This window comes from Strix uralensis, chromosome 11 (genome assembly GCF_047716275.1).
Source record: "Strix uralensis isolate ZFMK-TIS-50842 chromosome 11, bStrUra1, whole genome shotgun sequence".
Taxonomy (NCBI): domain Eukaryota; kingdom Metazoa; phylum Chordata; class Aves; order Strigiformes; family Strigidae; genus Strix; species Strix uralensis.
The window spans coordinates 5,831,134-5,892,081 of record NC_133982.1 but is presented as its reverse complement, the minus strand read 5'-3'; the positions used below and the strand labels follow the sequence as shown (position 1 = coordinate 5,892,081).

The 60,948-nt window shown below is 40.4% G+C and overlaps 5 protein-coding genes across 12 annotated transcripts in view; 3 read left to right on the top strand and 2 right to left on the bottom strand.

Annotated features, from left to right (window-relative positions):
* Positions 1-562: 562 nt before the first annotated feature.
* Positions 563-8,780, top strand: HYKK (hydroxylysine kinase). 6 transcript variants are annotated; one of them, XM_074881004.1, is made up of 7 exons: positions 563-597; positions 2,502-2,851; positions 3,588-3,730; positions 6,101-6,284; positions 6,968-7,447; positions 8,349-8,389; positions 8,736-8,780. In XM_074881004.1, the coding sequence occupies exons 2-5, from the start codon at positions 2,509-2,511 to the stop codon at positions 7,429-7,431; spliced, it is 1,134 nt and encodes a 377-aa protein (XP_074737105.1). In that variant the 5' UTR covers positions 563-597; positions 2,502-2,508; the 3' UTR covers positions 7,432-7,447; positions 8,349-8,389; positions 8,736-8,780. The 6 variants fall into 6 exon arrangements, with proteins under 6 accessions (XP_074737105.1, XP_074737102.1, XP_074737101.1 ...); XM_074881001.1 differs by lacking the exon at positions 563-597 and adding an exon at positions 1,733-1,878; XM_074881000.1 differs by lacking the exon at positions 563-597 and adding an exon at positions 1,892-2,058.
* On the top strand, positions 7,948-16,855 carry PSMA4 (proteasome 20S subunit alpha 4). 2 transcript variants are annotated; one of them, XM_074881005.1, is made up of 9 exons: positions 7,948-8,100; positions 8,349-8,389; positions 8,736-8,778; positions 9,575-9,737; positions 11,090-11,167; positions 11,396-11,484; positions 12,352-12,482; positions 12,695-12,818; positions 13,312-16,855. In XM_074881005.1, exons 2-9 carry the CDS (start codon positions 8,387-8,389, stop codon positions 13,464-13,466), a joined length of 786 nt encoding a protein of 261 aa, XP_074737106.1. In that variant the 5' UTR covers positions 7,948-8,100; positions 8,349-8,386; the 3' UTR covers positions 13,467-16,855. The 2 variants fall into 2 exon arrangements, with proteins under 2 accessions (XP_074737106.1, XP_074737107.1); XM_074881006.1 differs by having other exon boundaries at positions 7,999-8,191.
* A 3,120-nt stretch (positions 16,856-19,975) lies between these two features.
* Positions 19,976-38,675, top strand: CHRNA5 (cholinergic receptor nicotinic alpha 5 subunit). Of its 2 annotated transcripts, XM_074880113.1 has the most exons (6): positions 19,976-20,152; positions 29,877-30,028; positions 30,881-30,925; positions 32,335-32,444; positions 33,423-34,254; positions 36,280-38,675. In XM_074880113.1, exons 1-6 carry the CDS (start codon positions 20,035-20,037, stop codon positions 36,439-36,441), a joined length of 1,419 nt encoding a protein of 472 aa, XP_074736214.1. In that variant the 5' UTR covers positions 19,976-20,034; the 3' UTR covers positions 36,442-38,675. The 2 variants fall into 2 exon arrangements, with proteins under 2 accessions (XP_074736214.1, XP_074736215.1); XM_074880114.1 differs by lacking the exons at positions 19,976-20,152; positions 29,877-30,028 and adding an exon at positions 30,218-30,261.
* Positions 38,676-38,833: 158 nt separating this feature from the next.
* Positions 38,834-47,637, bottom strand: CHRNA3 (cholinergic receptor nicotinic alpha 3 subunit). Its single transcript, XM_074880514.1, has 6 exons — positions 47,526-47,637; positions 45,422-45,561; positions 45,300-45,344; positions 43,752-43,861; positions 41,511-42,522; positions 38,834-40,036 (listed from the first exon to the last, which is right to left on the bottom strand). The coding sequence occupies exons 1-6, from the start codon at positions 47,578-47,580 to the stop codon at positions 39,908-39,910; spliced, it is 1,491 nt and encodes a 496-aa protein (XP_074736615.1). The 5' UTR covers positions 47,581-47,637; the 3' UTR covers positions 38,834-39,907.
* A 4,904-nt stretch (positions 47,638-52,541) lies between these two features.
* Positions 52,542-60,948, bottom strand: part of CHRNB4 (cholinergic receptor nicotinic beta 4 subunit) — a 13,908-nt gene continuing 5,501 nt past the window's right edge. Inside the window, exons 3-6 of the mRNA XM_074880513.1 lie at positions 59,675-59,719; positions 59,439-59,548; positions 55,415-56,387; positions 52,542-53,345 (exon numbers count right to left, since the gene is read on the bottom strand). Of these exons, the coding sequence (XP_074736614.1) occupies positions 53,205-53,345; positions 55,415-56,387; positions 59,439-59,548; positions 59,675-59,719 (1,269 nt within the window). The 3' untranslated portion in view covers positions 52,542-53,204. The remainder of the gene's footprint in view (positions 53,346-55,414; positions 56,388-59,438; positions 59,549-59,674; positions 59,720-60,948) is intronic.

Below are 60,948 nucleotides of genomic sequence, written 5' to 3'. Positions count from 1 at the left end.
CACTTAAAATGGTACTGTAAGTACGTATGAAAGGGTGGGGTGAATAAGGAAAAGGGTCTCTAATTATGCATGTTTCATTTTCTCATTAGGAGTGTCTCATGCGGGCTTCCAAAGCATGTTTAGTTGGTGTAGAAAGAGGTTTTCTGTGTTAGCTGAGCTTCAGATACTAGTCTGGATATTATAACTATATCAAATGTGTTTTGAATAACATATTTTTTTTCTTCAGGAAAATACTTAACTTAGAATCTAGATCAAATCCTGTATTAAAGCAAGCACTTGACCAAAGTTATGGTTGTGGCACATAAAGCTTAAGCTCTGACAAGATCTCCAAAAGTGATTTGGGGGTTCTGACACTGACCCACCTCTGAAGACTCAGAAGAGGCGTTAGACTTGTATCCAACGCAGAGATGCTAAATTATTCAAGTCTTATCTTACAGATAAAGATAAGAGAGGCTGAAGTACAACCTTAGTCCTCTGCGTTGCCTCACAGCTGCGGTGTGCTTCCCACCAGAATACTGGGCAGGCAGGAGCAGCACGGACGTCTAGAGGTCTTAAGTCTCGGCACTACTGTCTGGAAACTAAGGCACGAGTATCGAGGTACACCTCTGCAAAAGGCATTGCAATTTTGTTTACAGAGGGAATGAGTATATTCCATTTTTTCTGTAACCTGCTATGTATCTTAGTCACAAACGTAGCAAGAATGCCATTCCAGCAAGCTAAACCTTCAGTCAGTCTCAGAAATTGGGAGAGGGAACCCCAAATATTTTCTTGAGCTCTCTTAAACTTGCTTCTGTGATTTCTGGGGGCCTGGGAGGGGAGAGAATGATGTTAGTGAAGATACTTATTAGTTGCTCAATCACTTTGTTTAGTAATATCTGTCTGAAATTGGGGCGAAAAAAATCCCAAGGAATTTGTATTTGTTTTTTGGGGAAATAGTTTCCTTTTTCTGAATTCCTTATTGCATTAATATTTTCAATTTAATGTCCTTAATATTACAAATAACACTGAAATATTGGGACAGAGGATTCCTAATACCTGATTTACTTAAACCCCAGATTTACTTTTTTTTTTAACTTTAGTCAGTCTTTCCTAAATATTTTCCTTGGATTCCTAATTCCATTTTAGTATGACCTCAAATATTGCACATTACTTTTAGTAAGGAATTCAGAAGAGATTTATATATTGATCTTGAAAGTTAGTACGTGTGGGGGACTGAGGTTTGTAATTATTTTAAGTCTAAAATTCTCCAAGACTGGACAAGTGTTCCCAGTCTGCACTCTGGTACTGTCTAAAGGATGTCCTGAGAAAGATGTCTCAGCTTTGTTATAGGTAAATGATCTTCGGTCAATAGAGTTGGTAAAGGTTTTGATCTTGTGTGCTGATAAAAGGATTTAAACGAAACAAATATAAACCTGTTTCTCCTGATAGCAGTGGGAGCACGTTAAAAACCACTGGTTTCCCTCTCTCGCAGGAAGTTGTACGTTTTACGTTTTCTTCTCTCTCACGCTGTTTGTAAACAACAGTAAAATGGTGCCTCGCTCAGTGCGGAGCCCAGCGGCCCGGGGCCCGCCGGCCCCTCCCGCTCCCCGCGCCGCCCGCGGGCCGACCCTTCCCCGCAGGGAGGGCCCGGCCCCGCTGCTCGCGGGAAGGCGGGGCCGGGGCCAGGCCCGGGAGCTGCTGGGCCGGCTCCCGCGCAGGCGGGTGCGGGCCGAAGGCGGGTCCCGGCAGGCGGGGCCGGGCCGGGCCGGGCCGGGCCGCTGCCCCGCGCTGCTGCTGCTGCCGCTGCCGGGGGGCGTCTCCCCCGAGGCGGGGGCCGGCGGGGCCCCCGGCAGGCGGGCGGGCTTCTGCGGCTCCCGGGAGGCCCCGCGCGGGACAAAGGTTGGCGGCGGCTCCCGCAGGGTCCAAGGGTTGCTCGCTGGGGCGGGGGGGCCGAGACTCGGCGCTCCCAGCAGCCGGGCAGGCGCCGAGAGCGGGAGCGGGCGAGAGACGAGCGAGGGTCTGTAGGTTTGTTCTGCATTTCCTAACGCAGGAATTCTGAGGCCGTGACCAGGCGGAAAGGTTATGTCTGCTTTAACATCAAGATCTGCTATTAAAATATGTCTTGTCTTTTGCAGATGTGAATTTAGAACTTTCTGGACAGGGATTCAGCAACTCTATTCCTCAGGAAATCATTCCTGGTTAGCAGCGTACTAGGTTAGGCTGCAACTGGTAATTAGCTAATAAGCTAATAAAACCACCCCTAGTTAATGAGCTTTTCATGTCTACTCGTTCTGAACAGATTGAGTGCCTCTCTCTAGAAGCCCGTCTTGTGGGGGGGGCTACAGACTAAGTAATTGATGAGAAACCATGATGTAAGAAACCCAGACTGGCTTAGTGCGTTTTCTTTGCTTGTTTAATAAACATAGGAAACTTCTCTCCAGTTTCTGAATGCATTTTGCAGTAATTACTGCTTCTGATGTCAGAATACTGATAAGATCATCCAGCTTCTCTTACTCTCCTAGAGGCACGATGTCTTCTGGAAATGACTGTCAACCCCAGACATTCACCAAACCAGCATTTGGTGAAAAAGAAGCGACTGAATTGGTTGACAGGGTGTTTGGATTAAAAGTGTCTTGGATCAGGCCGCTCCCCAGCTATGACGATCAGAATTTCCATGTGCGTGTCTCAAGAAACAAAGGTGTGGCTGAAGGTGCTGATGAGTACGTCCTCAAAATCACCAATTCGGAAGACAGCCAGAAGCCCGACCTCATTGAAGCACAGACCCAGGCCATGATGTTTCTCAGCGCTGAAGGCTTTCCTTCAGCTACTCCTTATCTTACAAAAGATGGGAACATCATGTCTCTGGAGCCAGGTGAGCACCTTCACTGCCCTACTGCACCCTTAGCTTGGCAGTAGCTTGCTGTAGGGCACTGCCATACATCTACTGAAGTAAAACTCTAGGCTTATTTTAAAATACTAGGATATATGTATCAGGTGACCTGGATGTCCAGCATAACAATCCAAAGCAAGTCAGAGAGTAATAATTAACTATGAAAACACTTAAGAAATTACTTCAGTATAATGAATTGGAGAAAACACTGATCTGACCTGTCCATGCACAAGAAAAGGAAAAAAAAGGCCCATGGACTAAATGACATTACAAATTATTTGCCTACAGAATGGTGTAAAATCCAGTTCTAGCCCATCTGTGACGCCAGAACAAATTGCTTTAACAGCGCTTGGAAGAAAAACTGTGTTGACACTTTGCTTTTATTTTCACTGTAACTTCCATACAAAAGCTGTGGTTCCTGAGACCTCCCGTTCTGCTGCAAAACTCGGTAAGTGGTTGTCTGCAGGCACTGGAGGAAACCTGCTGTATGCAGAGGCACAAGGACTAGAAGTCCAGCACAGATTGCAAGTGTGCTAAGGTTTGCACATCGTCATACAACATTCTGTAAATGTTGTAAATCAAATCTTTGAATGAAATCTGTTTTATCAGCTACATCTGATGACTTCTACACTGGGATAAGCCTTTTTTGCCTCTTGCATTAACTAACATTCCACAGCATATGTTGAAGCGACTGACTGCCTCTCTCTTTGCTTGTTAGATACTGGACCTGGGAACAAAAAGTACATGGTCAGACTGCTGACTTACCTGCCAGGTACGCCTGTAGCAAAAATTGCTACAAATACTCAGATTTTGTATGAGGTTGGTAAGCTAGCTGCCAGTTTGGATAAAGCTCTCTCAGAGGTGAGTTTTCGTTGCTCCGGCCTCACAAACTTCTTTCTCAATTAATTTCTGCTCTGTATTTTTTCTTGTGCTTGCTGTCTGCTTTCCCAATCTGCCAAATTCAAGTTGGTGAATGCAGATGTCAGTTTAAGCCATGTTTCAGATGCCAGCCTCCAAGCTGGCTCTTACTAAAGCACTTCCCCACATAACACGACTGGTTGGTGCTCGTGACGCGGTATTGGTCATCATTTTGCAGTGCATTTTGTACCATGAACGGGGAGATAAGAATTTCTTTTTACTTACGCAAACTCACCTGTTTGGTGTTTCAAACCTGGATAAGGAGAGTGAACCCTAGGGTGCTTGAATTAGAAGAATGTAAAGCTTGTTTGAAAGCATGTTTGTATAATGCACATCAGGCACAGCTGGCTGATCTTTTCAATTCATTTTGACTTGCTCTCTTTCTCCTGGTCATTAGAACTGTGACCATTTAACACTGGTAGCAGTTGGTTCCTTCTCTACAATGCCAGCTGTGACAATGAACAGAGATTTATGACACTTCTCTCATTTGCACCACTTCCAGCCAAATAATCTTAATGCAAACTAAGTTCTTTCTTTACTCTGTAATGATACAGGATAATAAAGCTGATAAATCAGCCAGTAATTAAGTTTGATACATAAAAGAACTCTTGCATTATTTATTGCCTTTCATTAACCTTTCCTTCTCATGTTCTGGCTACCGGCGTCAGACAATTATGAAATGTGAATTGCCAGCTTTACCAACCACATTCTTAAATTACAAGAGCATTTTTCAATTGAGAAAGATAAATTACTGTTGCCTTCTAACACTCTGGTCACGCTCTTATAATGCGATTAAAACAGTTTATATAGACTAGCTAGTCTGAAAATATGCCTGTGAATTGTCCTGCCAAGGAGGAAATAGTTGATGAGAAAGCAAATTTTGATGGAAAAGACTCTTTATGCCCTTAACATATGGATTATAATCTACCAAGGTTTGTCATTTAAAAGAAAGAAAATTACAGTCATTACTGTCAAAACTTCAAAATATCATTGACACAAAAAATAATACCTAAGGTATTAAGTTTTCTGATGACACATCAGAAAATACAGCCTGTCTTTTCTGCCCAGTTAATTTATTTGTCAGCTCGATAGCAATGTGCCATGCTTTGGTTTGTGCACAGTACAGTATTCTACCACTTCCTCTGCTGGTGTCTCCTTTTGCTTGGATGTGCCTCACATCCTCTAAATGGAAATAAGTTTATGGCTGTAAAAGTGACTGTCTGTGGCTTTACAATAACAAGGGCTCATGACTTTTTATTACCCTTTGCACACCCGGTAACCCATTTATAGCTTGCTGGAATATCTGATTTGTGCAGGGAAGACTGCAGTGCCTGCTTACCAGATGGCATTCTTCCTTCCAGTGTGGTGCTTTATACAGCATTAGGGATCCTGTATTGTGATTTTTGGTTCAGCCTTGATCTTGTTCCTTACTTTTTCATACACAGTTCCAGTTCTGGCTGTCATTTAGCTATCTTTAAGGGCCTTAATTATAAGCACAGGGGTTTTTTTAAGAGGAAGCCAGCTTCTCTCGTGGGAAGTTTTTTTTCTTTGCCCTGTGCACTGGTAGAATTGGCCCACAAGCTGCCTTAACAAGCATTAGAGGATTCAAGGGGAAGCGTGGTATGCAGCGGGAGAGATGCTTTTCCTCCCTGAATATCACTTCCAAACCGCCTTTTTCATTTGCTACCGAGAGAGAGGTTAAGGATCTTGTTTGTTTAAAATATTTAGGCTACCTGGAGGTACAAAGGCAAATTTTCCTAAGAATAAAGCTCTGTGCAGTATCTCCATAGAGTACTTCTGTCTTCAGGATTTTTCATGTACCAGCTGATCCTAAGGCTCGTCCCCAGCAGCTGCCACCTTTAAATGCACAGAGCGTACCTGTTCCCACAGGCTGGCAGGTTTTCTGTGTCTTCTGCTCGGACAGCTTTCTGTAGCACCAGCTGTGCAACCCAGGCTCTGCCAGTGTGGGACTCTGGCCTTGCCAGGCCCCAAAGTTGCTACATAATGTCACATTACAGAAAGTCAGTATCCCATTTTAAATAATTTAAGTGATGAATGACTTAGATAATCTTTGTACCTAAAAAATGGGGAAAAAACCATGTGGATTGTAGATGGATATTAAGATGCTTGCCTTAATCATTCTTCAGGTTATTATTTTAGTTGTTGATACAAAACAATAGTCAAAGTCATGGTGCTTTTCCATGAGTCTCATTAGGAACCCATTCAAGTTAATAGGGGCTTTGAATCAAGCCCTTTAATCATAAAAACAGGATTTGTATTTATGGCCTGTTTTATCTTGTGCTTTTTCCAAAGAAATTCCATCACCCATCAGTAAAAAGCCTGCATCGAGGTCAGTTCATTTGGAACCTGGCAAACGTTCCTCTTCTAGATCAATACATTTATGCCTTGGGCCAGAACAAATATCGTGAAGTGGTACAACGAGTTATTGAGCAGTTTAAAGGGGAAGTAATACCCAAGCTAAGAAGTTTTCGAGCATGTGAGTATTTTAGTCTCATTGTAATTATGTTGAACTGAGATACTGACATTTCTTACAGGAGTTTGGGTCTGTGGAGAAGGGGAAAAAAAAAAAAAAGGTCTCCTTTATCCCCAGCTAGACAGGTGCAAGTATTGTGCTGAATGAAGACAGCACAGAATAAGCCAGGAGGAATGTGCTCTCCGGAGCCAGGTTCAGTTCTTGATCTTTCTGATGAGTTTGCTTCCAGTTAAGGAGAAGATTTTCATGCTGTTATATCAGGTTAATAAGAATATATGGAATATATGACTTCCTTTCATAAAGGCCCAAATAACTATTTAGTAATATTTTTGGAATTCAACTCATATTGATGTTGATTTGACAGTTTGATAATTTGAAAACTGCTATTCTGTGCTTGGAAAACATGTAGCATATCCCAGGTAGTACCAGCCCAGAAAGGATCTCGTAAGACTCCCTTTATGAATTGCTATCTGGTCATCTGTTAGTGGCATGGAGGCTCCTCGGAAGCAGTAAGGCCGTGAAAGACAATGCTTGATGTTGAGGGACACCAGTATGGTTTTGTAGCTGAGCGTTAAGTTTGAGCCTCTATGCATCTTTTCAAAGCTGTTTCACTGAAAAATGGGAAAAAAAAGTAAGATTCTGCTGTTTAATAATTATTAAATATTTTCTATTTCTTCCATGTTTAGGTATCAATCATGGAGATCTTAACGACCACAACATTCTAGTAGACTCCAGTTCTGCTTCCCTGGAGAATCCTCAGTACAGAGTGTCCGGCATCCTGGATTTTAGTGACATGAGTTATGGGTATTATGTATTTGAAGTCGCAATAGCTATCATGTACATGATGATTGAGAGCCCAGATCCTCTGAGTGTTGGAGGGCATGTTCTGGCAGGGTTTGAAAGCATCCTGCCACTCACAGAGGAGGAGAGAGGAGCCCTCTTTCTCTTGGTGAGCGGGAGGTTTTCTCAGTCCCTTGTCATAGCAGCCCACACCGCTCTGCTGTACCCAGAGAATGAGGAGTACCTCATGATCACAGCCAAAACCGGATGGAAACACTTAATGAAAATGTTTGAGGTGGGCCAAGCAGCTGTAGAGAAGACATGGTTTGAGACTGCCGAAGCATATGCAGAACACGCACCTGCCAAGTAGCTCGATGGCTGCTGAGGTACCTGCGCGGTGACACCTGACTCTATTGCAATAAAGGTGGTGCCGCCTGTGCTGGAGCGCGTCCCCCGCGGTGTGTTCGCCGGGGGGGGGGGGGGGGGACGGGACGATCCGGGACGAGGGTCGGCCTCTGCTCCCAGAGGCGGTGGTCGCTGCCCTCGCGTCAGCGGGCCCGCCCCAGCCGCTGCGGCTTTCTGGGCCGCGCTGGCCTCGCTCCGGGCGGCGGGGCTGCCGGGATCGGGGCGGTACCGGCCGCCCCTCCTCACAGCGCCAAGGGGGTGGCGCGGCGGCGGCTCGGCCGGCCCCTGCGCCGCACGGGGGAGCCGTTTACGGCGGCGCGGCCGGGCCCGGGCCCGGCGCCGCGCGGGCGGCCGTGAGGGCGGCGCGGGCCGGCCGCAGGCGCGCGGGTAGCCGTTACGGGAGCGCGAGTGGGCGCGCGCGCTGACCCTCGGGGCGGGAGCGGCGGCCCCGCCCGGCGGCGGTAGGGGGAAGGGGCTGCGGGCTCCGCCCTAGTCCGGCACACGGCACCGCGCAGGCGCGGCGGCCATTTCCGACGCAGCGGTGAAGGTTTGGGCGCGGCCGTAGCGCCCGGTTCTTCCCCGCCGGACGGGAGTCGCTCGCCCTCCGCGGCCGATCGGCCCTCTCCGGCCTGTCGTGAGTGAGGGCGGGCGGGCGGCGGGCCGGGGGGAGCGGGCCGCGCCCCTGCGCGCCGCGGTAGGCGGCGAGGCCCTCGCCTTCCGCCGCGGTGAGGATGACTCTGCACTGCGGCCGCGGGGGGGGGATGGGCGCCGGGCCGAGCGCGGCTGCAGCGCCCTCTGGGCTCGGGCCGGGGCCGGGGTCGGTGTGCGCGGGGCGGGGCGCGGCGCTCGGTGCCGGTTAACGTGCGTTGTGGTGTCTTGCAGGCCCGCTTCCCTTCTGCCCGCAGCGCGTCCCCGGCACGATGGTGAGTGGCGGTTGCGGGCCGGGCCCGCCTTCCCCGGGGCTTTGCTGAGCTGCGGGTCGTGCCGAGTCACGGCCCGGTCCGCCAGTGGCGCGGGCGGCGCGGCTGCAGCGTGGGGCCAGGCGACGGGCGGTCGCGCTGCAGAGGGGCCGTGGGTGTGGGCACAGCGGTGGCCGTGGGCCAGGCCCGCGTCTGTAGTGGTAGCGGCGCTACTTTCTCACTGTGGGTGCGAAACTGAGGTCACTTAAGTGATTGGGGTCTTTATATGCGGCTCAGAGCATCGCTAATTTTAGAACGTTGCTTTCTGACAAGAGAACAATGATATTTAATGAGCTATTGCTTTTTACAGTCTCGAAGATATGACTCCAGAACTACCATATTTTCTCCAGAAGGTATTTTTTAACCCTGCACTTTCAAGTAAACTCTGGCTTCTATCCAGCATCTGAAAACCAAATAGCAAACTACTTGTACCAAGTTTGGTTGTTTATAGCATGTTTCCATCTATATACGACTTAACAGAAAACATTTATCCGCTAGAAGTAGCGCCCAATTCTGTAAGGACACCAAGGGTCCAAAGTGGAGACTTCCAAATTCATCCTAATTCAAGTAATAATGATACCATGTTCCATTAGTGAGTAATACCACCTGCCACTTTTTTGAAATAACTTGAGCAAATCTTCACCATTCATCTTTTGTTTGAGCATTGATGGATTTTTTTACTATTCCTCCCATCCCCCGAGAATGCATAATATCCTGCTGGTGCAATCACACCTCCCCTTGTTATTCTTACACATGCTGAAACAAGTGTGTACAAACCACGTTGTCGTATTTCTTAGATGGGATGGACTTGGAAAGTCTAGTATCAAATATTTGGATCATTGAAAATCTGTTTTGGCTCATTCTACTGCAGCAGAGTGTTACGTAGATTTTATTTTTTGTAAAAGAAAGGGTTTTTTTCCACATTGGCAATGCCCTGTATTACCTTACCAGCTATGTGGATTTTCTTTCTCTGACTCCCTCCTCTTTTTCAACCAATTAATTTACTATTAACTGGTAATAGACTTGAAGAAGTAAGACTAGGTCGTACAATGAGCATCTGTCAGATTCTTGCAAATTTATGTTACCTTGCATACTTGGTGTTGTTCAGTGTTACTTTTTTGGGTGTTACTAATTTAAATCCTTTCCTAGGTCGCTTGTACCAGGTTGAGTATGCAATGGAAGCAATTGGACATGCAGGTACTTGCTTGGGAATTCTAGCAAATGATGGTGTTTTGCTAGCAGCAGAGAGACGCAACATTCACAAGCTTCTTGATGAAGTGTTTTTCTCGGAGAAAATATACAAACTTAATGAGTAAGTTGAAATAATGGTCATATGCCCAATGACATTATCAGTAACAAAACACTGCTGTTACTCAGACATTTTGGCACTGGACCTAGTTTTATTTTATTGGAAGCGTTAGTATTTTTGTTCAGTGTTTTAGACAATTCTGACTATGTTGTCATTGTTTCAGTAGTTCTTCTAAAGTAGAAGCATCGCTTTTTTTTTTTTAATCTCTAGGAGAGTTTTCTAGGTGGAATAGCCTGTTTGTTGGTACTTCCCCATACAAAGTAATATTACTGCAGCAATTAAGAAAATGGGGAGTTCTCAGTTTTACAAAATACCGTTGGAGGGGGCAGAATAAAGAATGCACAGAAAAATCACCATGCTATTTCAGCTCACTGTACTTCTCTGAATCTTTTCTTTTTCTTTTGTCATTCAAAGAGAACAAGATAATTAGGTAAACATGCCTTAGGTTTCTTTGCCCCAATTGTAGTAGAGGTGATGTATGTCCCTATTATGACTTCTTTTTTAGCTCTCTGGAAGTTAAATTTGTGATACCAGAGCGAAGAGTGTTACGGATTATGCTCTCTTGCCTATAAGGGAGGTAGAGCTTCATCCTTGCCAGAAGGTGCTCATGAAACACAACTATCTTTTCACCCTGTCAGCCTCCCATTCTGGTTTGATCTTGAAAGCAGCTAGAACTGTAGGAAGTACTGGATTTTCAAGGAGGCAGTGTAACAGTGCACTGGAGTAGTTGCCTAGGCCAACCCTTGCATCTTCTGAAAAATTCAAGTTCACTTGAAAAAAATAACCTCGATTATTTTTCTTGAATACTTTCTGCGTAGTGAAAGCTCTGTAGCAATAGTGGATTGGGCAAAGGACATCTTAATTTAAGAGCTAACAAAATAGTCAAGGATGTGAAGTGTTTATTTTTCATACGATCAAATCAAGATCACTAAGTTTCAGTTACACAAACGCAGTGTGTCAGCCAGCAACTTCCAGTGAAGGCCTGTCCCATCTCTGTGGCTACTTCAGCATCCTGGTGTGCTGTCAGGTGGCCTCCAGGTAGGTGCCTGGAAGTAGCTAATGGCTCCTGTAAAGACACTCAGGGCTTAATCATCTTTGGCATGATCCTCTTCTCAGAACTATAACTAACGTACTGACCTGCTTACTTTTTGCTGTCCACCTCTGCTTTTACAAAATGGTTACATAATATTTTTGGTGTACCCTAAAGGCAGGAGCTGGTGAACTGGTTTTATATGGCAGCTACATAGCTTTGGTCAGAAAAGCCCAACAGTAGGTGTTCTGCTTGAGCCACTGTATGATGACGTGACTGTTGGGGATTGATAGGAATTCAGTTAACTTGTGTGCTTTTATTGCAGGGATATGGCTTGCAGTGTTGCAGGAATAACTTCAGATGCCAATGTTCTAACAAATGAACTGAGACTGATTGCTCAGAGGTAGGTCTGCTGATAGTTAACATGGTTTTACTTGCCTGTGCTGTCAGATTCAGTTCTGTTTATGTATTACATCAAAATGAACGTGTATTTAGTAGAGCGGAAGTAGATTGTTTGAAATAAAACAGCTAGATCAAAGAGGCTGTAACTTAGGAACTTGTTTCTTGTTAAATGTGGTACAGGATGCTGTCAGCAAAACAAGTTTTGAAAACTGCTTCTTTTTCATATTAGGTATTTGTTACAATATCAAGAGCCCATTCCTTGTGAACAACTGGTAACAGCACTATGTGACATCAAGCAGGCTTATACACAGTTTGGAGGTAATGGAGCGTGGTGAACCATTGTGCTTTTATATCTAAAGAATGATTCTGTTACATAATTGAAGCATTTGAGTCTCTGGACAGTTATACCAAACTCTTGTGTAACAAATTATACTGAGAAAAACAATAGCCAAATTTAAGAGGGGAACGAGTAGTCATGGTTACTGTTTTGCTACTGAAGGTGCTACATCTTAGTGATTGAGCAATTGATGGCTGAGATTCCAGCCCACTGCATAGAATGCTTTGGGTGCTCTTGGATTTAGTGAATGCCTTTAAAAGGCCATCAGAGAATTGTTTAGTATGGAACCTTTCAACATTTTGGGCCCATCCAGCATGATGGCACAATGAATCACAAATAAGACCATATGTAGGGGTATCGATATTGTAACACTTTAAAAAAATATTATTTCTGTGGATCAAGCAACATGTTAGAAAACTACATTTTTAGTAGTGTTCCTTGGTATGTGAACTGATGATTCTGGTATTTTACATATAAATAGTGTGAAAGAATGACCTTTCTATGTACCTGGCTTTTGAGACTGTGAAGTTACACGCTTTAACAGCTAAGCTACAAATGTTAAATACAAAGTTTTGATTTAAAGTCTTGAGATGAGAAATTACAATTTGTGGAGACAGAAATGGGCTGCTCTTAGGGTTAAATGAAATAAACCTCTGCTGCCCCACCCTCCCTCCATGACTTAGAAAGAAATGCCGGCATGCTTATCTCTAGCAACAGAAGTGCAGAACAGTCTGTTAAATCCTAGTTCACAGGAATAGATTTGAAAAAAGAAATCAAAGAAAGTAATTGTCACTCATGACCAATCTTGTTACTAAATTTAGATTGCTAATAGCTTTCTTTTTTGACAGGAAAACGTCCTTTTGGTGTTTCATTGCTGTATATTGGCTGGGATAAGCATTATGGATTTCAGCTGTATCAAAGTGATCCTAGTGGAAATTACGGCGGGTGGAAAGCTACATGCATCGGCAATAATAGTGCTGTAAGTTCTGGTTTTTTTCCTCTCAAAGTCAGGCAAAAAAAAAAAAGGGTAAATTGCGCTGTACTAATTAAACTGAGTTGTTGATTACTAGTGCAGAGCAGAAATAGATAACTGTAGAAACACTGCTGTTACTCATGTATTGATATCTGGCAAAAAGCAACTGTTTGGTTGATTGCACAAAAATACCATTTTAATTTCTGTGAAATTTATAGGCAGCTGTGTCAATGCTAAAGCAAGACTACAAAGAAGGAGAAATGACCTTAAAGACTGCACTTGCATTAGCCATAAAGGTTCTAAACAAAACCATGGATGTTAGCAAACTCTCTGCAGAGAAAGGTAAGCAGTTCGCTAATACGGGAGAACGCTGCTTAAAAAAAGACAATGTAGTGAATGTATATACACTAGACGGGGTTTATTGCATTTGTAGCTGTCATGTGAAAAATGTTTTTAGAAAATGCAGCAGCTCTCAACCTTAACCTTTCTGAGGGGGTTAGAAAGCTCAGATAGCTTAGTTGAGGGTGATCCACCTTGGTCAGCTCCGGGGGCTGGACCACAGTTGAGGGACCGTAGGCCACGTTGGTGCGGTGGCAGAAATGGCTGCGTGCCTGGTAGAAGAAGAATCACTGGAGAGTTTTTTTTTATTAACATGCTTGGGTACGATGCTGTGGAAGAGGACTGCTGCCTCTGGCTTGCCAATCCGGCTTCTTTGTAGAGGCAGGACAAGAGCCTTCTGCTTCGTTGTCAGTTGTAACTGCAAATCTTACCCTTCTGATAATTGCTCTGTCTGAAGGACAAAATGTAACACCGCTGTCTGTTCCATATGTTTCAGTTGAAATTGCAACACTGACAAGAGAGAACGGAAAGACAGTGATAAGGGTTCTGAAGCAAAAGGAGGTGGAACAGTTGATAAAACAACATGAGGAGGAGGAAGCAAAAGCTGAACGTGAAAAGAAGGAAAAAGAACAAAAAGAGAAGGATAAATAGAATATGAAATCAAGTGTTCTGTAGATAATATAGGACCTGCTTCAGTAAAAGATAATCTGGATTTCTGTTATGTGGACGCCTACAAATATGCCATGGAGGACCCAGAATTACTTTTGATGAACCAGGTCCTTAATCATCATTCAGCTAATTAGTTTACTGCTCCTTACATTGACCAATAATTGCTTTAATTCTTGAACACTCTATTTCTTTCATCTTCTATTTTTTATTATGGAATAAAATTTAAGAAGAATAGTGATGGGTGTCTTTTATTTCCTCAGTAATGCCTGGGTATGCACAATCTTGAGGGATTTAATCGCTTTAAACCATTAAAACAAGGTATATGCTAGTTGGTAAAGAACAAATATGGTGTTAGAATTGTTAGAATTTTGTGTGTATGTGTGGGTTTTCCTTTTAAAGTAGTGAAAAGGGCTCCTAAGTTTGAAAAATCATTTCACAAATACAGAATTAAAGTGTGCTGGCATGCCAAGTTTTAATTTTGGCCTATTTTGTTCTATAACAGGCTATGTCAAACTGATGGTCTTGCAAGCAGTAGTGTTTTAAACATGGCCAGTAGCACATGTGTTCACTTTATCATAGCCTTTCATGAGTGCATGTTTTCTAAGAAATTAATCATATAACACTAGCTATATTCACACAAACTAGAAAGACATTTTACAAAGGCCACGTGAAAATGTTAAGCTGTCTTGTCAGAATGCAAATAGGTAAATAAAATAAGTGCATGATTTTAGGCCATGTTGACTATTTTACATTTTATCCTGAAAGGAAGTGGAGATGTTTTATATTTAAGTTTAGTGTTGCTGATACTTCCCCAGAGAATTTGCTTCCCTTCTTGGACAGACAGCAGTCTAGAAAACTAATCAGTTAACCACTTGAGAAGTCATAGTATTTGTGCATGAATTACAATAATTTTTGTTCAGATTGTCCCTAGACTGAATGCAAAATAATACGATTTTCAGATTAACAAAAATCTCTCCTAGTTCTGAAAAAAAACCCCAACAAACCGATCTGGAATTAATAGAGAAGATGAGAGCAAGTTACTGAAGATTATTTTGCACCCTTTCAGTCATCAAAAGCAAATTGAAAAGCTCACTCGAGTGACATGCTTAAATGAGAGGCCTTACCTGCCTGGGACACTGGCCGGCCCCTTTGTGCTGACCCTGGATTGTCTGTCTTGTAGTGTTTTGGGGTGGTTTTTTTGTTTTTACCCCAAAGGATATCGTGTTTACAGGATTTAATATGGCCATTTAAAGAAATTGAATCTATAACAGTGTTTCATTATTTTTAATCTATCCCAGACATTTTTGACTGATAAAATGTGCTTTGTCAACATGGCCAGAAATTACCCTTAGTCTCAACAAAACCCATTTTTGTGCTCATTGCTGTAAGATTCACCGTTGAGAACAGAGGGAAGGAATCTGACTTGAGGTGTCTGTGCTGCGGCTTGCGCAGATGTACTGCACTCACTTGGCAGCCTCTGCACGGAGAGCGGTGTGGGGTGGCGTGGGTTCTGTGCAGGCTGCAGGACCTGCTTGTTCATTTTCTAAGTCTCAGTGCGGGCCAATTGCTTTAGTCTTTTGTACTGAACTTAGACAGCACTTTGTTAGTATTCAGATTTTATAGCTAATACAAGTTAGACTTGAGTTTTATTTGCACCTTGTGCGACAGTAGATCTTCCAGATAATAACATAGGAATGATATTTCATGCAACAAGTCCTGAATAGTTGCAGACAACATGCAACGGGTAAGATTTAATCTCCATTATAAAGGGTTGTATAAATACCTCAAGCTCCATTTTTATGTAGGAAACGCAGTGCTCAATCTTCCTATTTTTTGATACCATGAATGCAATATATCAGCATCTTTTGCAGATTTCTAGATCACTGATGATGGTTATACAAGTGCTTGGAATATGCCCTAAAAGCAGCAATGCCAAAATGGAGTTTTTTCTAACTTCTCAAAGATCACTTGAAACAAAATGTGATAGACTCCAGCAGTGCTTTCTGTCTTCTAGGAAAACATTAGAGCATCTGAGTCTGTGCTCATCAATGTATATAAATCACACAAGGCAATTCGTGTAGTATACTAGTAGAAGTATTATTAGATAGCTTAGGATATAGATTTATTAAAATATTTTTTCTTAAATGCTTCCGTTTCTAACAAAGAGGGGATAACAAATACCTTTAGACCTTTGTTTAAAGAATTACCAATAGCATTTCTCTGCCAAACACTGCATCTTTTGCTGGTAAAGGAGGACTTTTTAGATACTGCAATAATCAAAAGTCAGAATATGATTTAAATAATTTTCTGATCTGTACTCCATTATGTATTGAAGCATTGTGATAAGTTGTGTAGTTATGCTACATTTTAAAAGATCTATTTATTTAAAGGTTTTGTTTACACAAGGTAGAAGTATTGTCAAATAATTTATGAGTATAATCTGAACAATAATTACCAATTTACACCATCTCTACTGAGTGCCATTAATAGCCGATTGTGGGATGAACCTCAGTATTGCCTTGGAATAGGCAAGTAACTCTAGCTGGCACTCATATCCAAGATGTACAGTAAAGTTCTGCTAAACTAAATTAATTTCTGATTCTTTTCTGCCTTTGAACCTAGGACAGTAGGCAGATGCTGGAGATCTCTTATTGACTAGAATCTTCCTGGGACATCCTTACACTTAATGCAAGTTCCTTACCTGTTTTTCCTAGAAATAGAGCAGCATTTGACTGCATAGGCCTATTGTGTTGATTCTGGCTTTGTGTGTTACAGAAAAAAAAAAAAAAAAAAAAAAAATCACCACTATCTGTGCCTTTTCTGGGAGTGGTTTGGGGATAAGTCGTAAGAACAGAAAAATGATTTTGGCGATACATTTCAGTTGTCTTTGCTAATCAAAATGATCTTCCTGTTCTTTGTATGTTTTTTTTTTTTTGGTGTACGTAGTGTTTACGTAGAGTTTACAGTGTATTACATAAGTATTTAAAATATTTAGCTATTGCTGTGGATTGAATGTTATTTTAACACCAGAACTTAATGTGGTGCTGTGGAAGGTGACAGATTTTTCAAATTAGGTAAAAGTATTTACTTGAAACTGTTTGCATAATATGATGTTAGTAAACTTAAAGACTGGATAGTTTATATCTCACTTGAGTGCATGATAGAACTTGTTAGGGCAAATATTCACAAATAGATTGTCCTAATAAATTGTAATGTGTTTTGTTATTCTAAGTAGTTTAAGAGATAATGAAACTACTGCTTCTCCAGTAATAACCTGTGCTGTCTCTTGCATCTGTCAGTGTTTAAAAAAAGAGTTAGCTTGTTTTCTAGATGACTGTATTCTGTTCAAATAAAATCAATTTAACTTCTAAGATTGCTTCTTACGTGACTTACTGTATTGTGCACTGCAAGACAGAAGATTCCTTTAGGTATGCTTCCCTATTCATCCAAATATTTTTACTTGTCAGTTATAAAAGCACCCCAATTAAGATGATAAACAAAAGACTTCTTATGTTAAATGTGACTGCTGCTTCTGTTTTATTATGGATTCCCAAGGTAATTATTCTTTCTGTTCATAATCTTAAAATTAGAGAATACTTCTCCACTGTGTTGTGAGAGCAAATATATTAACGATTACAAGGCATTCAAATGAATGGTTTTAGAGGCCGCAGCACTGTGCGTGATACATAGATATCATAGCTAAGTGTATACAAGACATCTAACTCCAAGAAGTTAATGCACTCAGGTACTTCACACACGAGAGAAATGATGTTGCCTCAGACGAGATGAGATTCTAGGACTTACTTTCATTTTCTTTAAAGAATATTTTCCATTACAGGTTTTCTGTAGTAAAAAGTCGTCCTCCTTTTCAAGTTTTAATTGCAGTTATTTCTATTACAATATGAAGAAATGCTAAAATAACTTGACCTGAGAGTACCCTTCTCTGGTTATGTAGCTCTTGGCTTTAATCTGGAGAAAATTCAGCTTCACAAAAAAATCTTTAGAGTATTCTGATTTTAGGAAGAGAACCGAGCAGCTTGCTATTTTTATCTGTGATTAATTTGGCATTTGGCTTTCCAGTTAAAGTACTCTTCGGTGCACAGTAAAAGCTGCCATCAGCCAATTTACTGGAGATTCTCTGAACATACTTTAGTGGGGACCTTCAGATGTCAACTCCTGCTGAGAAGGAGCCTTTGAAAGATAGCAGACATTACTCATGGAATTGTTTAGGCTTTCACTTAAATATTAAACTTAACATGCTGCTGTTAGTATTAACATTTTGCTCCAAGTTCAAAGCAGCAGGAACAAAATGGCTCATTTATAACTACTATTTTCTAAACCAGTAATAATACAACATAATTAATGTGTGCCAAATGATGCTACATAAAATGTTTAGCTAAACAGTGGGCATGTAAGCTAGACTGTTTAATCCTTTTACATTTTACAGCATCTGTTTTGCCTAGTTAGGACCCAGCTGCAAACAAATGCATTGGTTATGTAATAAAACCAGTTTGCTATGTCCTGCACATTTGAGCGACAACTATGTTTAACACTTAACTAGACATTATGGCTCTAAAGTGCATTTACTGCAATGCACACATGCTGCTAACAGAAAGACAGATTTTTACACGATAACCTTACGTTAAGAACACCAGGTGCAGTGCAGTGGTGGACCAGTTGTCATCAAAACTACAGATCTGCAATTTCAGTAGAAACACTGACCACTAATTTTTTGAGCACTTGGAAAAACATCAGCACTCCAGCGTATCACAAAAGAATAAAATAGGTTCTTTTGTGCCATGCTTTGGGATAAAATACATTTTTATTTACTCTAAAATCTTGGATGGAGCACTGCATACACACTGAGCATTTCAAAATAAGAGTCACAGGCTGCATCCTTTAACACATATGTATTTCGATGGTGGTGGATATGCAGTAGACAAATGGATACGTAAAAGGACCGTATTTACTGCAGAGCATTCAAATCAATACAACGTGTCACTAGAAGTGTGCTGGAAGAAGCTACTGTGTAAGCAGCCTTGTTTTCGGATGGCTTGTACGGACTGCATTATGTCTTGCACAGACATGCACAACCTAAATATGGCTGCAGGGTAAGATAATACTGAAAAACACGAGTTTAAAAATTAAGAAAGGGATTGAAATGCTTAGTGTACTCTGGTTGTCAAAAAGATTCATGATTTACACAATGAGATGCACTATCTTTCTGTAAAATGAAGACAATATAAAAGAATTTTGAGAATTGACAACATGCTTAATGAAATTTTAACTTTGGGTAATGCTCGTTTTAGGAAGCTACAAAGTTGCTAAAATTATTTGAGTTGAATAAGGTCCATTTTTCTGAGGAATCTGGTATCTAGCACTTTTCATGTAGTGGCTGATTAACACTGTGTAAAGCCATTTAGTCCAGCTTTCCAAATCTTTTCTCCCTGTAAAAAATCTTAATAGTGCCTTAAATGTAAAAAAAATGCATTAATGCCAGCTGCTTCTATTTTCTGTGGCCATGTGTATGTACACTGTATGTTTCCATCAGGATGATTTAGGAAAAATCACATTGTATTTCACAGTTGGTGCATTTAAAGTTGCCTTTTGGTAACAGCTATTTATCTGATACAGAAAAAGAAGTGTTTCGGGGTTTTTTTTGTACAGAGTATTCACGACATATGTTAGATATCTATCATAAAGATGGAAATATCCGAGTCTTTTTAGCTTGCATCAGCTTCTCTATTTTTGATTAAAAGTTCCAAAACGTTCTGATTTAGAAACTTAAAAAAGCACCTTACTGAGTGTTTCATAGGGAATGGAAGTTAAAAATTAGTTCGTTTAGTATTTTCCTTTTCGCTGAAAATCACTTAAACTTACACCCTCCCAGAAACGTGGTTTAAAAGTACCAGCGCTGACCCAGGTGGATTTCCCATCGCTGTTTAACGTTTACACTGCGGCCGCTGCCGGTTTCAGCGGGGCACGGCAGGTCGCTCGAGGGGCAGCAGCGGCGCCACCGCCGACCTACCGGGCACCTGCGCCTCGGGAGGAGCCTTGGCGGTAACTGGGGCGGGGCACGAAGGTGCGACCACTCCAGCCCTCCCTCCCCGGTGCCCGCTCGTCGGCGCCCGCCCGCAGCACCTGCCCCCCTCCCGGGAACTTCTGGCAGCCCGAGGGGGCGGCGATGGCCGTCCCCCGCCCGCCGGTGAGCGGCAGGATCGGCCGGCCGGCCCCCCGCGTCTCCCACACGGCGCGGGGCCACTAGCCGGTACCTCCGGGCCGCCTCCGGGACCGGCCGCCGAGAAAGAACGACCCGGGCCGCCGCCTTCGCCGAGGCCGCTGCTGAGGCTCGCGCCGCCGCCGCCCGCCCCCCCCCCCCCCCCGCACCGCGCCAACAGCTCTAACGGTTCCCGCCGCGCGCGCCCTCCCCGCGCGCCCCCTCATGGCTGCCCGGCGGGGCGTGGCCAGCGCCGCCCGCTAGGAGCGGGACCCGCCGCTGCCCCCCGTCCTCGCCGCGGGGCTCGGAGGCAGCGGGGGCCCTGCCCCAGCCATGGCCGAGCTCGGAGCCTGGCCGCGCGGCGGCCGCCCCCTACTCTTCCTCACCTGCCTCTTCGCGCCCTTTCTCGGTCAGCCCGGAGCCGGCCCCGCCGCCCGCGCCTCTTTCGCGGGTAAGGCGCCTCGGGGCGGCCCCGTGTGGGTGAGGGCCAGCGGGGCGCAGGCAGGCGCTTGAGCGAGAAGCTGGGAGGGTGCCGGCGGGGAGGGCACGGCCAGCTGGGAGTTAGGAGCCCTCTCGAACCCCGGCTGCCGTGTAAACCCGCCGGTGTGCGGGGCTAGCTCGCTGCCGGGGGTGAGCGGAGGTTGTGCGGGAGCGCAGGGGTCTGCCGGGCCGCCGCTGCCCGCCCGGGCTGTTCCGGCCCTCCGTCTGCATCCCGGCTCCGGCGGGCAGCGGCGGGGGCGCGGGCAGCAGGAGAGCGCGTTTCGTGTGGAAACATGAGGCGGGTTTTTGCGTATGTGGGGAAACGCTGCCGGGGTTGGGGCGGCCGCGCGTCACGCTTCGTTTTCCACGCCGTCAACTTTTGCTGAAACGAGGCTAAAATAAGGCTGATCACAAGGTGAAGCGGCGTTCTGGCTGTCGCTGAGGAGTGCTGAGGTAGGGATTGCCGCATTTTGCTAACTTTTTTTTTTTAAATGAACGGGACGTACAGAGGCCGTGGTCAAAGGGGCTCACCAGAGCTGCCCCTTTCACGGAAAAGGGGAAAAATGCCTTTGGCAGTCTACGGCTTTACAGGGGCATATCAGTCTTGCCTACCACACGTTGCATCACACAGTTGTTACGCTTTTTCAGTGACTATATAACGCTTTGAAGGCTTAAAGTGTCATAACTTTCAGTTTTTGCTCAGCTCACTCAGACGAGGTACAATCGTAGATTTGTGGTGCAGGCTCTTCGCGTTTGCAGCTGGTATGGAGGTGGATTTACAGAATATATTTTAATAATTGCAATATCACGTAGGGATCTTGCTGCACATAAAAGTGTCCCTCTTAAGAATTTATAACAACATTCTTTTTACTTTGGTCATGCGTTATTTCTTTGACTTCGAAAAAGTCAGTCTCGGTTCAATTAAGATGTAACTTTCAGAGTTGAAGGATGTAAAATAGCACGTGAAGCTAAAGTGTTTATAAAGTTACACAAAGATTAAAGGAGCAAAATCAATGCTTTTTCAAAGAATTATTTAGAAATAGTTATTTCAAAATACTGCTTTTATATAATTTATGGGTACATTGCTAAGAGTTTCGCAAAACGTCTCAAAGTCATAACTGCAGTATTTACAAGCAGAAAGGAAATCAATGAAAAATAAATTTGACCTTTTTTAATATTAGCTCCAAACTGAAAAAATGGTTGTAAGCACGGTTTAAAGAAAGTAAATTGTATTGATGTCTTGCTTTTAATTCAACATAAAAGCCTCAGTCTGTTATTGCTAAATGTGATTTAAAAGATTATTCTTGGTCTCAGTATTTGGAAAAGTAGTGGTTTTGATCATGACAGAAGATATTACTGTGTGAAATTATTATGTTACATTATACGGTATATATGACTCTATGAAATTACTTGCAGTCAGGTTAAGCCAAATTTTGCCTTTTGGCACAAGCCAACAGTTTTGACTTCACTGACAACCAATCGTATTGCTTTTTGCAATTTGTTTGCTCTAAAATAAAATGAAACTTGCTCTTAAGAAGATGAAAAACATTATAGCTCCCTATTACTAAAATACAGGGTAAACGGAAGTAGTAACTTAAATCAGAGTATCATGTACATACAGTTAAAATTAGTTTAAAGGGGTTGCTTTGCATGTGGTACAGTAATCATTTTAATGAGTAGAAGTGATTTATGGATGTGACTTTGCTCTTATGATACTTTAAGAGTGCTTGCAAATGAATTTGGTGTTTCCTTTAGTTAGTAGTCTGGAGGTGAACTAACCCTTTATCTGGGATAACTCCAATTTGACAAGACAAAATACGTGCTGATTTAAAATACAATCAAGTTAGAATTTTTGTTCCTTGCTCTGAATCTTAAACTAACAGGTGAGACTTAAATGCAGAAATTGAACTGAGCTTAACAACCACCATGCTGCAGACCTGTGATAGTGTTTCCTTGGGAGTTCATACACCCAAACATTTTCCACTCAGTTTAACAGGTTGGATCCTTCTCCCTGCCCAACAGGAAGCTGCAAACCTTCCTGCTTGTGTAAGTTTCTTGTGGTTTTTCTTTTAAAATATTTTGTGCTTTCTTTAGAGATTCTTAGGAAGAATAACGTGAACGCTGATTTGTGGAGAAATGTCTGTGTTGACTAGAAGGAACTGCAGAAGGAAGTACTTGCATAGTTTCCCACTTTTCAGAATGGTAAAACCTGGGTTTGTATGATAGTGCATGTTCTGAAATCTCCTCCTCTGCATCTGCTTTTGAGTAGAGTTTCTGATTTCTAAGCAGAGTATCTGATTTCTGTGAGCCATAGGATTGTGTCTTCCAGTGTATCCAAGACTGGAATCGAGCTGCCTGAGTGGCTGAAGGTAACGCCAGTGTGTAACTTCTGCAGCACCCAGGGCTGCGGTGGCAACTTGTGAGGAGCCCAAGGCCTGTGTCTTACTTGCATAAAGATCTTAATCACAGAAATTGGGGATTTGTGTTTACTTCCAGGATGCATACCCTCTAAATCTATATGAATAAATGGTTCTACTTTTAAGATTCTACATACTTGTTCTTCCTTTTACTCCTTGCAGTTGTAATACACACTTTTTGCTGCTTGCATCCAGCATTCCTCAGTGCTGTCTTCACAGTCCATCTTCAGTCCTTACTGACAGGTCAACAGTCATTGAAAATGATGCAGTGGTTAAAAGTGGTATAAAGACAGATGACAAAATCCTGGATCTGTTACAGAAAAAGTCCCCCTGGCTTCACAGTGACCAGAATTTTTGCCCTGAGGCAGCCTGACATGAGACAGCCTTTTCATGTGCCCTAGCTGTTGCGCAGTGAGAAGGATCGCAGTCCATCTGTTTGCTGAAAGCTGAATGGGGAATATTGGCGTCAATGAGCTCACGAGGAAGTGCTGTGCCATGCCACAGGCCTGTAACATTAGCGCTGTAGGTGGCTGTTAATCAGGAGACTGCTGCTGGCAATAGCTTCACTATAGAGTTCAGGAAGCTGTTTGGCATTTTGTGTGGTATTTACAATAGAATCCATAGCACAGGTATTCAGAAAGGAATGGTTTGTGCTCCAATTAGCTCCTAATCTAAAGACAAACTGTCAGCCTGTGGTTGATTTTATCTATTTCTTGATTAATTACGAACTACATGGCAGTATATTGTGCTGTTACTGATCAAACTTGTAAATGCGTGTTGTCTGTAATTATCCCTTGTTGCTAAGCTATTAGGGGATAGTTTAATTCTTCTTTCCAATTATCAAGCCGGAAACTTTAATCTTTTAAATTTGAGTTGAATGTAAGAAACATCTTCCCTGCTTTCTATGTGCAGCTCTTGTACCTCTGTTCATATTGGAAAGTGCTTAGCAATATTGCAGTTCAAAATCCTTGATAGTTTCGTGCACACAGTATGTCATTTTATTTTGCTACTGGTTAGCAGGAGATTGATGTGCTAGGTAAGAGAGAAGGCAGAAATCCTCCCAATGTCTTGAAGTCCTGGAGTAAATGAAAAATCATAAAAGTTTCTGCAGCAGCTAGCAGCTGCCAGGCATGTATTGATACACAGTGATAGAAATACGAGACTGTCATTTTTGTACTCTCAACCTTTGAAATCGCAAGGCAACTTCTGAACAAAAGAAAGCAAAACAAATTTGCAAAAAAAGAAAAACAAAACACCAACAAGAAATTGTCAAGAACAGCCACCTTTTCCCTGCTTGTAGGTGTAGTGATGAGCTTTGGCTTTATTTTTTAACCAGGGGAGAAAAAGATACATCTGGGAAGTAAAGAATATAATAGCTGTCTTTTTCTGACTTTTGTTCAGTAAGTTGAAAAGAGTTAGTAATCCTGCTTTGATTTACAGATGTTCTAGTAAAGATGATTTTGAACTTTCTAAATGCTTCCTGTTAAGTAAATGTTTGACTGTTAGTGATTGAATTCTTGGCAACTGCTAAAGCATAGGAAGAAAAGTAGGCAAAAAAATTGAAGACGATACAGAAAGTATGACTCACAACCCTTTTAAAGGGAGGGAGAAATCAGTACAGAAATAAAGCTTCCATTTTCTAATTAATCTAATATATTACATATCTTTTCTGCTTAATGAAGTAGTGGTGGGAGATTCTTTAAAATGTGAAGGGAGGCTCAGCCAGAGAGAGATCTGTGTAGTTAATACTGAACATGATCTTGTTCTACTTTTTCCTGTCTGCTGCAATATAAGTATGACTTGCAGTTAGAATCATCACCAGCTACCAAAATATTATGATGTCACTAGATTTGTTTGGGGAAAAATTGTAAACTTAAAGGAGAAAAAGCACTGATGCTCACTGTAGAATAAGTTAGTTTCTGGGAAAGATAGAAAACTTTTTCCTCTCAGAATGACCACTGAACAATTTTTTAGAGTAAGATTTAAGCAGTTACCATTGTGCTTCGAGACTTAAAAGTGCTTCCTTTGTTATAAATTACGTAAAATGTATTACCTAAAAAAAAAAAATCACAGTATCTTCTCAATAAATACACTAGCGTACTGAAGGCAGGTGTACTGTATATATATTAATTCACCTTCCTAGTTTATAGGCAAACTATTAGTTATATTGTAGTTCGTAGTAGTTAGACTTGTGGATAACAGTTTATATGTTATGATGGCACACTGTTACAGAATCTAATGTTAACTACAAAGTATGGATATTTTGCCATGTTTATTGTCCTTAGTGTTCTTTTTCATTATAGTGGTATAAGATTATAAATCTGTATTAGTAATATATATTACTTCTGAATCTACATCTTAACATTAGGCTTCTAAAAAGTGACCCTTCGCTGTCTCCCATCAACCTCTTTGAAAACACACCAAGCAGCAATCCAAAGAAAACCTGAATTCATTAACACTCAGTTATATCTCTTAAAAAATGCTTTGTACATTGTTTAAAGTATAAGGAACAGTGTTACACCTGGAATCCCAATGTGGTTCTTAAATAATTTATCTAAGGAAGTGCAGAGGAATATAGAGGTGAAAGAAAGTTTATTCTGTGAAGAAATATGGACTGTGATGTTCGCTTGTTTGAAAACAAACAGAAATTTAGAAAAGATATGAGGTATAACTGTAACACCAAATATTTCACTGGTAATTCTTATAAAAATAATACTGCTGCTAAATCATATTAAGATGCTAAGAAATTTCATCCCATAATGGTACAGTAAGAAACAATGTAAAAAGACAGATTTTACAAAAGAATAACACTTTTGTATTTTATCTGAAGCATTTAAAAGGTCTCCCATTAGCAGCACTAGTGAAATTTTCACTTGAGAATGTTAACAAAATAAGTAGATGTGTAGATGTTTTGTCATGCTATTCATGCATCTGAGACCCATGTAATGCTTCCTCTTCTTTTCTAAATAGCTCTTCCAAAGTACTTTAATAGAAGCAGCTTGTTAAATGTTTAGGGAGGAAATGGTAGAGCTGAATTTTTAAATACAATTGTGTCCAAGGTCAGGTGTTTAATTAGAATTTCTACTTACTGTTTTGTCAAAGGTGTGCTCCAACTACTTCAAAGTTTAAAAAAAGTGAATCATTAGTCTGCTTTGTGCATAAGTGTTTGCCTCCTCTTTGCAGAATTCAAGTTTTCGTCATCCAGCTTTTTCTCATGTGATTTAGACTTTTTTTGTTGAACATGGAATCACACTGAGAGAGAGTGAGAAGAGTTTCAGGTGTAAATTATAAAGTAAACATTGTCATTGGGATTCATCACTGAACAGTATAGCACTACCTTTGATTTAGACTGCAGAAATTACTTGACCTCAAAAATAAAGCCACAGAAATACAGGCATGCTTAGAATTGTACTTCAAAGGCTACAAATCTAAGTGGTGTGTTGTTTTGTTTTTTTTGGTACAGTGAGCTAGTCACAGGGGTGAGTGCTTCCATATTCTCTTACCATCTGATTTAGTCTGAGATTTGTATTCCGGGTTGTTTGTTTGCTAATCTTGCTAGTCATAGTTTTTAACATCTTTCTGCTTTTCTCCAGCCAGCATAGCCAGTCTGCTGCCTTAAGCCACTAACTGTATTTTACCTCTTTTCCTCTCTTCTGTATCTTTTTTCTGCTTGCTATCAGTTCTTCATGTTTTTTAAATTGGTGCTAATACCCAATAAGTAACTAAGAATTACACCCTTTATTATAATCTTAAAAGCATACAGATACATGGGAAAGAGAAATTAAACACATGCAGTCTGTGTAACAAGTGAGCTGAGCAGTTCTATTAAATTTTATTTTTGCCGACAATGTATTTTTACCATCTCCAGCTTCCTCATGAAGCTCTCCTTTGTATAAGCTGCCTTTTATAGACCAGTATGCCCCAGCTTATTAATAAACAGAATAAATGAGAAATATGAACAAGTGTAGATATTCCTGTGATAGAAAAAAAGGGGAAAAAAATAGTTCAACTATATTGTTAGTAAATATGGTCATCTTAATAAATTAGTGAGTACACTGAGTGTAAAATGTTTGGGAAAAATTTTGTAAGTATATAAAAGTGGTAAAGGAACGTATCGCATTCAGCATAGCAGAGAAGATGTGTTTTAAGAGAAGCTTAATCTGCAAACAACATGTACCCTGAAGATGCTGTATTGCTGTACAGGAGGTCATCTTACAGGAACACAGAAATGGTGAAAGTGCAACTTTGCCTCTGCATTGCTTCAAGGTCAATTAATGGAGAGAGAATACCCAGCTGCATAGTCATTCTCAAATTGTACAAAAAATTCAGTTGAGAGTTGTAACTGTAAAAGGGAAATGTAATTAATGCTAATACAAAAATCAAGTATTTATGAAACATTAGGCTGAAATATACACAAACCCATTCATAATTCAGGAAATAGGGATATAGAAATACAGAAATTAAGTTGTGTCTTCAGGAAGCATTCTTTTGGATGTCTGTAAAAAGCAGGACTTGGCAAATCTATGTATAGTTACAAATAAGAAAAATTCCTTGGCTAATACACTGAACCTAAGGTATCAGTAAAAATAAATGTATTTCAACCAAGTAGCTGTGAAGGTAACATGTGTGTGTAACATTCTGTTGCTGCATCCTTTTTGGCAGCAGTTCTTACGTCCTGTGCATTTTCATGTGTCCGCCTGAGGTATGCTCTGTGCTACCGTGCAAGTTGCCCATCAGTTCTTTGCTATTACACAACCCACATGTCAACACTCTTGAAATGAAAAGCTGTTGAATTGTAGAGCATGTACAAATAATACATCTTGAAGAACAGTAGGTTTGCAAATGAATGAAATACACTGTAAACAGATAGATTTGTATTTTGAAACATAAGGGTGAACTGTCTTAAAACCCTGATGCTGATTTGGCCTGCCACAGGAACCATTCAGCAGCATGTGAGTGTGTGGTAAAATTTGGAGGGAAAAGGAGTCCTGCTGCTCCACTTTGCTGATACTATTCCTTAAGCTGCATTCTGCTTTTGCTCCTACTATAAAATTTCAGACACAATTCGATTAGTATTCATAATAATAGTTCTACTGGACTGCAGTGCAGAAGGCAGGGAATTCTCTTGTGGTTGGGCTCTGCAGTTCTTCGAGTGTTTTGTCCAAAGGATCTGTAGATGCAGCCTTTTCCAGCACAGCAGGAAGCTACTGCTGTCACAAGAGAACTTTGATGAATGGGAGGGAGCTGAAAAAACTTACTTCACCTGTCTTAGTGGTCTAGGCTGCAGTGGTTGCAGTCACATAGAACTAGCTTCGGTCCATCTAAATTAATGGCTTAAATGGCGTTAGCCAAGTCTGCAAGGAATGCAAGCTACCAAAGGATCAAATTCTGAGGTAGGTTTTGCAAGTTGTGTTGAAATGAGAACTGATGCCCTATGCAAGTATAATGCTACCTAACTGACAATTTAGTCATCCCAGGCAATTCTAAAATTGTAGTTCTCTTCAATGTCTAATACTCTCTGATTTAGCGAATGTTGGTGGTAATGAACTTCAAATAAAAATTGTTTATACTGTGTTTAACTGATGCTTGTTTTCTTTACCTTGTTTTAGGAGAAAGGTTAAATACCATCAGTGTTTTTTCTGCATGTGTTGTGCAGTACTTTATGTACTTCTGTTATGTTCACTAAATTCACCTCCTCTCCAAACTAAATGTTAATCTTTTAAATCTTTCTTTGTATGGATGACTGTTTCTGGTTTTAATCTGTTTATGACATTCTGTAGTGCTTTTCTGTATCTGATATATCTTTTTTTAGATGGATGCTGTTAGTGAGCACATAATTTCTAGAGAGGTCATGCCATACGTTTATGTAATGGTATAATATTTTAAATCTGCATTAAAAAGAGATGGTTGTGAACATCTTTCTTTGGTTTACTCTGTCCCTTAAACTGACTGTAATAACTGTTAGGTGGTTTTTTGGCAGTAGTCTCAGTCAGTTTAAATCTCATTGGTGAGTAGTAAAAATCTTTGCCTAGAGCATATGTTCATGTCTTCTGGTGTTTGCTCTGACTTCTGTCTGGGAATTGGAGACCCTTTTGGAGCTATTCTCTTCAAGGTGATGTGTGTAGCTTGTGCTGCTTCGTGAAGCAGTGGCATTCTTACTCGAGTTACTTAGCTAGACACTGATCTTGCCTTTTTTCCTCTCCCCTCTCCGTATCTTCCCCAAGTTTTTCCGACTCTTATTATTTAGGCGTTAAAATTTTTTCGTGGGTTCTCATAACGGAGAAACCTTAAACTTTGCCTTTTTTGGGTAACAGGGTTTCTATTGATACACTGCAGTGAGACCACATTGGTAAAAAACTCATTTTTTTGTGGATTCCCAAAGATACAGGACAGCAGTTGCTTGATGAGGTGCTTTAGGACAACTTATATATCTCTTAAAGTCAGGGCTGCTCTCTGCCTGCATTTTCTGCATTTATGGTACTTTTTTTTTTTCCCAAAGCTCTGCCATGTGTTCTGTTCTTTTAGGAGACAAAAGAAGACGTTTAGTTTCCACTTCTTTGTAAGCTGTGCAAAGATTTTTGGCTGTTCCACGTCATCAGTCAGTCTCCAGACATTGAAATGACTCCTTGTGAACTATGGAAAAATAGTAACTGAATGTATGCTATTACTTAACTAGAGAGGTGCCTTCCAGTCAATATAATAGTAGAATAAGTAGAGGATAAACTAGTAAATAGGTTGGCACATGTGTTTAAGATACAAAACAGTGTGGGGAAAAAGTGCTCTACAAGTACTGCAAAGTAGATGCGACCAAACGTTAGAAGAAATAACGTATAAAACATGAAGAGACTCGTGTTTCAAACTGGAATGCAAGTTACGCACTGTACTAGAGACCTGAATAGTGTGGATGTAGGTTTTTAAAAAGTACCACCTTGTTCTAGAGTGATGGAACTTCAGTCCCTCACAGATAACCTTTCAGTTTTAGCAGAGTTCCATAATTGCATGGCACCAGGCAAATGATACAAGTGCATTTTGTGTTTATAATTACTAAAATTATCTTAATGTTCTTGAGCCATAGATTTTAAAAGTGCGATAATGGTATGAAGATGCTAATAAAACCAAGTAATTCTTTTTTCCAAGACCTTGGCCATACTTCCATAGAAAAGGGGATAAGATGAGAAATTGAACTCTGCATAAACATAGCTGTAGGTCTTTGGACACAGGAATGCAGATGTACACTGTCATTTAAATCAATGGTAATAAATGACTTTTTTTATATAGGTACATCTGAACCTTCTTTTATTGCTAAAAGTGAAGATCGCTTGTTTAAACATTTATTTGAAGACTATCAAAAATGGGTTCGTCCAGTGGAACGCTTGAATGACACAATAAAAATAAAGTTTGGCCTTGCAATCTCTCAGCTAGTAGATGTGGTATGTATAGTAAATAAGTTTGTTTATTTTTTTTTTCCCTCATCCTTAAAATTCTGGAACATAATGTCATGTGAAATAATTGTGGATATTTTAGCTTAAACACAATAGATTAAATCTCTGAAATTATCATCAGCATAATAAAAATTGCATTGTAGATGGGCACATGAAGAAGTGATTGCAAAGAGGTTGAGAAGACAAGTGGCTCTTACGATTAGTGGCATTTTCAGAAAAAAGTGAGTGAAATTCTTAAGCTTAGGGAATTGTGTTTTATTTATTCAATGGGAAAACCACCTATTTTTAAACTTTATCACTCTAATTTATGTAAAATTCAAGAACATTTGCAAATACTGCTTTCTTTTCCCTCTTAAGCAGCAAAAAACCCCTCTAAGCCTTCAAATATGTCACTTCTATAGTAATGAAGATTATCTTTTGGCATTACCTGTGATGTAAAAGAGATCAACCAGATTGTTTTTCACCCTGATACTTCAGAATATTCTTTTCAAATTGAATTGACTGTTTATAGCTATAAGAGGAGTTTTTCTTCCACGTGTTGGCTGTTCCTTTATGTTTCCATAGAAAAAGAGTAAGACTGCATAAACTGCAATTAAATTAAAAAATGGAAGGGAGGAAAGAGACACAGAAGGGGAAAAATATCATTTTTAACGGTTAAATAATCAAAGGTTATAACTGTATGTTTAAAAAGTTCTCATATAAACATACTTATCAGTGACTGAAATGCTTTTATAAGTGTAGTTTGTATTTCAAATTACAGACCTCTGTGAACTAAAGCAGCTAGTTACTATGAATGTACTGTGCAGATTTGTTTTCATAAAATATGCTTTATTTTTGTAGGATGAGAAAAATCAATTGATGACAACAAATGTCTGGTTGAAACAGGTATGTGTAAAATATAAAAAAATTCTGAAGCTTCACGACTGCAAGTTACAAGTTGGAAGAAATGTTTCTAATTAATTGTATATTCAGAAAAACTTAGCTGTTGCTTGAGTTTTTATTTTACATAGTATTTTTAAAAATTGTCCCCGGAAATGCTTTAAAGGGTTAATTGTTATAAAACTCTTAAAAACCAAAACCAACCAACCAAAAAAGGTAAATTTAAAAAATTGACCTAATTAAAAGAAATCTGATATGGCATTGCATGGCCGTTTAATATACCAAGGTGCATGTATCCAGTCATAAAAATTATTGTTTCAGTACATAAGTTTTCTTTCAAAAACTCTATTAAGAAAAGTATGGTTTTGTGTAGTGTTTTGTGTAATAGTTTTAAGATCTTTCTCTTGTGGGATATTTGAGATTTATTGGATAAACATCACTGAAGAATTTCAAAGTTGTATATGCTTGCTATAAAGAGCTACTTTTTCCTCTTAAGAATATGTGTATATGGGCGGGAAAAAGCCTCAGGCTTTATAATAATCAGACTCTAGTGCTAAACTTAATGGCCACTATTAACTTGGGAAACGCTGCTCATAAATCATTCTTGATTTAACTTAGAAGAATGTTTGCAGACCCTGATTATACTTACTAGCTTACTAAATTATTTTTGTTTGGACTACTTCCATCATTTGTTTTCCTTTTGCTTCCCATTCCCTTCTTTTCCAGTAACTATAATTTCAGCAAAGTTCTTCTTTTCAAGAAGACTTTGACACTACTCCACAAGTATGAGATGGCAATATGTCGATGATAACACTTTGAGTCCTCTTTGTTTCTGCAGAACTTGTTGCAGTTGAACCAGTTCAAATAAAATAAGAACTGACTTGAATATACATTTAAAATTCTATGTGATGGTGAATTCTTAGAAACTTGAATTTTTCCTCTCGAGCTTTTAATTCAAGTATAAAATCACCAAAGAACTATTATGCTTTTAATGGTGCTATTTGTAGTGCTGCTAGTAGAAAAAAGAATGACTATCTTGTGAGAGTGGCAGCATGATTTTTTTTTTTGTGATAAAAATGTTTAAATTGCTTCTGATCAGCTTCCAAAGTCACTGATAATCATTCAGAACAAGCATTTTTCAAATTTAATTGTCTATATGTTATAGTAGCTCTTACTTACGTATACATGTTCTGAAAAAGGATTTTAATATCTTAAGTTCTACTGTCAAGTGGCTCTTAGAAAACAAATATTGGATGAGGTAAATAGATGTCTCCAGCAAATTTACCATTGTAAGTTTTAGAAGACAGTTTGATTTTAATTTTTTTAAATTGTCTTTTTATCTGTTTTCATCCAGTCTTGCCCTGCTTAAAGCAACTTCACAATAATAATGATTTTTACATCTCACATATCCACAGGAATGGATAGATGTAAAATTAAGGTGGAATCCTGAAGACTATGCTGGAATAACATCTATTCGTGTCCCATCAGATTCTATTTGGATTCCAGATATTGTGTTGTATGACAAGTAAGATTTTAATCTTTTCATATAAAATACCTTTACTTTCTAACTTTACCATCCAAGCTGCTTCTGGGAGGCCCATCGGATAGGTAAGCGTGTACATTTAGTAGAGTTAAGAATGTGTGGAAGAACTTGCCACTGAACACAGATAAATTTTGTTGCCATGTTAAATGCTTAAATGTTTTGCTTTGCTTCTGTATGGAATTTCTAGTCTCTTTGAACCACTTCTTCGTGTTAACTCTTTTTTTTTTTAATTAGAAAACAGTGTTTTGCACAGTGCTGGGTACAAACTAATAGTGTAGAGTGATGGGACGAAAGCAACTAATTCATGCTGTTGTAAGTCATATTCAACATGCATTTAACATTAAGTATGCTCAGCTGTAAGGTGCTTTTTTGTTGGTTTTTGGAGGTTGGGTGGGTTTTTTTAGAATTAACAGATCTCAGAAGCAATGACTTCTGAATTCACCTTTCTGCTCAACTTGGGTGCATATACAGTGCTTTTACATTTCCTGACTTCTGAGTCAGGAAAAAAGGCTGTTGCAGTGATTGTAAATTCAAGTTTGGAGGTGTCACACAAGTATTATTTTACCTGTTTTATGACATTTTTTTTTCCTTCAATAATTATGATTTGGCCATAGTTTATATTTATGCTGTATTACCAATAGAAACACCAGAGTTTGTCCATGCTGTTAAAGGTCAGCATTTTTACAGTCCTTTCATAAGTCATTGGGACCACAGAAAGTTGCACAGATCTTTTAATGACTTGGAAATATTCTTCACTTTTCCAAAGCTGTTTACTTGTGTGAGATTCAGATATTTTTTTTAGGTTAACTATGAAGACAATACGAAATTTTGGCTATGAGGGGTGAGAAAGGATAAACAGCTGAAATGACAGTAACCCAACGTGTTTTCTTATTTAAAAACACATGCCCACACCCCACATATAGCCATTGTTATTACATGCACGTATCTCTCTTCTTTCAGTGCAGATGGACGTTTTGAGGGAACATCTACAAAAACCGTGGTAAAATATGATGGCACCATTTCTTGGACTCCACCAGCAAACTACAAAAGTTCTTGCACTATTGATGTAACCTTCTTCCCCTTTGACCTCCAAAATTGCTCTATGAAATTTGGTTCCTGGACTTATGATGGCTCACAGGTTGATATAATTCTTGAAGATTATGATGTTGACAAAAGAGACTTTTTTGATAATGGAGAATGGGAAATAGTAACTGCAACAGGGAGCAAAGGAAATAGGACTGATGGATGCTGCTGGTATCCTTTTGTTACATATTCATTTATAATTAGACGTTTGCCACTTTTTTACACGTTGTTTCTCATTATTCCTTGTATTGGGCTTTCATTTCTAACTGTTCTTGTCTTCTATCTTCCTTCAAATGAAGGTGAAAAAATTTCACTTTGCACTTCAGTATTGGTATCTTTGACTGTTTTTCTTCTTGTTATTGAAGAGATTATTCCATCATCTTCTAAAGTTATCCCACTTATAGGAGAGTACTTGGTGTTTACTATGATATTTGTGACATTGTCCATTGTGATAACTGTCTTTGCTATCAATATTCATCATCGCTCTTCGTCTACACACAGTGCTATGGCACCCTGGGTTCGCAAGATATTTCTTCACAAACTTCCCAAGCTGCTTTGCATGAGAAGTCATGTAGATAGGTACTTTGCTCAGAAGGAGGAAACAAGAAATATGAACGGATCGGAATCATCTAGGAACACCTTGGAAGCAGCTCTAGATTCTATCCGATATATTACAAGACATGTTATGAAGGAGAATGAAGTTCGTGAGGTTGGTGTGTTAGTCACATTACACTGATTTTTGTAAAAATGGAAATTGGAAAACTAAGTAATGGTATACTATGCAGTTGCATATTAAATATGTGCTGTGGGATTTCCAGTTTTTGTACTTCACTGGAATCTGTGTAATTATTTCTACCGGAAAGAAGTACGAGTATGGTACAGTACTGAGAATTCTTAGAGGTATTGGGCTGATAAAATACAGTCCTTGGGTTCTTTAAAGTCTTTTGCTTTCTTCTACAAGTAAGTTCATGTTGTTAACTACACATTTTCAGAGATGCTTGTCTGTTACAAGAGCATGTCCCATAACTACAGTGCTGATGGATGTTATTTTCATGATGAGAGAAGTAGGTATTTTTCATTTTAATTTTGTACCTGAAGGTTATCTGAAAAATACATTTGCCTTACGATTTTTTCAGAAAAAATACTGCTAAACCTTATTTTTCAGCTTTCAATTCCAAATAAAGACAATTTTTAATGCCCTAACTTAAATTAGTTTAATTACAAACTATAGCCATATGTTGGTCATTTTGTGCTGAGATCAAACATGAACTGAGATGACTTCTTGAGTGTTCTTTTCTAGCCTTATTATTTGTCTCTAAGTCATATCAAAAGATGTCAAAGGCTTTCTTCAGTCTGTACATTTGTGCTCTGAACTATCCTTAATGGATGTTTACACCATTTGGGTAAGACCATTATGAATCTGTTTTCTTTCTGTGTTTTTTTTAAACTAGCACCATTGGTACATCAGAGACTTGGATGCTATTTTCAGGCTAGTGTGGAAATATGGAAGTTTGTTGTGTGGTCTCGTTATACTGCTAACTGTTTCTGATGGGAAGGCCTGAGATTCTTTCAATTTATACAGAAATGACTGCCTGCCTTCAAAAGTTGCTGGTTGCTGAGAGCATGTTCTCAGATGCTAGCCTAAGAGTAAGCTAACTCCTCTAACGTACCTTCTCAGGACTCAATTCTGACATTGTCACAAGGGATCCAGCCTAGATTTTGAATAAATGTATCTACTGTACTGTTCAAACAGCATCTAATATTCCTGTGTTGTATAAACAACACAAATAGAATAGTTTGCTATTAAATACATAATTTCCTGTAAATTAAGAGTTGGTTTTCTTGTACTGAACTTACTCTATTTGATTGTGAGTGACAAGAGAGCTGGTAAGTATTTTGTTTTTCAGGTGTAATGTTGTTGTGACTCAACCTCAGAAATTAATATGTAGCTGACTGGAGATTCCCTTGTATTTTATTATTTGGACTCCAGAGAGTGCAAGCTTTAATTGAAAAAGTTGTTAACAAAAACTACACAGCTAGTGCTGTTGTAGCCTTACCTTTTAGGAAGCAGTAGGCTTGGGAAATGTGGATAGGTCTAGTTCAAATCACAGACAATTATTTGGCAGGGTTTTAATTTGCTTGCACAATTATATCTGCTATACTTACAAAACTGTGTATAGATATGAATAATCCTATCAAAAAGGACAAGAGTCTTGAAAGTACTGTGAGTATTCTCCCTAGTGTATAATTCTGTGCCATAGTAACTTCGCATCTTTCAGATCTTGTATGTAACACAACAACCGCTGTCTACTGTTATTTTTTTTTTCTTATATTTTGGTTTGTTGGGTTTTTTAAAAAAAAAAATTTGCTTCCAGCTCCTGTCTGGGAATTCCACTTTATGATGAGGCTGTGGTGTGAATCCTAAATCCTACAGTATGTTAGGAAATTGCAATACCAATTTCATCTCTCTAGTTGAGGATGTTCAGTGCTTGTCAGCGTCAGTTTCTGCATTAAAATTTAGTATTGGTATATATAGCTTACCAATCTGCATAGAGGGAAGTTTGTTCCTGTTCTAGCTCACAGTGTAATTATAAAAAGTTATTAAAGGGGGTTACTAAGCAGACCTCATTGGAAAAAAGTGTACTGTAAAGTGATTAAGAATTGCAGGGTTTGGTACTATATTTTTACGTGTTCTCACACATACTGACCAACTCTTATGCTCTTTGGTTTTTAGGTTGTTGAAGACTGGAAATTTATTGCTCAGGTGCTCGATCGAATGTTCTTATGGACTTTTCTTCTGGTTTCAATAATTGGATCACTTGTGTTATTTATTCCTGTTATTCATAAATGGGCAAGTATAATAGTACCTACACATATAGGCAGTACAAATGCATAAAATATTTATGGATCTGTCTCCTGCTAATATGGCTCTCAAGAGTTTTGCAGTAGCTCTATTTCCATGCATGTTTTCTGTAGGCATGTTTCTGATAGAGTAAAAAAAAAAAATCCAAACCCAGAAAATTACGTTTATATTAAAGCATGGCATCCCTAGGACACATAGAAGTCAATTTGCTTATTGCAAGTCTACTAAGTTCTAAATTAGGTCAGAATTCAGAGGACTTTCTCAAGCACTTGCATGTATGCTATATCAAAAAACTGATACCTACTGCAAAATAGAAGCATTTAAAATTTTTTAATGGTGATCACTATAGTCCAGTTATAACAATTTATATAGTAATTTAATATTGAGTATTAAATATTTGCAGATATTTACACAGCAGAGTTGCCTATTTCCATTTACTATAGTATGCAAGGAAGAACTTTTATCAGCTCTCTTGAATGTGTTGTAAAAGTATAAAATTTCTATGGAGTAAATTTAATAATAAAAATACTGGTTAAACTTCCTGTATATTCAACATAGAAGTAAAAATAGCAATTTGGCTATATTTTGCCTTTATAAATTTTCAGTGGAATTTGCTGCTTAGTTTAAAACCTCATTAATTCTGTCATACTAACATGAACATTTAATACAGTAAGCCTTAAAATGCCTACAGGATATATGTATATCAGTATGTCTGTATCAGCTATGGAAAGAAAGGCAAAGACAATTAAATGAGTTCCCAAATTGCATAAGTATTCTAATGGACCAGAACATTCAGATTTCTTTATTCTTGTTGAAGCATTTGATACTGTATGTTATTTGCAAACGTGTTAATAATTTCCTGCCTTTGTGTGTTTCTCAGAATTAAGTGTTTAAGCACAAGTAGAAGGAATTTGGGGAATGCCTTTCTCAAGGTAATGGGTTGAAAATTATTATGCTGTGTAACCAAATACAGATGATTAAGTCTTCACACATTTGTTAAACCAAACTTAGAAAGCTACTTTTAATAGGTTCACTCACTCATAGAACCATATGTAATTCTAAGCAGCGAGGATTTAAAGCTTTCCATACTTTCTGTTTTTCTGCGAGTGTTAAAAACTAACTTGCAACTTTTGAATTATTCCATTAAAATATATTCTTTAAATACTGATTCTAAATTCTTTACATTCATTCTAATGCCACCTTTCTTAAAAGCTTTATTTCTGGAAGAGACTCAAAAATAGATGGGGAGTTTTCCTATACCAAAGTTTTGTCAGTGTACTTCAACTATAGTTGCATCCTGCAGGGCTAATACGGTAATGCCAAGCTAGAGCAAGTCTTGGGAAGTTTTTATTTGCTTAAACTACTACATTAATAGTAAGATGTTTAGGTGAGAAGCGTAATGGAAATCGTGGTATCTTTGATAATGTAAGCTTTTATAGTGGTTACGAATTTGGAAAACTGATATGCATTCCACTCCTCCCCCCCCCCCAGTATCTCCTTCAGGCTAGCACTGTTTGGCTGTTTGGCACTGTACTGATTATAATACTGATTGCTTATGTCATAACTATATATAATGGAATATTTATTTCAAATTGTTTTCACCTGTAGGACATTCTTGGGTTTGTGTAGTTTTTTAAGGCTCACAGGCAGGGAAATGATGCCAGGCAAGCCTGCCTTTTTTTTTTTTTTTTTCTTTTAATACCAGTTCTGATTGTAAAGGGAGTCACTCTTCCTCTTCAGTTCTACAATTACATCTGTCATTGGATATCCGTATTTCCTCTGTTGCCATCATAATTAAAGGTGAATTTGCAAAGATTATGTGATGTAATCCATTAATATAATCATTTTACCTTTCTCAGTGTTACTAAGATTAAACAATGCATCAGTGACTTTCTCTGTGTGGAAGTTGCAGAAATGATTTAGATATCTTATTTTCCTCTTCAAATGCAAAATTTCTTTCTATAGTCCTCCTTGGGTTTGAATTACTGAAGTTTACTCTTAGCTGAACAGAAAGCCAAGTAAGTAGAACTATAGGTTATCTATATATATATATTTTTTTTAATTCCCCACCTCATCTCTTTCCCCTTGTTAGATGATGTCTGTAGACTGCCCAATTATATCATAAGGTGATTGGCAGCATATTGGCCAATGGAGTCCCAGTCTTTATACCAGTAACTCACAATTTTTGCAAATGCATGAATTTTAGTCACTTCTACAATCTGATCATGGTAAATACAGATCAGATAGCTGATGCTAGAATCCTTGGGGTCTTCAACTTACCAGGTGTGTCTGAAACAAAATCATGTTAATGGACTCAGAAGGATAGACTTTTACTTCTGTAACTTGTTTCTGAATGTGTTGAACTGTAGCTAATGCTACTTATCTAGGCTTTTGTCACTAGGTCAAAATAAATGGAAAAAAGACACAGTTTTCAACAGCTTCTCTTTATTTTCACAAATGTTACATCACTTGATACACTGTATTTCCAAAAGTTTCGTACAGAGAGAACAGTTCATATTTTTACAAAATATTTTCTCATTACAGTATTTTGTTGCTGTTTATTCATGCTTTTAAATTATCTGCAGTCACTGATTTTTTAAAAAACAAGTACACCTAAGAAGCTATTTTAGCATACTTTACAGGACTATTTTGTATCCACTTGCCTTCTCTTGTCATAAAACACTTCATTCTAACAGGATGCTTCTGTATCCAAACTACCCTATAAAAGTATTTTGATCCTTTGCATAACGTGCAGAGTGCATCTTAGTGGGTGTTTTACTTGTACACAGTTTTAAACATTATTAGGTTTGAATAGCTTGTTTTGACTGGCAGTCTTCTCATACATTGAAATATGGGGATGCACAGAGTTCACATTATGGCTGCTTTATTACCATCATCTATTATTTACCTGTTTGTTTTCCTTTTGTTATAAACCTGCCCGTGGTCCTTTCTTCCCACTGCTGGAGTCAGTTTATACACCAGGTGGCAATGTCTGCATTTAGCAATTTGCCATGTATGCTTCCTAACCTGTTTTGTCCTCATGAGGGCATTCATTGAACTCAGTATGAACTTATTCCCAGAAGATCCTGTCATGGTCTGAAGAGACTTGGCACTAGACTCATGGAAACAAGTCTAGTAGCCCAAAGTATTAAACCTGTCTTGACTTTCCGCATATTCACGTAACTTTTCAGTCTCTTTATCAACCCCTTCTTAAACCGTTCCTATAAAATTTAAGGTACTACCTACATCGTTTCCAGTAATTGCAAAAAATAGCTGTCAAATGTAGCTCATATTACTTTATTACTTTAAGATTAGCTGTCATAAAGGTTTTTTTCTACATTTTTCACATTTTTAACAAAGCTTTCTTGGTCAAGCAAAGTTGAGGCTGAGAGAGATCCTTATTCTACTACATATAGAAGAGACATCAGGTCTTTTGGGGTGGGGGAGCAGAGTTGGTTGGCAAAAGTTTTATTTGATTTTACAACATACTATTTAATCTTTATGTTTCATCTCCAGCCATCAAAGGTTGTAAAAACAACCCTGCTGTTCCTAGAATACATACCAGGATGAAAACCCACAGAAAAATACGATCGATTACCATGGCAACATATTTCCAGTCATCCTGAATCTGAAAAAAAAAAAAAAAATTTGAATAGCAAGTAAGCATGTTTATTAGATGAATAACTTGCATTAGCAATTAGTACCATTTTATATAGGAAGCACAGATTTTTTCCATATGTAGATGTCTTTCATATATGCAGAACTTGTGTATCTCTGTTTTCATTGACGAATGAATTCGTCTTGAAGAAGCTTCATTTGAATATGCTATTTGTGGCAAAGCCAAAGCTGCTACTTCAAATACAAAAAGTTGTTCACCAAGACAGTGGACTTCATGAGAGATAACTTCTCTTCTGTATGCCAAAAATGAAAGTGAAAACTTTACATTCTTAGGTAAGGTTTGTCCAGAAAACTTCACTGAAACAGGCTGCTTCTACTGGTCTTTAGGCAACATGTAAGAAGACAAAGGGTAATTGGTATATAATTATTTGGTGCGTTTCTTACGTAGTACTGAAATTTGATTTTCTCATGCATGATGTGAAATTAATCTCCTTACCTTCCATATAGAGAGGGAACCAAGTTTCCAAAAAACAGATTTTTCTGATTTTTTTTCACAGTGGGCATTATAACAAGAATGACACTGAAGTATTACTTATGATATATATTAACAGTAACTACATTAGGTGATCATTTTGGTTACTCCTGAGATCATAAATTTTTTCTTCATTTTTCTTCAGGAAGGCCAATAAATTAGGAATACATCTGGTTTTGAAATTTTGTGCTTTTCAGCTTAGAACTTGTTTGTTAAGTCAGACAAAAAATCCCCAACAAACCAGCCCCACCTTTTCTATACCAAGTAATTCTAAATAAAGTTCTGGTTTCAGCGTGAACAAAATAACTTCACTCGAACTTTAAGTGCCATACAGCAGAGGATTTAAATTCATTGATGATTGTGGTGATGTGGCTACTGCTCTTAGTATGTTTGAGGAACTTGATAAAAAGGAAACTTTAAATCTTTTTTTATTGCCTCAAGATGCAGTTTTATGAAAGATGATGGTCCCCATCTTGCAGCAGTTGTCTCATTTAGCTACAGCACTTTTCAGCAGCAGAATAAGCTACATCATCACTGTGAAGGACACTCATTCTTACATTGTTATTGACGGTAAGCTGTGGGAGGGAGAATATAACTTTCTAAAGGCCATAGAGTCAACAAATTCCACTATTAAGATTATAACTTGGAAAATCCTCACTCCAAATCTTGCAGGATGGATACTCAAGTATGTTTCCCTAGCAGTGGTTACCTTAACATGCTTCACTCAGTATACGTGTTGTCAATAAAGAGAATGTTGTACAACAGAACTGCTCCCCAAAATTACCTACATGCAAAATTGCACATGTTTGTAATAGAGCTGGGGTAATTTATTTGTATAAAATAATGGTCAGTGTTGTCCTTTTGGGGTTTTTTTTGAGATCTCTTTTTCTTACAAAACACACTAATGGCAAATGGTGTCTGCTGTTTGAGTAATAGTAAAATATATTCTTACCTCTTTTGCTTCATTCTGCATTTTCATATTTTCTGCAATGTATTTAACATTTTCAATAGCATCTCTCATCTCTGGTGACAGAACTGAAAATGAAAACAGAGGATCTACAGACTCGGAGCTTGAACTTCTTGTGAGATTGCCACTGAAATCCGAGAGCTTCATTCGTTGATACTGACAGCAGCTGCATGCCATATCTTGACATACAAAGCCCTCTTTGCAGCATTTGGTTTCAGAACTGTTGAAGCAATTTAAGTTTGAGAACTCAGAAGTGACAAATGGTTTTGGCTTCTGATTATTCTCTTCATCATTGGCAGGCCTTGTCATAAACATGATCCTGGGAAGTAAGTTCAAGAAAATGGTTCTCACCCACACAGGCATTGTGTGTGTCTTGGGTGTTCTGTAGTGCACGTTAAGTACAAATACTGTAATGACAATAGATAGAGTTACAAATATCATGGTGAAAAGGAGGTATTCCCCAATAAGTGGAATTACCAGAGAAGTAGAAGGTATGGTTTCTGTGATAACAAGAAGGAACACTGTTAAAGATAGAAGGACTGATATGCAGAGTGTCACCTTCTCACCACAGTCTGAAGGCAAATAGAAAACCAACACTGTCAGAAAAGAAATCAGCAGACATGGAATAATCATATTGATAGTGTAAAATAAAGGTAAACGCCTAATGTAAAGAGAATAGGTGATGTCTGGATATATCTCTTCACAGCAGTTGTATTTGATGTCATGTTTATACCCAGGAGCTTTAATAATAGCCCATTCTCCGCTCTCCCAGTAATCTTTCAGGTTCATTGTAGAGCCAATTAAAACTAAGTCAATTTTGGCTTTATCATAAGACCAGGAACCAAACTTCATGGTGCAGTTCTGATAGTCAAATGGGAAGTAGGTTACATCTATTTTACATGAGCTTTTAAATATAGCCGGAGGTATCCAGGTCACATCACCCGTGTATTTTAATAGGGCCTTTGTCTTGTCATCAACCTGGAAATCCCCAACTGCACTGTAAGGCAAATAAAAATAACAAAAATTAGAATGCAACTACTCCAGGTAGTTTCATACATTCAGATCATATACATTAACTCTTTAATCTGTTTTGGAAAAGTCAGCAATTACCTGTTGACAGGGAGCTGACTTGCATGTGCAGGACTAAGTCAGTGGCCATCATAAATTTGCGTAGTTAAACTAAAATAAACAGCTGTACGAATTTACCATGGAGGGTTTGAAAGGAAATATTCTCCCTTATAATAACATGGCTCAGGACAATCAATATTCAAAACAGCAAATAGGAGATTGCAAATGGCAGTCCGACTAGATGATCATCTTAGGTCCCTTCCAACTGAACTATTTTATTCTATTCTGTTCCAGATCAAGCACATCAGAACCCAAGGGCTGATAAGACGATACCTGTAGTACTGCTATTTCCACCTCTTCTGCAGCCAGCGCAGGCAGTAACTATGGAAAGAGGGATTGGGGTTGGGGAGCATCTTTGCATAAGGAGTGTATTTGGTGCGGATTTTTTTAAGTCCCACATTGCTATACTGATCACATGGATCTTATATGATCCATGCGACAATTTCAGTTGTTGATATGAAAAAGTAAAACTAAAAAGATAATTTAAAGGCCACAGTTAGAAAAGGAGCATCATCACTGTTGTTCCATGGACCTGTTTTGGATCTGTGTAGCTAAGTCCAGTTCTCTGAGAACTGCTTCCCGACATAGCAGAGGGATCCATTTAGTTATGGTTTGGCTCCTCACAGTCTCAGAAACTGATAACGCAAAGTAAACTTTACCTGTGGCTTTTATATGTCAACACTGTTATTGTAAAGCTGTCAAATTGAGTTGAACAGCTAAAGAGCTAGAATTTGCAGGCTTTTTCAGTTAAAGGTCTGACTCAGACAAGAACTCTCTAAGGGAATTTGTTGCCACCTCCCTTGTAGACAGTGATAAAAATAATAGTAAAAGTGGGGGCTTGTGAAGGGGAAAAGCAAAGTACACGTTGGTGTGCCCACTTGCAGCTCCAGGTTAGGAGCTGGCTCCTGCCCAGTGATGCTGATGTAGATGGCATGGGGGTGAGTACAGCAGTAGGGAGGGCTGGGACACAGGTTTGTTCAAAAGCAGGCTTTTTCAGTTCGTTCAGTGAAGCTGCTCCTGATTTTTTTTTTTTTTTTAAACTAGTAATATCACCCCACTTCTTCCTGAATTAAGATGATAAATAGGCAAGAGTCTTACTTGTTATATAAAACAATATCTGGCTTCCAGATCTGGCCAGATGGTACTCGGATGAATTCAGCACCTCCGTAGTCCGCTGGATTCCACCGAAGCTTGTAATCATTCCAGATCTAATTATGGAAGAAATGAGTCTATTTTAGGTTTGTGAAGAAATAGAAATTCAATGGACTAGACTCAAACCAAGTGCTGTCATATCACTTCTAGGATGGTTTTATTTCGGATACTACAATGATTAGATGTTTCCTTAACAAACATATATGTCTGGTGTTTGTTCATATGGTGACTGTGGGTCAGTCTCTTGGTCTAGATGTGACTTGGACAGGTGTGACACTGTGTCCCAGGAATGTCCACTCAGTAGTGGAAACAAGGTGAAAGAATAAGACAGTCTCTCGCCAGAGAGTGCAGGACTTGAATAATGACTTAGGTCTCAAAAAGCCAGGTATCTGTGAGATGGTGAAAACAAGTTCATAGGAGGCTCTGGTGCTAGGTGTGAGCACTGAGTGAAGGACCCTGGTAGAGGGGTTAGAAGGAGCTGCAGGGTGTCATTGCTCAGTAACAGTCCTGTTCATTAGGGCTCCTAAAACCCCAGTTTAACAAAGCTGAATAGTAAGCTGAAGCTGGGAATTAAATTGGTTATCAAGCTGACTGCAACAGTGAGTAACTGCATTTTTAACCCATAAAGGCCCCTTCAAGTGAAGTCAACATTTTTAGTTTGTTCTCACTCTTGGGAAGCTGAACAGCACCAAGCGATGCTGTGGGGGACCTCCGTGCTGAGGTGCTTCCTCTGCATCGGTGTCTGCCAAGGCAGCGTGTCTGGGAGTCTTCAGAGCAAAAATACCGTGTTTAGGGGCTCCGTGGAGTGCAGGAGGGTGAGGGCTGCAGCTGACGCCTCACAACCTGCGTTTAACAGCTGCGCGCCGGGCCAGGCCCCTGTTTCAATGCTGCAGCACCCAGAGTCCGTCAGACAGAAAGGTGGAGGGGTTGGTGGCCACGGCGGCGTTGTCTTGGCCGGGCAGTTGAGGAGGGGGGAGGGCCGGCGCCCGGCCCAAGCCCTGCCGTCCCCGCCGGCCGGGGGCAACCCGAGCGTGCGGCGGGGGCGCGTAAGGCAGCATTTGCCGCGCGGTGTTGACGTCGGCGCCCGCGGCGGGAGGCGGCCCTCAGCGCCCCGCGGCCCCCGGCGCTCCGCGGCCGCCGCGCGCCGCTAGGGGGCAGCAGCGCGGCGCTGAGAGCGACGCGGCGGCGTTGCCGCCGGAGCGCGGCGCTGGGGCGATCGCTGCCGGGGGCGGCCGTTGCTGCCAACCCCGGGCGCCGGTGGGGGCCTCGGCTGTGCCCGCGATGCCTCTAGGTTGCGGCGTTGCCCCGAGGGAGGGGGGCCTGGCGAGCCCGGTGCTCCCGGGAGCCCGCAGACGCCTCGCTGGGCGGACGGCTCTTCCCGCCCTTAGCGCCGGCCGTGAGGGCCGGGGTCCCCCTGCGCGGAGTGGGAAGCACCTCCCGCGCTGGCGAGGAGGTGAGTGGGTGCCGTCTGGGCTGTCAGCGAGCCCTACTTACGTGCTTCAGCCACAAGTTGGTTTCCATTATCTGGTTGACTTCATCCTGGAAAAGAGAGGTGTGTTGGGGGCGGCGTCGGCCCTCCCGTCGCCCGCGGGCGCCCCGGCGGGGCGGGTACTCACCACCTTCACCAGCTGGGACATGGACACCTCGAACTGGATGATGACGGGGTCCGAGACGTTCTTGACGGGACGGACGAACTGGTTGTAGCTCTCGAAGAGGGCCGAGTAGAGCCGGTGCTCGGCCTCGGAGCCGCCGCAGCCTGCGGAGGGCACGGCGGGGTGAGGGGCCGCGGGGCAGGCGCAGCCTCCGAGGCAGCAGCCCCCCGTGGGGGGAGGCTCGGCCGGAGTGGGGGCAGTGCCGCTTTTGGTAGCTGTCCTGCTGTGTATTAACTGCTTAGCGTCCGTGTGAGGCGTGGGGAAAGGCCAAGCCTCGCCTAAGTGGGTAGTAGTGTGTCATGATTGGCATTCGCTTAGGCTGGGAGAAGAAAAGCAATGAAAGGCAATGCTATGACAGAGTTTTTCTCATATACATCTCTGCAAAGGGGTTAAAAAATAGTTTCAGCGAGTTACTGAAGAACCGGAGGTGCAAAAGCACTTTCCCCTCACAGGCCTAGTCCCCTAGACCTGCTGAAGCTGCAGGGGGGTGGAGCAGAGGAAGGGGAAAGCCTAGCCCAACAGACCAGGACGCTTGTAAGCTGTCAGAGCGTTTTGCAATAGGAGGATAACCTGGAAATGAGAACTCTGCTTTCTAGCCTGAGTCACAGGTGCGTGACTATAGTGATGATAACAGCCTGCTCGTTAAAGTATGAAAAAAAGGATTAAAAATTGATTAACCATTATATTCAAAGACTTTTCAGCACATTTAAAAAAATGTGTTAATGACCCATTCATTAGTCTAAGTAATTTCTATTCATAATATATTCCTATTGCACATTTTGCTGTTCATGGTGCCCTGTGGCCAACAGAAAAGCTGCAAACTGAAATTCTTAAACAAGCCCTTTCAACTGTTGGGGATGAGGTGCGAGAGCCTCTATTTCACACTACCTTTTTATTCTAGGAGCTAGCTAGGCAATAACCCTCCTGACAGCTCGACACTATTTAAAAGCCAATGGCCTTTTATTTTTAGGGGACTCTCTCTTAAACTCTCTTCTGGATGACATGTCCTCAAGCACTCCAACTGAAAAACAAAAAAGGCCTGTTTTGTCATTTATGGATGGCACTGTGAATTTGGCAAAGGCACAGAACTGAAGTCTGTTGAACGTACTCTACAGTTCCTTTGAAACACGAATATGAATCTACAGATATTTGCAAGGACGTGTGTGTTGCCAGAGTTGTTTTTCAGTAGAGAAAGGGATGGGAGGCAGAGGGATCTGCAGGTGACTGGTCTGTAGTGTTTCACAAAGCGGGTCTTACTTCCCGATCTTTGTAAGAGCTCCCCTCTCCCTAAGACAAGAGGGTCCCCCTCATGTGAAACTGTATTCAGCTAAAAGTGCTTCCCACCCCCTTTTTTTCCCCTCTTCTCTTGTTCACTTGGAGGGCGATTTTATTTTCATATTAGTGAAATCAATCAAGTCAACTTGCTAACTAAAAAATGAACACATTTCTTTCACACTTTTTAACTGTTAGCATTGCCTTTATTGATATCTCATATCTCTCAGATCAAGATTTCCTGGAATAAGTACTCCCAAATATTTTAGGTAAATAATTTTAAAGCTAGATCTTACTATAGTCAATACGAAATTGGCAGCCTTTTTACATGTCACCAGTACTCTAATTAAATCTAGCATTCACTGTACCTAGAGAAGTGCATTAATGTTTTTTTCTTAAATTTAAGTGTTTTGGTGCTTTCCATATCTGCAGAGAGAAGGTGCACTGTTTGCAGCACGTATTTAAAGCCATTTAATATAGTCACTTTCTTGTGATCTTCTCTACAATATGTAAAACCAAGCCTTTACATGTAAGGTGATTTCTCTTCTTAATGTTAAAATGGCTTTGTGTGTCCTGTTTGGCATCTTGAATTGGGGCTACTTGACTGCTTTACAAGGAGAAATTAAAAAAAACCCAAAACAACAACAAACTATGTAACAAAAAGAGCTGTGCATTTATCCTTTAGATTGGAGCACTTCAGCACTTCTTAAAAATGATTTACACCAAAGCCATCTCCTGTTCACCTTTTCAAACCCCCCTTCACCAACAAAGAATAAACAAATTAAGGATCACTCACCTTGACAGAGAAAGCAAACAGCGGCAGTTAAAAGGAGAGCGTGCGTGCTGTCCATGGTGTTATGAATTACTGCCTGTCGACAGAGGCTGTTGAAGATGAGCTTAGCTGCCAGGATTGTATGAGCATAGGAAGTACAGAGAGCTCCGCTTCTCTGATGCGTGAAACGCCTGGAAGCAGCAGACAGCAGGACCCTGAACACAGTTCTGCGCAGTGAGCTCCCATTAGGTTTGCTGTGCTGCCCCCTTTCTAGCTACCCAGGCTGTCAGAGCATTGGAAACAGCAAATAATTTGCAGGCAAAACAGATGTTATTGTAGGCAAAGAGCAGTCTTCTGGCAAGGGTAATAGGCAAGAGTCCTTCAACTGGTGCATAAATGAACCTGGTAATCTGACAATGCTAAAGATTTTTCCAGTCAGCTACTATATAGGATCCTTTTCTATCAGAAGCTCAGGCCAATCTACTAGGAGAAGTTTAATTAATAAAAATCTTATAACTGAATTGTGCTGAAATGGATATTGACATTAGGGATGCCTGATTTAGAGTGAACTGAGATCACGGGACTGAATTTCCAATTATGCTGTTAGCGTTGAGGTTTTTTTCCTGCCTGTGTCTCATCTTGTAAACGCATGTGCTAGGTGCTTGTGTGTAAAAACGATGTGCTATTCCCAGAAGTGATTAAAGGAGTGTACAACTGTTGTCAGGATCTAAGCCCAAGCTGATGTACATTGAATTGGAGACCAAACTTGACCAAACTCTTGGGAATAACCGTCTTTGGACCGTTCCCGGTTTCATGCATTAGAAAGGTGAAATTTGGGAAGGGGAGTAAGAGCATAGGATGCCAGCTTGATCCCACAAAACCTTATTGTTCAGGGGGAAGGAGATGGGGGACAATGGAGAGTTGTGTTTGAAGCTCAATCATAAAATCGTGATTTGCATAGTGGCTTATTCCCCAGGTGCCCATCAGCTTTCTTGTTAACTTGTATGTTACTTTTTCCCCCCCTTGAATGACCAGGTGATGCAAGGCACATGCACACATCTGGGCAGTCTGTGCGGAGAGAGGAGGGGGAGTGAAAAATGTGGGATTCCAACCTCAGTTTTGGAAATGACAAGACGGAGGCCCCGTGGGACAGGAGGCTGCACCCAGTAGGTGTTTCCCACCCTGCCGTTAGGGAAGGATAAACGATGACCCCATTTGGCACTGTGTTAAGAGATAGCACTGGGAGAAAGAGCACCAGGCTGGGTTCAGCTCAGCTGCTCTTGGCACAGAGCTTGTTTATCCTCTTTACCCTATCTCTCAGAGCATCATTCACTCCATCCCCAGACACATGCTCTTATGATAATTTCTGTAATTCTATTAGCTTGGAGGAAATAGGCTTTACTGTCCATTTGATTTTATTTCTTTTTTCCAGCAAACTCAGCTGCTTGGTCTTTTAGCTTAACCCTTTGTGGATACATTTTTTTGCCTTTCTGAGCTGTTGAGACTAGATGTTTTCCCTTTCTGCCTTATTGTTTTCTATGTATAAGCAACATTATAACTGAAATTTTTGTTTGTTTCTTTTTAGTCCCAACTAGAAATGAGGTAAAGCTTCAAAGATCAGATCATAACCCATGTTCCCCAAAAGTCAGTGCTTAAACCTGAATAATTTGGAAACATCTGATCTGCAGAGGCAGCAAAGAGCCATTGCATTAAGGATACAGGTATTTTAGCTTAATTTGCCTAGTTACTGAAATTTTCAATGGTGTTTGCGTGAGCAGATACTTTGTTTCTAACATCACATGCTGGGGCTCCTGGTGAAATCAGCTCAGGTTTGTGGTAGGATTATTTTTATGGCTAGGGAGAGTGATGTGATAAGAACACGTCACCATGACTGCATTGCAGAACTACATAGGAGAAGAATTCGTATGGGTAGGGGTAAACTAATCTACCCAAGAAGATCTGCAGTAGCAAACTATGTAGCCTTTGCTTTTTAATAAACATGCCACTTCTAGAGGTGTTTTGCTTTGTTGAGATTTGTTAAGATCAAATCTTAATCAACTCAGGTGATGAGGAAAATAATATTTTCCCCTCTTTGTCTGGGGTATTGATATTCCCTCTATAAAAATCCAACACTGCTGGTCTTTCTAGTTTGCTGTGGCTGCAGGAGTGCCGAAACAGTCCCAGATAGACTCACCTGGACGCAGATGGTACATGTGTGTGGTGGTGGTGGCACTTCTACCTGTTCTGATGGAAGACAGAATTGGTCAGCATTAAAGAGTTTTGTAATGGTAGGGAATGAGGAGGGGGCCGGCAGAGGCTTTTCCTCACTAGTGGGGAAGCAAAGGCTAGTTGCACACTGCCATTGAAAAACAGTTTTAGTGAAAAATACATTTTGAATGACCACTTTTCTCCTTTTTTTCATAAAAAGCATTACTGTAAAACCCCTGAAAATTGGAAATGTTGAAGTTTATTTTGTTTGATGAATGGAGACCTTACCATATTCATATTAGCTTGCAAGATGACATTTTAAACATTTATTTTCTCTAGAAATCTTTTATTTTTGAAAATTTGCCAAAAAATCAAAGCAGAAAATCCTACAATTCTTTGATAAGTTAAACTGGGAAGAGTTCTATGTATTACGTAGGTGGAGCTGCTGAGGGTTAGGCAAAAATAGCATTTTCCATTTTGAAAGCACAGTTTTAGAAGGTCAGATTTTTCAAAATTTTAGGACTTTGGGTGAAATTTTCCATTCTGAAGTTTGCTATGGATTGAATTATTTCTGGAAACTTAAAAAAAATTACAGTCGTGGTTTCCAAGAACATAACTAGGGAACAGTATATTGCTTCACTCGTGATTAAAAAAGGAATAAGGTGGCTACAGTGTACGGAAAGCACCAGAGCCCACCATTTCCTGGATGAGGAGCTCTAGTTCTGAAGGGATCTCCTTGGGGCCAGTGATGTGCCTTTTTTAAGCTTTTGCTGGGTTTGTCAAATCTGAGGCCTCCATCTGCCTGTGCTCTGTGTTAGCTGCTAGCTGAGCCGCCAAATCCTTTCTAAAACTTTTGTCTATGCTGGGGATAATTCAGCTAAGGCTGCAGTTACAGAGCCAAGTGTTATCAGTTATTACTGCTTGTAAAGATAAGGCCAGCTAGGAGATGAGAGTACTGGAGGCCTCATTTCAGTCACATTCAGGCAGTGAGGGGGAGGATAAGAAGAAGTAGAAGAAGGGACCGGGGTGAGAAGTAGTGACCAGTAGGAGGGTGAGAGCAGGGCAGAGACAAAAGTGCTGTTGGTGCCGGGTGAAAAGAGCAGAGAGAGGGGTCTCTGCTCTGCACAGGTCCAGTGTCAGTTGGGTGGACTGCAGGGTCCATGGCTGACTTCCTGCATCCTTGGTTGCTTGGGTGGCTGAGTCCCTCTCCCTTCTGCCCTGCAGGAGTGTGTAGTAGTTCACGAGAGTGTTTAAGTCTGTGCTGAGGTCTGCAGTGCCTCTTTCAGAGTCATTGTTCAGGGTTATTGTGGGATTTAAAGGGGCTTCACCTTTACACAGTCTGCACAGTGCTGGCAGCTGCTCTGGCTTCCCTCTGGCTTCTCTGTAAGCAGAAAAAACTGTTCAGCAGCTGGGACAGTGTGTGCACGTGTGCTTGTGATGTTCTGTGCCACATCAACTCTTGGCATATAACCTAACATAGAGGAGCATTTTCCTGTGTGGTTGAGGGTACCCCCTCTGCTCCCTACGGGCTCCTGTGCCCCATCTCACATCACAGCTGTTGTTTCAGTTGCCTGCAGAGAAATAGCTCTGCTCTCTCTCTCTCCTTTGAGAAGGAGAAGACATTTGAGGCGGGGAAAGCAGGTTTGACCCATTTAAACTTTACACCGCCCACCAGTCACCATGGGAAATGTCCAGAACACTTAATGTTTGGGGAGATGACCAGAGCATTGCTACCCTCTGGGAGAGGAGGATGTGGCAGCTTCAATGGTCACAGGGCACACCTGCATTAATAGGACTGTCCTACAAGTCATCCTTCATCTTCTTGCCCTGTCTTCAGTGATGGACACAGATACAGTGCATAGAGGAAGGGGAGTGGAAGGGTGGATGGCATTGTTACAACCATTCTGTCTTCTAGCATACGACCGAAGGGAGATGCTGCTGCTCACCTAGCATCACCCACCCCACTTCTGATACTTTTTCATTGTATCTTTCCTAGGCTGCGGCGCACCAGGCCACGCTGCAGTGCTCAGGCCCTCAGGAGAGCCCTTCCGGTGCTCAGGGGTGGGTGTGTGGCTGCAGTGCTGGGGACTTCAGCACGTGGGCAGGGAAGTAGTGAACACAGGAATCAGCAGAGGTCCTAGAGTTGCTTTGAACAATTGGAAAAGTGTTGGTCTAGCTGTTTTGGCATGTCTAAATCTATGTAGTTATCTGTAGCTGCCTGGGAATGGTGATCTAGGTAGAGATGTGGCTCAGTTTGATGAGGGCAAATAGAGCCAGAGCTGTCTTCATCTGTGGCTTGTTGAAGAACACAGGTTTAGGTGTCAGCTAATCCTCCCCTGGGACAGGTGAGCCTTAAATCCCCTTCACAAGTAGTAGTGGATTTTAACAGTTTGTTCACCAGTCATTGGTTGTACCCATCAATGGTTATGTGTTCTGACAGCACCCCGAGGAAAAGGTGAGATTGGTTTAGCTTGGAAAATGCTAGGAGCCCACTTCTCTTTTTGCAGGTTACAAGCTACCTGGAACAAAGTGTGGTGGGATTGTGCTGTGATGGGAGTCTAGGGCCTTGATCTGTCCTTTGCCAAAGACTTTAAGACTGTGCTTTCCTAGCTAATTTTTTGAGGATTATACTTAAATCTACATTAAAACCTCCCCAGCAAAATATGCAGGTCCATTTGTTCTCAGGTGTCTTCTCCTCATTCTAGCTGCCTTTCACAGCTGTCTTCTCTTGATGCTTTCCTGTGCTCTTAGCCTTAGATTCGTTGAAGTGTGTATGAACCCCAGTTACATGAGCTATTAAAGTTGCAGGAACATTTCAGGACTAAATCTGTATAAAGGAAAATTTTACATTTTATTTATATTTCATGAACAGAGTATATACATGTTTGTTTATCATATATTAATTTGGCCTCTGTTGATCACTCAGCTATCAGAGATGGCAACGTGAGAAACCTGTTAGTGGTTACCTCAGAAGTATGTCTCTGTTTCTCAGTTCAGTTTTAAATATTATACTCAAACAGCTAAACAGTGATTCCAGCTGTAAGGCTCTTTATAAATCAGACGTGGTTTTGATGCATTTGAAGGAAATAAATGTCATAGCAATACCTTCTTTGTAATAGGGAAATTGCAGTATTCTAAGGAAAGAAAATGTCCTTCCTGTGGCAACATATGTAAAATACTTTTTTAATAATAATGCTTGTGAGCCAGGATGTTGTATTGTACAGTAAAAGCCTTTCTCTGTAATGTTCAGACTTTAAATAATTTAAAAAAGGGCCAAGATATCACCAGAAGTACTGAACTAATTGGAAAAAATAATAGTTTTCTGTTTATTTTGGGTTTTTTTCCCTATCATAAGTTGTCGAGTTCTTCTTTCCATTTCCCTACTCTAAATCAGATGTAAGAGCAACTCAGTCGGCATCTCTGAATTTAACAGAGGGAAACTGAGAGCAGAATGAGACCAAACATCTATGTAAGTCTGGCAATTTTAAATGATGACTAAGGGTTCATCGCAGCAGTGTGGTTTTGAAAAAGTGGCTGCAGAAATAATCCAACAGTCCCCAGGACACAAACAAGGACGAATATCCAGAGAAACAGCCTGTCCACTACCATGGCAACATACTTCCAATCTTCAATGACCTGGAAGAAAAAGCCAATTAAAGATATTAGCAATTTGTCATATTCTTTTTCCTCTTGCTAATGCCAAGTTTTTGTTTATGAAAATAAAAGGAAACAAATCTCAAGGTTCAGGGAATAAACTGACTTTAGGCTTGGTAAGGGATTTTTCTCCTACAATCATTGTGGGCAGTGGAGAAAAATACTGTAAATATTTCTTAGATGTCTTGGATGCATCAGGTACTGAGCACGGCCACCTGGTGGAAGCCAGTCTGGAAGGTCTCACAGTATAATCCAATTAAGGAATTTTTTTCTTTAATTTTAGTTTGCAGATGCTATTAATCTCAGTGGACAAAAATAGATGTTAAATAAGGTTAGCTTTAGAATTCTTTTCTTATCAGCAGTCATCTTAATCAAGGGTTTTAATGCATATTAATACTGTTGCTTTTATTAAAATCCCTTTTTGCCTTGCATATGTTGTCTGTGAAAGTCATGGCCTTAGATTCTGTTTTCAAACCGAAGTGACTATCAGGCTATTATTGTAAAGGGAGAATATATCAATCGTCATTTGCATCTCAGGAATGATTATTTTTTCCTCTCTCATTCATCCTAGTTACACATGGGACATCCTCACCGCAATGACTTTACCATGCTTGTCAATTATCTCCTGTCTCATATTAGAACATCACATATTTTTTCTTCAGTGCCCACTTTTAACTTCTACTGCTGCTAATGGGAATTGTGTGCTTCTGAGATCATACTGTAGTAAATGTACGTGAGCAGTTCTTATCAGACCATGGTAATGAATGAAGAAAGCAGAGATTAAAATTATGAATCTGGAGAAGTGATATGTAGTATCAGAGGACCTTGTATGAAAAGCATTCAATTAATTTCTAGTGTATAAAATACCCTTGAAAATTGTTCTTAATATCAACTGGAAACTTTGTAGTTCCTTTAGTGTGCAACACATTCTTGTAAGAACTTCTGAACTATTAGAAAACTTTTTTTCTACTCTGTGAAGTCTGCTTCTGTTCAGTCAGTTTCAATGTTTACGAGCTCATGTCTAATGTTAATAGCTGATCTTCTTTATTTATATTGACAGTAATTTCAGTTAATAGAAAACATGAACTACTCAGCGGCATGCTCCTCAAGGGACTTCTGCAAGATCAGAAACCAGACTTTATTTAATAATCTTCTTGGCTGAGGGAGGGCGAGCACAACAGGAATAGAGAACCTAGAGTCTGACTGGGATCTGGGTCAGAGAGAGGACACTGGTAGGTATGAAGATGATTTTTCCCAACTACGGGTGCTAGTCTAAACAAAAATCTGAACCATCTGAGTTTTTCCAAGCATTATTCACACTGTATTTGTATCAACTTTAGTGTGTTAGCTAGTAGCACATGAGTAGGGTAAGTGAATAGGGCAGCAGCAGCACTGCTTAAATGCATCCTGGATAAAGCACTTCTCATAGCCAATAATGAGTCTGATTTAACTCAAATGAAAGAAGTGTCAGCTCTGCTGGCATTAGGATTGTGATCCTACCCATTATGTTCGCCATATATGTACAGATATATTAGCCCGGAGAGGGTGTTTGCGAAGGTCTTTTACCAATTTTACTAAATCCTCCTTCTATGCCCAGTTACATCAATAAATGCTTGAGCTGCAGGTAGCTTGTTGCTGGTAAACATGGCCTGGCCATGGGTTGAGTCACAGTCTTACTGAATACAATGGGGAAAAATATTCTTTTTCCGACCTGGAACTGAATATTATTTTTTTTCCCTGCCAAACAGTACTTGAATGTGACAGCACAGCTTTTTCAGGGGTGTTTCGTGACTTACTGGACAATCAGCATTCTCTCTTTGTAGAAATAGCCATGTTACTTTCCAGAACAGTATTGGCATTTACCAAATTGCTATTCAGTAAGTTCTTTGAATGGCAAAAATTATTTCTTCTTATAAACTATAGCTAGAATCTCTCTAAAAACTTTAGAATAGCTAGGGAGTTCAAATATGCTTTCTGAAGAACAGCATGTTACAGAGGAGGACAGGAGATGAAGTTTGGAAAGACTGGAATGATTTCTCATTTTTACTTACACTCTGGTCGTTGTCATCACTTTTCATGTGCTCTGCTATAAAACTGACTCCATCAATTGCTTCTTGGACTTCAGGAGAAAATTTTGTGCCTGTTCTTAATCTAAAATCTCGATGACTGCTGACATTGTCAAGAGTCTCAGTGATTTTCATATCATATTTTTTGGCAGAGGCTGTATTCAAAAAATAGGTAGAGTTCTTGTAGAAGTCGGCTGGCTCCACACAAGGATTCTCTGCTTTTGTCTTTTTGCAGTTGCACAGCTTTTGCTGTGGAGAATTATTTTCTGGACGCTTCATGAACAGATAGGCTGGGAGTCTTTCAAGGAAAACCAGCTTTACCCAAGGGGGCATAGTGTGAGTACTTGGAGATCTATGGTGAACGTTGAGTACACAGACACTGGTAACTATGGAGAAGGTCACTAGTACCATTGTAAACATGAGATACTTCCCAATCAGTGGAACATCTAAAGATGTTGGAGGGACAATTTTGGAGATCAGCAGCAAGAACACAGTCAAGGCAAGCAACACGGATATGCATAAGGTCATTTTTTCACCACAGTCTGAAGGCAAGTAGAACACCAGGATGGCTAAGGATGTAATTAGCACACAGGGAATGATAAGATTGATGGTATAAAAAAGAGGTTTCCTTTTAATAATGAAGTCATATGTCACATCGACATAATTGGGGTCCGAGGGATTTACAGTCCTTCTTCCTGGGAGTGCTACAATGTCCCACTCTCCACTTGGCGTAAAGTCGTCCATGCTTGCCATGGAAGTTTTAAGCACCATATCAATTTCTGTATGATCATATGTCCAAGAACGGAACTTTAATGTGCAGTTTTGTTGATCAAATGGGAAATGCTTAACTTCAATCTTGCAGGCACTCTTGTAAATGGCTGGTGGCAACCAGCGAATGCTTCCGTTATTCTTTACAATTGCATTTGTGTATAGCGAAACTTCATATGTGCCATCCGCACTGATGAAAGAAGGGAAAGAAAAAGGAGAGAAGATAATAAAACATTAAGAGGAAGAACATAGTTCAAAATAGAAGAGCTCTGACATTCTTAGTCCTGTGGGCCTTAGTTGTTTCTAGAATCAAAGTTTGGTAACATTTTGATTTTGAAATCTATTTAGTAGGGAGCTATAACTTGATAGGGAGATTAATGTATGCATTTCTCCCAATCAGAGAACTGATATTTGGTCCAATACTTACAAAAACTATTTCACAAAATTATTATTAAATAATAATCTCTGTTTCATGCAAAGAACTCAAAGTATTTTGTAATTGTTTGTTAAAGTAATTAAGGCTTACTACATCTCTGAAGGCTGAATAAAAATGAGATCATCCAGCATGAAAATGGAGGTACCTTTGATCTGGAACACAGCCACTGCTAAGAGCACACAGCAACACTCCTAAATGACTTGGATGAGGAAATAAGGATGAGCAGCGTTAGTTAGAAATGCAGGGAGAGTGTAGGCAGAGGAAATGTAATTATATGGTTTATAATTTATTGCGTCACTCCACTTAATGTTTACTTATTACAAAACCGGAACAGACAAGCCACAGTGTTCTTAGTGCCCACAATTAATCTTGGCTTTATATCTCGTCCAACTGCCAAACTTCCACCAGGAGACTCTTCTATGTTATGATGGGCCCTTTAATTCAGGGAGAAGATCATTATCAGTCAACAGTCAATATCTTCTCCTGTCCAATGTTTCTTGGCAAACAACTTAGGGCTGTTTAACCTATGAAGTATCCTGAGGTAGAAATGTGAAGTGGTCATCTGCTGATAAATATTATTGAAATTTAGTGTTTCTGAGTGTATGCACTGCATCTTCTCAAGTGTGCTATGCAACACCTTTCAAACTCAACCTATTGGGCTATCAAAAGGAAGTGTAACAGTAGGAAGGAACAACTATCAGGGACTGTCTTTCTTGACAGATGAGGAAAGTCAAGGGTTTGTTCCTATGTTGATCAATTAATTTTATTAAAAACTGGGTTAGCCTCTTTGTTAGACTGCAAAGAAAAGCCTGGACTAGATACATCCCGCATGCCTCCTTTTGTTAAACTAATATATATGTGAAGAAATGCACATAACCTAAAGCCAGTACGTTATTTGCAAAAATATAACCCCAAACTCATGGCAGGTGTAAATGAATGAAGTTCAGCTGACTATAATTAAGTAGCACCCTTTTATTTGAGTGGAAATGTGCCCCTTAAGAGTTAATAAAAAGTCTAATGAATCACTTGTTTGGTTACAAGACATAATGGAAAATAAAGCTATTTTGGTGCTAAGGTTGATTTTTTTTTTTTTTCTAATCAGGGAAGTGCTACCAAGACTTGGCACCTGTGTGGCTGTTCTCCATATCAGTTACATTTGGCTCTGGAAAGGCCTCATGCTGCAGACCCTGGTGCCTGGCACTGAGCTGAGATCCTCATAGCTAATTCATGCAGGCAGTGAAACAACCAGATGCAGAAGTGAGTGGCTACAGCTTACAAGGGTCATTAGTTCATTGCCAATAAAACTGCTATTTTTTAGTAAAGAAATTGTATCTTATTTCTCACATATCTGTATCTCTCTGAGTTAGATTGACCATTATGCTCTACAATGTGCTGGGTAGATGCCTGGGCTGACAATATGTAGGTTCTGCTGGCTGTCCCCGGCTCAGCTGTGGGACAGAGGCTGGGCTGCTGGTGCTGTCTCTGTGCCCTCTGCAGTCCTGTGCACAGGCTACATGCGGTCAGAGCTGGGGGACATGGGGATGCTCTTTGTGTTTTCCTTAACACCTTCTTGAACTGACTGATGCCTGTGAAACACTGCTTCAGCAGCAGAAAGTTAGGAAGGTTGTCCTTTATCTAAAATTTTAATTTGAAGCTTTGTACTAATGTAAAAATCCAATATGGTGAGGCTAAAAGCTTGTTCCCGTACATTTAAGAAGCTCTTAAAACTGTTTCTTTCCATTCTTACAAGCCATTAAATGGTATCATTTGGGGAGTAAGGAAGAAAGAAGCAGAGGGTGGGGGCACAATTTGCCAGAACAAGATTTGACCAGGCAGAGTACATCCTAATCCACTGTCTGAATTATTTTGTGACTAATACTGTAGTTTTAAGTATTTCTCAAATCTGATTTTCAGTAGTAGGATTCCAGGGATTTAACTCAGTTATATATAAACTTCCTAGGTTTCCCATCTGTATATGTTCATAAACTGTCATGTGTTCATGAATTAATTGGTTTTCAAAGTATCATGAAAGTATATTATAAATTGATTTTTTTCCCCCAAAGACTTGATATCATCCACTTCAGGGCTTTGCTAGAGACTTAAAAACAAAGCAAAGCAAACCAAAATTGGCAGTTTGGCAAAATTGTTTGTTTGATAGAAGAACTGTAGTATGGTTTAGCACCAAGTTTTTATTTTTCTCAGTACTGTAAAGCAACAGGGTCAAATGTTGACAGATTTGTTATGTATTCTTATAATCGATTTTTTGATGCTTTATGAAAATAGAACATAATTTGGTTTTGTAAATGAATAGTAACTCATGGGATTCTAGAACTTTGTAACAGATTGATGTCCTGAGGTCTGTGGTGGAAGAGGGAGGGGAAGAAGTAGGAGACAAAAACGTATCCCAGAACCTAAGATGTCCAATAGAATTCCAGATGTCTTGTCTTGAAAAGATGACCAGTGTATGGCTGCTCTTGTGCTTACAATTCATGCTTTCCATATGGTCTAGTTTGATATAGATCTGTGTCTCAATTGTGAGCCTTGTCATGGATCCTCTGGTGTTGTAACAGCTCACACTGCAGACATGCTCCAGGTCTGCTGGAATTTGGTTAACCAGAGCCTTGATTTTACTAAAATTATCTTTGAGGCCAGTAACCCAGTCAGATATACTTGATACAGGCCAAAAGTTACAAAATTCAGTTTTATAATTTTATCAGACCTACTTCATTGGTTCTGATGCTTGTTTCTTGATACATATTTAAAATTTTGTTCACTGTCTGCATAAACTACAGAAGTTTTACTTACTTATTGTAAAGCACAATGTCTGGCAGCCAGATGTGTTTTGCAGGTATTCTCAGCTTATTTATTCCTTCATAGTCAGAGGGCTTCCAAGCCAAACGATAATCAATCCACTCCTAAGAGAAGAATTGTACAGTAGTGATGGGAGTACCCAGACCAGCGCTAACAAAACAATCACTGTGATGGAGTGAAAGCAGTTGCATTTGTGGTTTGCAAGAGCATGTCTGTGTGGGTTTGGTTACCTGGTTCAGCCAGACGTTTGTGGTCATGATCTGCTCCCGTTCGTTCTGCAGGTAAAAAGAGAGAGAAAAGTTGTCATCTAAAATGTTTCACTTTATTGGAGTAATAAGATTTATTCAGTGGGCTTTTGAGGATATTTCCACTGCGCAATATGATTTCATCTAGTTTATTTCAAGACAGGCCCCTCTCTGATGGTAAGAAGGCCAGTCTTGTGCACATACTGATGATAAATAGTAACCCCATAAGTGTGGAGCTCCAAGTGACTTTTAACAAGGACAGTTGTGACTGGAGTGACTGTGGCTATTTGTGAACAACTACCACTGACCTACCGAGCTAATTTGCTTTTTTTTTTTTGTGGATTTGATTTGAAACAGAAGTCACATTTGACCACCCGGAAGGCGGTTGTGTGAGGTTTGTGTGAGGTTTATGAAAGATTTGCCATGTAAGCTCTCAGCTGGCGGCCTCTGCTTCATGGAACTGCTGTCTCTCTGGACAGCAGTCCAGCAGAGAAGTCTCTGTGCAACAGATCTGTGTGGCTGGGACTCTACTGAGGGAACAAGGTAGGAGGTCAGAGTCAGGATGATTTCTGCACAAAACCAAGTTAATTCTCCAATCCTGAAAATGATTGAGATTGTTGGATCCTGTAAGATGCCTAATTTTGCTTTCTGCTTGAAGAGTGAGGTTATAGAGGGGTAGGGACTGAACTGTGCCATTCTAGATCCTTGCCCATTCATCTACTCTGCTTAGGTTGTTGATTGCTGGGGCCTGGGAGGGGCAAGACACCTTCCTTTTTACGCCCAGAATCTGACATCTGGGAGGACATTTTGCTAGTGATGGCAGTGCACTGTGTGAGGACACATGTCTGTGTCCAGGTGGAATTCTGCAGGAGAGAGGGAGCACTTGTCCCAGAGTCACCTGACAGTATATCATGTATAAATTAGCCTGCACATGAATATGAAAACTTATCTGTTTGTAAAGTTTCCCTTATGTTCTATCAGTGTCTCTCTCTTTTCCTCTTGAATTTCAGAATATGAATTATATAGGTCTCTTAAAGTTTGCAGAAGTCCAGTCACTGGCCCATACACAAATTCTGGCAGGGAGGAAGTCATCTGTATCCTCTTTTTCATCTAGGGAGCAACAGAGTTGAAAGCCCTGATTCAGGAAATTATTCCCACTTAGGTGCTGGATCTTGTTCCCACTGCAGTTAATGCTAAACGTCCCTTGGCACTGAGGTGTGTATTTGTACCTTGGAAGAACTGTTAAACACAGCCTAACC

Coding starts and splice junctions, on each gene's coding strand:
- CHRNA5 (XM_074880113.1), top strand. CDS start 20,035: ATGGCCGAGCTCGGAGCCTGGCCGCGCGGCGGCCGCCCCCTACTCTTC. Junction 30,029..30,880: donor TCTCTCAGCTAGTAGATGTG/GTATGTATAGTA, acceptor TTATTTTTGTAG/GATGAGAAAAATCAATTGAT. Junction 30,926..32,334: donor CAAATGTCTGGTTGAAACAG/GTATGTGTAAAA, acceptor ACATATCCACAG/GAATGGATAGATGTAAAATT.
- CHRNA3 (XM_074880514.1), bottom strand. CDS start 47,580: ATGGACAGCACGCACGCTCTCCTTTTAACTGCCGCTGTTTGCTTTCTC. Junction 45,562..47,525: donor TGTTTGCTTTCTCTGTCAAG/GTGAGTGATCCT, acceptor TGCCCTCCGCAG/GCTGCGGCGGCTCCGAGGCC. Junction 45,345..45,421: donor TGTCCCAGCTGGTGAAGGTG/GTGAGTACCCGC, acceptor TCTCTTTTCCAG/GATGAAGTCAACCAGATAAT.
- HYKK (XM_074880999.1), top strand. CDS start 2,428: ATGCATTTTGCAGTAATTACTGCTTCTGATGTCAGAATACTGATAAGA. Junction 2,852..3,587: donor CATCATGTCTCTGGAGCCAG/GTGAGCACCTTC, acceptor TTTGCTTGTTAG/ATACTGGACCTGGGAACAAA. Junction 3,731..6,100: donor TGGATAAAGCTCTCTCAGAG/GTGAGTTTTCGT, acceptor CTTTTTCCAAAG/AAATTCCATCACCCATCAGT.
- PSMA4 (XM_074881005.1), top strand. Junction 9,738..11,089: donor AAAATATACAAACTTAATGA/GTAAGTTGAAAT, acceptor CTTTTATTGCAG/GGATATGGCTTGCAGTGTTG. Junction 11,485..12,351: donor GGCTTATACACAGTTTGGAG/GTAATGGAGCGT, acceptor CTTTTTTGACAG/GAAAACGTCCTTTTGGTGTT.